The sequence below is a fragment of the Pyrgilauda ruficollis genome, unplaced genomic scaffold (genome assembly GCF_017590135.1).
Source record: "Pyrgilauda ruficollis isolate IOZ18807 unplaced genomic scaffold, ASM1759013v1 scaffold14, whole genome shotgun sequence".
Lineage (NCBI taxonomy): Eukaryota > Metazoa > Chordata > Aves > Passeriformes > Passeridae > Pyrgilauda > Pyrgilauda ruficollis.
Window position 1 is genome coordinate 2,407,371 of NW_024512543.1, and position 72,089 is coordinate 2,479,459.

Genomic DNA, 72,089 nt, shown 5'->3' on the forward strand with positions numbered 1-72,089 from the left:
TTCACCAAATAAGCACACTCTTGCCAAGCTGGCTTTGAAATGTCTAACTCCTACTAAGGAAACTTACAGGAAGTCCTGTGTTATTCTTTATGAATGAGATTCAATGACAATATTGAATGCCCTGTATTAAGCATGCAGGTAATCAACAACCACTTCTCCCCCACCCTTACAGATTGTGCTTATTTTTTTAATATATGAACAAACGCTAGAGTATCCTACTCTAAATGGGCCCTCTGAAACTTACAGTTTCAAAGAGAAAAATTCCACTTCCCTTTTATATCTTTTAGAACATTGAAAGCTGGGGTATCAAAACAACTTTAAGAAACAAACATTTTTTTACTTTTTCAAAATATTTTAATTCCTCTGCTACTGCTGGAAATCTGAGTGGTTGCAACTTTTACATCTAATTATTCATGACTAGAAAGCTAATAAAAGAAGGAATTTTCTTGAGTCATTCAAAATGGCTGATTTTCAAGATAAAGAAGCAAGCTTTTCCCTTGTGAGGTCTCCAGAGACAGCAACTGTCTTCTACTTAATGGAGCATGATGCATAAGTCTCCTCTTTAATGTGCTTTGAAATGAAACTGTTCTGGTCCTTGCCTGAATGAGGATTGCAGGGAGAGAGGTTGCCCTGTTGTGAAAATGGAGTCAAATGGGTCAATTTTTTTACCTTTACAAATTTTTGTTGTCATAATAAAAAAATAGCTACTTATTTTTGGGTGTGAAGCTTGTCTGTGTCAGTCTGAGCCAGAACAACCTCAGCCATGTGTTTGTATTTTGGTCTGACTTGCTTAAGAAGCCTCAGCACGCCACACAAAGCTCCTCTGTCTCCAGGCTGAGTAACAGCTATATGATACTCCCAGACATACCTTTCCTAGCCACATGACATATTGCCATTCCAAGTACTGAAAGCCTGTATGTTTCTCTTTCCTGTTATTATAAATTCCATGTAAAAACTAAGCTTCAGAAATACAGTGAGGTATTTGCTAGAGACTTGAACCTGAGAGTAAGTGCTTTTCTGGGATCTCTTCTGTCAGTTTGGACCTCTCCAGACACACCAGTGGCCCTTGGAGAATATGTAGAGACCTACACTCAAAATGAGGGTGCAAGAAAGAGAAATGTTTGCATAGGCATAAGAGGTAGTGACCTGAGGTGGCCTCTGTAAATCAACAAAAATATGTGAAAGGTTTTGGTTGCATGAGCAGAGAGAGAGAGCTTGAGTCACCTAAAAAATAAAGGGAAAAAGGAAAGTTTTGGATGGAAGCCAGCAGGGACAACATTAGAGTAGGAAAAGAAAAGCTCAAAATGGAAGCTGGGTGTGACAAGATCCAAGAATGAGAGATGCATGGAGTGAAGGAAAAGGGGTGTGTGTACAATTCAGAATCACAGAATGACACAGTTACAGAATGTTTGAGGATGGAAGGTACCTCTGGAGAACATCCAGTCCAACCCTCCTGCTAAGGCAGGTTCATCCAGAGCAGCTTGCACAGGATCACATAGATAGGTGTTGCATATCTCCAGAGAAGGAGTCTCCACAACCTCTCCAGTGCTCTGTCACCCTTGAAGAAAAATTTTCCTCATATTCAGATGGAATTTGCTGTGTTTAAATTTGTTGCCCCTTGTCCAACTGATGGACTATTTAAAAATGTGTGTCTGAAAGGCAAATTTTGTTATTGCTTATGCTCTAGTTCAGTATTTATGTTTTGCTTAAACAATATTTGTGGTGAGAAATTATCTTCTTTGACCTGATTCCCCTTACAGTGTAATTCTCCATTTGGTTGACTTGAAGAAAAGAAAATTAAGTTCAAGGGTGCAATGGTCACTGTCCAATAAGACTTGCTTTATTTGTATTCATCTGTATCTGAGGGAAAATAAACTAGGAATTATAGTTTTTATATAATTAGAGAAATATAGGGAAAAGGAGGAGAAAAGATGAGACCACAGTATGTGAAGGCCTTCATACTGTTTATGTCTGCCTGCAGTCCACTTGCTGCATGAGGGACGCAAGATGCTTTGTGGAAGAACAAGACCTAATTACACCAAAAAGTGCATAATATTGAGTGATCAAAACTTACAGTTGGATATTCATCTATAGAAGAAATAAGGATTTGCAATATCCCTAAGTCCAATGGACATTCTGGCTTTGCCTGTCTCTACACACATAGTTGGTCATAGGGTCTACTGTGCATAGTTGGTGTGCACAGTTGTAACTCAACTTGAAATGTCAGAGTCCTGTACCATAATGCTTGTCATGGAGACATTTATAGTGAGCCTCTTCCTGAACTCAGCAGCTCACCAAATAATTACAGTGCTATAATTGCATGGGATCCTACATACAGACAGCTCTCCTTATTGAAAAATGAGGATGGCAAGTTACCTTTCTCCAGCTGCTTATTCCATGCAATAACAATCTGGTCTTTGATTAAGGAACATTCTAGAGAGAAGCAAATGAATTGTAAAAAGGATCAGTGGAAACTACTGCATTCATTTCTCTCTCCGATGCCCCAAGCAAGAAAACAAAAAAAAAAAATTATTTTTTCTGTCATTATTAATTTCTATCTGAATCTTTCTTAATGAAGTATATTTAATGTATTCTGTAAGAATACACCTTTCCAAGATGACAGGCTCTACTGTCAAAGATGTCCCTGAGCCTGGACCTGACTATCCCAAGCTCTATGGGAAAGAAAGTGGGTGGAGATAATGATCTAACTTGATGCATGACCACATTTTTCAAATAACCTCTCTCTATGAAAAAAAAAAACAAAAACCCATGAATGCCTCTAAACTTTGAAATGTTGATGCTGGAAATCAAGATCTCCCTTCTGCTTATATGGCTCGGGTTTTTTCCTGTTACTCTTCAGTCCTGACTCTGTTATTCCATCTTTGAAATGTAAAAATGTTCAGTTTATGTTACTTAGTTTCAATATTGTTAATGATGGCTCATCCTTTGGTAAAAGCACAGGTCATCACAGGAGCAAACCTGAGCAAATGTCTTGTTCAAGAAGATAGGATACAGCACACGCCATAACCAGTCACAATTGCCTCTAGTTCTGGAAAGCAGAATGCAAGGCCTGAATTCCTATAAATAGGGATAGTTCCATAAATTTAAGTGGTGTTGATTTGATTTGTAGCAAGAGGGTCCTCATGCATGAGAAGAAAAACAAAACTCCTGCACATACTGTGTACTCCTGCATGTAACATTTTTGATTACCCTGTGTTCATTATTGAAAAAAGGGTGGTAATAGAAAATCACAGCTTCTGAGGAGGCTGAGGCTATTTTGCCAAGAATAACATCATGTACCAGCTTTTACTTCAGGATGAAGTCTGTTAAGTATCTAGCAGATTTGTTTTTCATCAAAATAGAATTAATATATTATATGTGGTCCTTTAAAGGCTACATGGTGTGTGAAAAAGGCTCTTTTGGATCAAATTGCATTCATTGCTGAACTTGATATGGAGATGGTAAAGCTCATTAAAAAACTTCATGGCAGGTAGTCAATGCCACTGCTACCACAACTCTACAATTTTTTTCCAAATTACAATTCCAGGCATACTTTGGTTTCTTCTGAGCAAAAATAAGTGACACTGTAGAAAACTATAGGCTAAGAAAAGAAGGCAATGGGATGTGTGTCTCCATTTGATTATCCTTCTAATTTGCAATAATATATTGAGTATCACTGTAAATCATTGAAATGACAGATCAAAACACAGAAGATAGTATGAGGCATAGGGTCTTCAGTTTCAAAAAAGGATTTAGATTCCAGTGACCTAAATTTGTAGCTAACTGACAACTGATTTTGACCAAATTCTGCTTTAAGAAGGGTCAAGTCTTCCCACTTTTGATTTTTTTTTCTCTTACAATACTTTACTGTGATTAATCTTGCATTCTTAATGTTGTCTTTAATCACAGTATATTTTAGTAAATACAAAAGCTTAGGCACTGGTAATGGAGTTTGAGAAGATATTAAGAATTAAATTCAAGAAAGTGTTTTCCAGATCTTCACTTAGTCACTGCTTATATAGTTCTAAAGCTACCCATAAAATTTCTTAAATCCCCAGGTTAAAAAAAAAATGTTTCCAGGCATGAGCAAAGAATTTCAGTTTTGGTTTGTCTGAGCATTTCAGCATCTATCAGAAACATATTAAGAGACTAGTAATCCATACTTACATTGCTGTAATGAGATCATTACCATTTCACTTGCCAGAAAGGACTCCAGCTGCAAACTGAAAGCTATAAAAATTACAAAAGCACACTTTTGGTAGCCTCACCTGCATTTTCAGGGCTTCCTAAGTGTTTTGAAAGAAGTTGTCTATCTAGGTAGACATATAATAAGGTATGGAGGAGCAACATGGAAGAGACTTTACTGACTTTGCAAATACATTAACACCCAGTATACTAGATTTAATATTTTTCACATTTTCATAGAATTGTAGCAATTTTTTTGTTTGGTTTTACTCTAGACTGAATGACCTTGGAAAAAGTCCTTGTATCTCTTCGTGAAGAGGTACATTATCTTCTCTACACTAGAGAAATGCCAGAGTTCCCCGTTTTCAGATCTCTTAGATGCCAAGAAAGAGAAGACTGCTTTGGTCAGCACCTATACACAAAGACTACATATTGGCCTTGCCAAACAATGTAAGACATTAACTGATGGCTTCTGAAATGCAATGGGACATGGCCCAGGGAGATTCTTCAGCAAATGTTCATGCAACGTAGGAATCCTCTACACACCTGCAGCATATGTCTGCTGTCCACATATAGTAGCTCTGATCCATCCATATCAGACCTGCCTCCCAACCCTGACATGGCTTCCTGCTGTTCATCTGTCACCACAGAGAAGAGATTGGTGCCTGCCTCTCTGTTTCCCCTCATGAGGAAGCTGGAGACAGCCATGAGGCCTTCCCTCAGTCTCCTCCTGGATGAACAGATCATGTGACCTCAGCTCTCCACATATGTCTTTCCCTCTAGACCCTTCCCCACCTTTGTTGCCCTCCTTTGGATACCCTCTAACTCTTCATATCTTTGTTATACTGTGGCTCTCAGAACTGCCCCCAGCAGTCCAGGTGAGGCTGCCCCAGCTCAGAGCAGAGCAGGACAATCCCCTCCTTTGCCCAGCTGTGATGCTGTGCCTGATGCACCTCAGGACACCATTGGCCCTCCTGGCTGCCAGGGCACTGCTGACTCATGTTCCACTTGCCACAGACCAGGACCCCCAGGTCCCTATCTGTGGCACGTCTTCCCAGCCTCTCATTCCCATTCTGTCCATACATCCAGGTATGGAATCCGCCCATCCCAGGTGTGGAATCCGGCACTTTCCCTTGTTGAATTTCATGTGGTTGGTGATTGCACAGTTCTCTAATTTGTCAAGGTTTTTCTGCAGGGCCTCCTTACCTTTGAGGGAGTCAACAGCTGCTCCCAGTATCATCATCAAGTTCACCTAATACAACTTCATGTTCATCATCCAAGTAATTTATGAAGACATTGACAAGCACAGAGATGAGGAAGGAGCCCTGGAGACCCCACTAGTGACCTATCATCAGACTCTATTGACTACAACCCTTTGTGTCCATCCTGTGAGGCAGTTGCTCACCCATCATAGGATGTGGTTATGCAATTGTGGGCTGGACATTTTATCCAGAAGAATACTGTGAGACACAGTATTAAAAGACAACAATCACTACAACCTGAGTTAAGAAGATATTTTTGGCTTCACCTTACAGATCTCAGGTACAAAAGATTCCTTTACACATTAAAACAGGTCATTAAAAATGTGCTTAAAAATTCAAGCTGGAATGTGAAGGTGAAGATATGGGCATTTCTTACTACTGCCTGGAATAACTCATAACTATAATAATAACTCATGGAAAGATTAATCACCTTACTATATGCATTAACTTATTTTTCTAAAATCAAGGAATATATCTGCATAGGTTAGACCCTGAATAAGCTGTCATCCAGAAATGAAAGAGTCTCCAGTGTGCTAAAAGCCATAGCACAGTTACAATGTATGAACACTGGAAAATGAATTTTTTTCCCTTGGAATTTGTTAATGTCAAATTCTTATCTTGAGCATCCAGGACTGGATGAGCATTTGTCAGCATTTGAGCATGTGGTTTCTCACACAGGACAGCACAGTAGCCTATTATGACCATTAGACCACTGAATAATGTAGTGAATGTAAAATTTGAAATGTGGTTACAAGGCTACAGCTGAATAGCCAATTTGGGAATTGAAATTTGGGGTCTAAATTGTTTTTTACCTGGGCACTGTATTCTCCTGTCACTGGAAATGAATAACCAACATTGACTTTTGAAAAATTGCTTGTCTCTACAGTGGGAAAACAAGGCCTTTGGGTATACATTGCCTACCAAAATCACAGACATGCTCTGTTCTTTGTTTTCTCAAGATTGCTATCTCCTTCTTTAACCATCTATGCATTCTGATTTTTGTTTTATTAATGCTGGATATTCATAGATAGAAATTGTTCTGCAAAGTGATGAATTTTGCAAGCTGAATTTTCTTTCACTGTCCAACTTTATAAGAAAACAAGCATATAAGGCTCCAGACAGAAGGAAAAGCCATTGATTTTAGTGCATGATTAATACTAAATATACATAAGCATACACAAATACCATTCATGTTGCCTTTTTCACTTTATTTCTTGTTCACTTTATTTTCTTCTAAATCAATAAATTACAATGGTGGGAAAAATTGATTTAAAAATCTAAGATAAACATAATACTAATCTAGGAGACAGAAAGACAGAAAGGTGTTTAGATAGATGCCAAGGAGGAGAATAAAGAAAGTGGGTATTTTCAGTGTCCAGATATATGAGACATACTTTTCATTAGGAAAGAAAAAAATAGTGGCAAAAAGACTATAGGAGTGTAAGAAGCAGAAGTTAAGTGATAATTGAGGCATTCTGTTATAGACAGCCTGTGAAGGCTCCTACTCTTAACTGAAGGATCGAATTACAGGATCTTTTGCAATAGGAATAAAACACTCAGATTGCACAGAGACAGATTATATGAGCAAAGCAGCTAAATTAATGAACTGAGGAAAAGCAGGTTGATTAATCTGTAGCTGTTATGACTGTGGTGAGGATTTGAAAACAAGCCAAGAATAACAACTGCAATAGGGAGCTACTATTGAGCTGAGAAACGATGTTGAGGTGTAATTTTAATTAGGATTCTGAGTGAAAGACAGCAGAAAGTATCTTTGACATTGAAAAACTGATGTGTATGAAACATTATCCATATTGCTCATTAAATATCTATTTTAATTTTGTGGTCGAAATATTTTTTTCATACTGTGAACACCTTTTTTGTATATTCATGAGACTATTATTTTAAACCTTTTTACTCAAGGAAAGAACAATGTCTGAAAAAGAACTGAGCAAGAAGAACTCTTTTTTCAGTGGCCAGAGAAATTGAGCCTATCCAAGTTTAAGGTTTGAAAGACTGCTCCTAGTGGAGGTGGCTTAATTATATAAATAAGTATCATTTTACTTGAAGCTTAGGAACCTAAAAAAATTTTAAAAGTGTAGATTTCTTAAGGATTATTATATGAGTGCCATGCTCTCCATTTACCCCTTGGCCATATTGAATTGTTGCTTCTGTGAAGTACTTGTATAGTGCAGTCCAGTGTGCAGTGCATAGTACCATCCTATATATTAATCACTTAGATTTGATTACATAAATTTAACTTCTTTGACCTAAGTAGCCCTGATACAAATATTTTCAGCAGCTTGCTCACCTTTAGCTGCTGGGAGATTCTGCAAAGCCTTATCACTGCTGTCTTTGTACTCTCACGCTTAGGAAAGCTGCAGTAACATTGACATCAAGTAGCTAGGAAAACATCTGCATGTGCATTACATTCACTTCTTCAGCTTCAGCTCAGTTAATGAACTGTCTGCTTCCATGTAAATCAAGAAAAACAGTTAATGCTTTCATCAGGTGAACAGTGCTCAGGAGTTTCTGTGGAGGTGGGGCTGTATTCACTGCAGTGGCTAAATGTTGCCCCTATAAACACCCCATCTCAAAGATGTTCTGTTTTTCAGACAGGCTTACAGGTATTAAGAGAAAGTGTGCCAGTGTGCCAGGTACCAGAAGCCAGACCAATTTATTTTGAATTTGTGGAATGGAGAGAAAAAAGAAGACAGCCAACAAAAATCCCATTAGTGGTTTTTGAGATCTTAACAAAATGGAAAGAGTGAAAAGCTGAGATTGCATCTGGGATTTATCACAGGGGGAAAAACTGCCGCCCCTCACTCTCAACATCAGCTAGACGGGGAAGAGAAGCGGCAACCATGTTTTGATAAACCTTTAGGTTTAGCCAACACTCTGTCCTCCACTAAAGATTCAGTGAAATTGCACCATTACATTCTCAACAGAGTTTGTCAGATCAACTTTACACCTGAGTGTTTTTGACTGATTAGTTACTGGCATAGACAAGTGAGGAATTCAGAGAAGGGTGACTTTTTCTTCTTAGGAAACTTAGGAAACTTATTTATGTGAAATATTACTAGGAAGCATGACCCTAATTAGAAAAATGGGAGTAGTTAATTTGTTTCTATCCTAATTTAAAGATAACATCTGAATCTTCTTAAAGAGTAGAAGATACATTTTGCTTAATATCAAATTGATGTGTTGATGTATTGCCAGTAAAGGAGAGGTCTGTAAAATAAGCTTTTAAGATTACTTAGTCTCAGATGAGTTGTCCATAGCCTTTCACAGTCCATGAGCTCTGAGTTTCCAAAGCATGAAAATCCATCTCAGTTATCCACTTGAAAATGTCAAGAAGTGTCCTAGTTAATAAACGTTAGAGTAATTCTTCTATTGCTGCATATTTGATTATTTATGCAAAGGACATAAATAATGAGGACAGCTTTGACTTGAGAGCTGCTAACAGCTGTTTCCCTGGAATATTCTGTATTCTGTCAGGCCCTGCTTGGATGTCTAATGTCTAACATGAGAAGACTCGACTGTCTTTCCCCATGGTCATGCTGTCTAAAATAACCATTTCAGTATATGTTCCAGGTCCCAGTGACTTTTCTGTGAGGCTATTCCTTCTTTACTATTGCTGTGTGCTTCCATGTGGCTGTGGTTTAAAACATCCAGGTCCCATAAAGTAAGTTGAGAAAAACATGAAGATTACTCCATGTAAGCAGTCTTTTATCTTTGCACTTAGCAATTATTTAGTCTTATTATCTTTATTTCTTGAACTTTCCTAGGCGTCATTTTGTCTTTTGTTCAGACAATTTATAAAACAGATTTAACAGTGTTTTACAAGGATCTATACCCATTCAGAATCTTCTCTGAAATATCTACAACGTGTAGTTTTATGTTCTAAGTAGAGTTATAGTAATGGCATTAACAATGCTAATATCTTTTAGACTTTTTACCTATATGGCTCCTATTGTATATTGAAATGCACTTTTAAGAATGTCACATATATCAACCATACATCTCTTTCGAGAGCTTCAGTTTGCATGCAGCTTTTTTTCTAAAATTGTGTTTTTCCTGCTTGCTTAGATAAGAATTGCTGACTGCAAAAAAAAAGTAGCCAACATGGTCATACAGCCAGTAAAACTGCAGTTTTGGTGACAAGTGTATGATACCCTCTAAATTTACCTACAGTCTTGTTACTTGTGCACATGTCACTATGTGCTATTTTTATTTAGTAAATTTTAAAAAAATCAGTTTTTAATAAATCAAAAAGGTGCCAATCAACCACACATTCAGAAAGAAGTCAAAAATAGTGTATGTAAACATAAGACCTTTGTAACCCCAGATACTGTAATATCAGCTGCCTGATGTATTTCTGGCAAGCCAAGGCTAAGTGACAGAGTATAATTAAATGTTAAATTAACCTGTAAGGGGTTCCTAAGGACAGAGGATACATTTTATTTAAAGAAAGTAATATTGTACCTCATGCCAAGCTGAAGTAATTTCCTTCCGATTTCTATGCTTCCTGGGTTTCCAGATTTATATTTTTTAACGGCATTTGCCAGAGCTCACCTGAAGAGAGCATTACTCAAAGTCTAAAGGAAATATTTTTGTTCAGAATCCAGACCCGTAAAGAATAACTACTGTATGCTAAAATAAAAAAAAACCCTGTAATTTTACTACTAATTATGCACATAAGTCGAATAAATAGCCCACTGTTGCTGAGTTGAATAGGAAATTCACACATTGCTGCTTACAGCAATGCACTGGGGCTGCTTTCTCTATCACTAACCTAATTGAGGGATTTCTTAGCATGCAGTTTGTCTTTTCTTGGAAGCCAAAGTAGATTGTGTGAAACAAAATATACACATGGTCCCATTGACTGGGAGAACTATTAGTTTAAGTGTCCACTTCAGCCAGTTATTCAAGAACTCAGCTACTTCTTGTTAGGTATAAAGAAACTTTAGTTTAATTTAATTTACGTATAATGTATAATTCACTAGTTGCAGAAGGATTGTTCCACTAGTTCTATACTAAATTATTTGAAGGCCAAAAGGCTGAAAATTTAACCGTCAGGAGCTGGACTCACAAGGACATATATGAGTGTAAATTTAACAGTAAGGTATCTCTTTTAGTCACAAAACTATCAAACAGCTGCTGCTTAGGATTATAGAAGCATAAATTTCCCCAACAGTTAAGTTTCCACCAGTACAGCATTTCCAGTGGCAACATTTGCTGCGGAGCCCTGTTGGTTCTGTCAGTACTGGAATACATTCTGGGCACATGGGTCAGGGACTTCAGTCCTTTTGCAGAGGGACTGGTTATTTCACAGGGACCCTTCCCAGCACAATGGCTTCCCCTGTGCCACCTGGACGCACCCGTTTCTTCCATGGCTCCATGCAGGGATTCAGCTTGGAGATATGGATTCTGCCAAGTAGTGAGACAAATTTGACTGATGAGTGACTTGAGTCCTTTATTTCATTTGTGGTGACCTTTTTGCAGTGCAGTGCAATGCAAAGAAAATTAAAGAACTCAAGAAATAAGGCCTAGATTTTATGAAGTCATCCGTCCCTCTCCATGAAAAATGCAGACCATGAATGGAGTGGGATATTCTTGGGAATGTGTGAGTATAACACAACCCCTGTAAGCCAATAGCCAGAGAATTACTTTTACCTAATACTAGCCATTTATTTATTTACTTACTTATTTTTTAACCTAGGAAAGAACCACGACCTCTGTCTTTCCTTCTCTTTCAACTTGGATTTGCTAGCCAAAAAATTCCTCAACTATGTCCTGATTTCCTGATTCATATTTACAGAGAAGTACACGTGCTCCCATCTATCATTTATTTTCTGAGAATGTGGTATTATCCAAGAATATTTCACAGCAAATTAGAAATCCAGATGAGTCATTGATTTCAACAGGGACCCATATCTGCCTGTTTTATGTGTAAGAACATTTTGTACAGATATTGCATTTAGTTTCATTAATTCTTGAGCTGTGGGTTCCTCCTGTTCATCATATTGAGGACTGAGCAGGTGGATTGCCTGCTGCCTTTGGCTGGGGCTGTGAGGAGCATGACAGTGATGCTGTGGTCACAGGCAGATCAAATTGTTCTGAACCAGTTAATGCTGCTTGTGCCTGACCTCTCGAGTATTTTGTGTGGTCTATAGTAGTATAAATGATCTGAATATATTCCACAGGAAATGTTTGAGTTACTGTTTTGGTTATGGCATTTTATAAGTATTGAGTCTTGTGGTTCTGTTTTGGAAAAAGTATTGCCTTCCAATCACTGAAGATAAATCACTGAATCACAGAATATGCTGAGAAGGAAGACACCCATATAACCACCATCTCACAGGATAGCCCAAGTCACACCATGGGCCTGAACATTGTCCAAACACTTCTTGAACTCTGTCAGGTTGGTGCTGTGACCACTTCCCTGTGGAGCCCATTCCAGTGCCCAACAACCCTCTGAGTAAAGAACCTTTTCCTACTATCCAACCTAAACCACACCATCAAAACTTCAGGCCATTCCCTTGGGTCCTGTCAATGGTTGCCACAGTGAAGGGATCAGTGCCTGCCCCTCCTCTTCCTCCCGTGAGGAAGCTATAGATTGTGATGAGGCCTCCCCTCAGTCTCCTCTTCTCCAGGCTGAACAGGTCAAGTGACCCCAGCCACTCCTCACACAACTTCTCCTCAAGGACCTTCACCATCTTCGTGTCCCTTCTTGGATTCTCCATAATACTTTAATATCTTTCTTACATTGTTGTGAACAAAACTGCCAGGTGAGGCTATATGCTTCAGGTATTTGAGGCTGTCATCTCTCCGTTCTGCATCTTTAATTAGAGAGTCTGAGACAAAGAAGTTTGGCCTGAGATTGTTGGTGGTTTTTTCCTTCTAGTCATCTCATTCATGTACAGGTGATTTGCAAGAGTATTAAAATTTAGATCAGAATTCTCCTAGCAATTTGCACTAATTTCTCTTCTGCATGCTAAAATGTTCACCATTTTCAAAAAGGATAGCCTGATCACCAGAGAAACTTCACAAGGTATGTTCCATGATGAAATAGAGAAATGCATTCATTAGTTTAATTGGATGATAATTTCTGTAAATAAATCCTGTACCTTTGTTTTGAGACAAGTAACCAAATCGTTGCTGTCACCATGAGTCTATTGATAAAAATTAATCTAGATCTGTAGGGAGAAGTCACTGACTTTGTTAAAGTAGCTAATATAGGAAAAATATTTACTTTGGACATTTTACCAGCCATGACAGTTTTGTTTTTTTTAAACATGCATAATTTTGTCTTACAAATTCTAATAAGGTACTGTCAGAATGTAGCAAAATTACAGGTGAATGATGCAAAATTATTTAAAATATAAATTTAAAATTATTATTTTCTTATGAGGTTTCTTTCAAATAGTGAGAGATTTTATCTGTGCACTGTCCTGAAGCTCCTCACCAGAAGGGAATGTTGTCTCTATAATTTCTCTCTAGCAGAGAATGTCTGTGAATTTTAATGCTGGACTAGTTAAAAAAGAGACCATAGGAATAGATACTTCAAAACACCAGAAAAACATGGTGCCTAATTTACATGCCAGGAAATGCAGTCTTGCTGAAAGGATGTACCTGTTCCCAGCTAATAAGTAATTCTGCCATTTGCATTGATGGTACATCTCTGCTTACTCTTGAGTGATTTTATGTATCATACATTAATGGTAACGTATATTTTGGATTTTTGAATCAGAAAACTGAGGCTGTTTAAACAGACATGGTTTAAACTGCTGAGGTAACTGCTTTTTTATATAAACCTTGTTTTATAAAACTTTATATATGCACATCTGTTTTGCTTCGGTAATTCTGCTACAGCTGATAAAAGCGATGCTTTTGGAAAATTAAGTGTTAGAACTTATAATGATTATATAAAGTTATAAATTATATTAACTGCATAAATCACTAATTAGAGAGCTAATTAGAGAATCCTGTGAAATCTGCTTGCTGTCATGAGATAGTCTCACTGAAATCGGGGGAATGTGCAGCACAGAAATGGTATCTGTGAACAGTCTTTTATCAACCTTGCAATAAATTTGCAACACTAGGATTTCACAGGATCTCCATGTTCTGGGTTTGTGATTTATGTAGTAGATTTCCTAGATTTTTAAGGCTGCCCTATGAATTCAGAGGTTTTTAGACTGCAAAGGGTCATTGCTTGATGTTTCTTAGGGGAATGTAGAGCCTCTACCTTCAATAGCACAGTTGAAAGTTAACGTAGCATAGAGATAATAAAAGTTTTTAATGATACATGAGCTAAGTCAAGTTCCCCTCTCACTTCAGATCACAATAATGCAGAATGGTTAATATCTTGCTGGAACTGATTTGTATCCTTGTTTCTTGTTTCAGGGGAGATCAGAGACTAGTGGTCAAAGGCAGGCCAAATCTGAAGGTCTTGTGCAGTCTAAAGGTGCTGTTTGACTTCAGTATTTCGGGAGGTGGGATCTGCAGACAGAAATATCTATTTTGAACTCACCCATTGTTGATGTTGCTCAGACAGAAGAACAGGAAAAGATTTAAAGCTTTCAGTGAGCCACCTTGTATTTTCTGCACAATTCCCTTGCTAAATCTCCTCCAGAGTTTGCTTCTGCTTCAATGATACTGGTTTAGCTTCAAGGAACCCTGAAAAAATGGACTTTTATAATGCACAGAAGACATTTAGATTATATTTATAATATACTGACTTTGAAAATTAGTTACTTGAAATCTATAAAACAACCTTATTCTTCCATCACTGAAACTATCCTTCCTAGAGGGTAGGAGCTTCCATTCCAGTGGCAAAATTCCCATTGATTTCAGAGCTTTGGAATAAGACTTATAATCTTTATTCTGTTCATTTTAATACCAAAGTCTTCCTTTATACAGCATTTATTTAATTTCTATATTTATTATAACAACTTCAAGGCAATACTGGAAAAAAAAGAGAATTGGAGCACCTGTATGAGTCCAGAGTCCATTCCCATATTACAAACAGGCTTAAGTTATTATAAAATGGAGATGCAGCATGTTTTCTTATTAACCTCATTCTATGTATTCATGTTACAGGTAATGGATTATTTTGCAGGGTAAAATGCACTTAAAGTTCAGATGAAGGAAAATTATTAAGTTTATTATAAATCAGAAACATTGACTGTGGGCAGTGACTATTTTAGTCTTCCATTTTACTTTGGTTTTGCTGATAAAAAAACACTAAATAATTCTGAAATATTTATATTAAAAACATAATAGAAAAAAGAATATGTTGCTCAACATTGTTCATGCAGTTCAAAAAGTAAGATACTAAGTTGCTTCTTGCCTTGAACAAAGTTGGGGGAAAAAAAAAGTCTAACTGTCTATTAATATGAAAGTATTGTTCATGTGCTCAAAAATCACCATAAATTCTTAAGTTAGTGCAGGAACTGCAAAGAAGTTTGGACAAATTATAAACAACTGGGGAAGTGATTTGTTCTGGAGACTTTGGTTAAAAGGGAATTTCAGTAAAGTGGGAGGACAGGTGTTTACTAAATACACAGGCTGTATACACAAATACATCCATAAATGTATGACATTGCAGGGAAAGTGATGAGATACTGAAAACTGATGGGTTTTAAACTTCTGCCTTTCCATTCCAGCAATTTTCTTTTCTATGAGGCATGTTTGCACATCTGGTTCCAGGGGAAAGTTTAGGCTGAAAGGACACCCTCTAACCATGACTGAGGAACTAAAACAAGAATACTTTTCAAAACATACTGAATAGATTAGCCATATGTTTTCAGTGCATTTTATTTGTTTTTACAGACAGAGAACAAAAAACTTCTTTTACAGGTGAATATTCAGCTCCAGGATTTAAAGACTGTGAGTGTAGAAATATCAAGAAATGGCAAAGTACTGTATAATGCTGAATTTACTTGTCTTCTCACAATGGCTACTTTTCAAGATATCAGACACTGTCCCTGTTACATTTGATACTGTATGCAAGCACAAAGAATGCTATAGTGGCACTGTGACTCCACCTACTTAATCTGTTATTGTCTTTAAGCTACTGCCCCTAAATAGTGTTTTGGAATGTCTTTGTGATGAAGGACAAAACAATAATTTGATTCCTTTTTATTCATTCTTTCTGTCAAGCAATAACATTTAGTTAATCTATGGTCAAAATATGAATTGAACTAATAACTTTGTTTTGCACAAAATGATAGAAAAAAGAGAGTGGGGAACAGACAGCAGCAAAAATGGGCAGAATGCTATGGAAATGTGATTATTAGGATCTTAAGAGAAGCCAAGGACCATTGTGAGCAGTGAAGGGATGTTTTATACTATGAGTATATTCTTATACCCCACCTCACTTCTTTCCTTTATGTTTCCTTTCATGTGGACTCATTGCAACTTACATACAGGTTTATTGTAAGCAGTTTGGAATATGGAATGTATCTTCCTGTGTGCTCCCTCAGTTAAAATACTTAGCAAAAAGAAGCAAGTTATGCATAGAGAAAAAGGCATATACCAGTATTGAAAGCGGCAAACAGTAAAGCTATACCTATTCAAATTCTGGGCAGGTTCTGTTTCAAATCTGGATTAAAACTCCATGATTCATGGCTTGATAGAAAGTCAGCTGAAGGTGGCCAGCAGGAGAAAATACAGTGTAATTGTTGTGAGAGAATACTCCTAGGAAAACCAGTAAAACAGTCCTGCTGCTGCACCTTCCCACCCTGTTATTGGAAGGAGTAGGTAATGTAGATGTGGCTTCCCAATTGCCATAGGAGTTGAAGACACATTATTCATCATTCCCAGGTCTGTCATGATGCTTCAGGTTTACTATTTTGGCTTAAGAATACCAAGTGGTGGTGTTTGGTTTTGGAAAAGTCAGCATAGTTTTCAATGAATGTCAGAAATTCTTGCTTACCTCTTGGAAGCAAAATCTTACCCAGGATAATGTGGCCTCCTGTGAGTTAAAGGTTTTGAAAGAACCACATAGTTGTCAGGGTGGTGCTAAAACTGCAGCCTGAATTTAGTCTTTGGTTTTCATTTGTGTCCTTGAACTATGAGGACATTGTTTTCTGTAAACATCAAGAAAGAAAAAAACCCAAGATCATTGCTGCAGTTTTACTGGTAGCTTTAGATGTTGCATCCAAGGCATTGTGAAATGCTGCACTGCTGAATGCATTGGAATTATTCTAAGAACTGTAAATAGACTTTAACCATTGTAGGTAGGCATCTATTTGGGGACAAAATATTTAGCATTGTGTATTTTAACTGTTTAGCAGCCCATTAATCTTCAAGGTAATCATCACCTATTTCCTAGTGGACACAGATATTCTTATTATTATTATTAGAAGCATTTATTATGTTTTATAGTGTTATGTTTAATTTATTATGTTTAATAGAACTAGCAGTCTCAGAAGAGGACTCAGATGAAATTATGAATATGTAACTGTAAAACCACCCTTATAGCACACCTCTTTGAAATCTGGAGTAATAGTGGGTTTTTTTCCAAGCTGTTTACTGTCATGATTTAAGTAATTCATAGATGCACTTTAGTAGTAGCCATTTTTATATTGTCAGTGAACAGTTTGTAATTCTCATGAAGTGAGTAATCACATATGATTTTGTCCATTATTTCTGTCTGATATTTAAAATTCAGACCGTTTGGATTGCATATTCATGAAGTTAGGCCTATTTTGGTTTTCTACTCACAGATGCTACAAAATTGTCCTGATATGATCTCTTAACCTCCTGACTCCTGAAAAAAAAATGGAGTAAGCAGTACCTTAGAGACATTTCACCTCCAGAAAAGGAAGACTTACAGAATCCTCTTATTTTTATTTTTTTTCCACAGAAATTGTGTATTTCATATGTCTTGACTGGTAATTTCTGACCTGTATCAGAATTAATTCAGATACCTTCCATTTATCTTTAAAAAGAGTATGAGCTTGTTAATGAAAAGGTTTATGTAGTTAGTAAATTTCTTCTATGAAATAAATCTGTGAAATGATCAGTCAACCACTGTGTGTTGCCAAAAGTCTCACAATCCAGGACTCAACACTTCATACATACAGAATTCTTCTGTGCTCCGTAGGTGACAGTGCCTGAGGAGGTACATTAAGGGAAACAGAAGGCTCCCTTCCTCATCACTAATGTCTTTGGCTGCAGACACTGCAAGGTAAGGTGTCTTAAAATGGTGTGAGGCACAGTGTGGCAGTTGTGTATTTTTATGTAAGACTGTTTATTTTTAAAGCCTGAAGGAAAGGAGATATAGGTTGCCTATATTCCATAAATACAGCTAGCTCCCTGGATAATATAACCTTGTGGTTGTCCAAGAGGAAATTCCATGTAACTTTATGTGGTTATTAGACTCTGTCTCTCAGCTTGTTTTCTTCATCTCCTGAAAGACTGCTAGGAAAAAGGTGAAAAGTTAAAGAGAAGTTAGGGATCAGTCTCAGTGTGCAGTGAATGCTTCGCATATCCCCCACTTCCTCCAGAGAAGCTAATGGAAAGTAAAGTTCAGCTTTTCACAGCAGCTGCTTTGCACCTATGGAGGTCAGTTGTGTCTGCATCAGCAACATTTCACCCTGCTCCCTGGGTCTTCATGAAATGGTGAAAAGAAGTTGAGAGCTCTAATGGAGATACGTGGGGATATAGGTGAAAGACTTCCATTGAACAATATGTTGCTAAGGGAAATTTTGGATGATTCAGCATCAAGCACTCTTTCCTCTAAATAAATATAAACCAATATTCCAGTGGACGACATCAGGAAAAGAATCTACAAGCAGGTTTGCACAGAGATACCAGAGGAATATATATATACAGAGACACCAGTGAATATCTTTATCAGTGGAAACAAAGATCTGGTTGTTAGTTTTTGAAAATAAATTGGTCTTGACCTCAATACATTGCCTAAAATTGAATCTAGAAAAAAACTATTTCTGTGTTCATAAACTTCCCCTCCTGGTTTATTTGAAAGTGACATGACATTCTTCATGCTTCATTCTGCCCATGGTTTGGGGCTGCAGCTTTTAGCTTGCTAGTTTTATTTTGGAGCAGTTGTCAAGACACTACTTGTAGATTATATATAGCGGTAGGGAGAAATTTTCATCCCACTGAAGTCAAGAGGAGTCTAACCATAAATTTGGTCCAGATTTTAAGTGTTTTGGCCATCTTAACATTGTTTCTTAGTGAATGACAATGATCAGCTTCATGTGGTGCATTTACTCCATCTCCATAGAATGACTTGGATAAATATGCAACAAAAATTTTATAGGTACTCTGCATTCAAGTAATTGACACTCAATTTGATATATCTGACAGATATTTCAATGTGTATCTATAATTTTTGGTAGCATTTTTAGCATGCTGTTTTTTTCAAAATAGTGAGTAAATTGAATTTTTCCTTCCAATGTAATATGCACATTGTAGTTTAGATGTAGATTATATCATGCAGCAATTGCTCAAACTTTTCAAAGACATACTCTCATTAAGATGAGAGTAACTCTCCCTTTTACAAGTGAATAACTTGACATATTCAAAATAATAATACATCCCAGAGCCCCCACCCCCTAAACAATTAATTATATCAGCAAAATGTTATATCACATGTTTTAAAAAACAAGATCATTAATTCAGGGAAGATCTGGATTTCTTTGAGGAATTTAACTCCTATATGCTGTTTAAACAGAAAATATCTCTTCCTTGTCTGTTAGATTTTGCAACATTAGCCAAATAATTAAAAAATCAAACAAAATGTATCATTTTAACACAGGAAGGAAAACATTGCCTCTGTTTGCAAGGCAAAAATAGTACTTACTGAAAATACATTTCAATTTCATACTAAAACAGCTTGTAGCTGGAATTTCACTTCACAGAACACATTATCTGCACAGAACACATTATACTTAAGCAAGTGAACTGAAATAAATATACTATGGTTAACATTAAACATTTCCATTTGCCAACAGTTACCACATGAAACATCTGAGATCACAGCTGCTTCCCCTGCAATTAGAACAGGACATATACTTGTGATAATTTCGTGGTAACCAATGAGAATAGTCTTTGTTTATGACTTCCACTTGGACACACCTTTTTGAAGAAACAAAACAAAACCAGGAACAACGCTTGAAATTTGATTGGAATAAAACATAATCCCAAAATTCTAACCTATACCTTTAGCAGATGGCTAGCGAAAATATTGAGGTGAAGACATTTTTTGTCTTTAGTTATTCACTTCAGTTTCTATTTTGCAAAATAGAAATGGATATATCCAAGCAACTCAAAATTAGAAGACAAATTTTAAAAATCATTGGTGGAAAAATCAGACATTCTGTAATCCTAAGAGATACTTCCAGGAGACATATACAGTGTGATAAATCCCCTACTCGATAAAAGTGTGTCAAGTAGGTCCAGCAAAGGAATACTCAATACCTGCTGAGTGTGCTACCCCTACTTCACCACCAGGGAGTGACTGTCCCGTTGCACTTAAACAGATTTTCAGGTGCTTGTAGCAAAGATTTGTGTCCTTAGTGGCTACATTTATCATGAGAAACAGTTTTTTTTCTCTGAATTAATTTCTTTGACTCAAAATATTGCTTTAGGCAATGAGCTGCTCTTTCCAGGTTATGCTTTTGTAAGGAAATGAAAAACAGCTCATGTTGTAATCAAAAGAGGTTTCTGATGTTTTCATCTTCTGGTGTCCCAGAAATAAGTACAGATGAAAAAACAGGAAAAAAATGTTTAGTCCAAGGGGTGAGTAAATATTCGTTCAATCTCAACCAATTCAACAGTTCCCCATTCTTCTTATCTCACATGATTTCCAGTGGTTTCAGATTATTCTAAGTTTTCTTTCCCTCAGTACAAGCTTAAAAGATACACTGTACCAAATTTTAAGTACAAGTCATACCAATTACAAGAAATTGTTTTAATTTGCAATATTTCTCTGAAACATACCTAAATATCAATTAAAAATGTCTAAAAACCAAAAGATATAATTACATGCTAAATAATTACCACATCACATGATAATGTTCATATGGTAAATGGGCCTTCAGAAAAAGTGAAGAAATGTATAGATATAGATAATACTTTCAGTCCAAAGGACTTGATCACCACTGAATTCAGTATTACAGTAGTGAATCTACTACACAGATCCTGTATACTCAGTTGGATACCATGCTTCTGTTGAGGGAATGACACAATTAAATATATAAAGTGATACTTGTCACACTAGATTCTCCTGTTATTACCAAGAGATGTACTCTGAAGAACCCAAGGCACAACAAGGTGGGGAGCTGAAGCTGTACCAAAAGTATGTACATACACCCTCCCAGCGCTGTGTTTTGCTTGGGAGTGCTGTCTTGTACTGAACTGTTCCATCAGACATTTTTAGATCTCACCCAAAGGATTTTAAAAATATGTGCCACTCTAGGAAATCTTTATGGCTGAAATAACTTTGAAAGAAGTCTGACAATTTTACTAGCTAATGTTGTGAAGTGTTGGCTCTTGCTAAAGTTCAGTCACTTGGTAGGTGTATAAGAACAGATGAACAAAGTACACAGAGTAAGGATTAATACCCAGCTATGATTGTCTGTGATTTTCATCTCCTGTGGATGTGCACTGGAGTCTCTGTCTTGAGGTGGTTGCAGTTTATTATAGAAACATAAATGAAAATAGCCTGGAAGCCATAGGGGTAAAGTTTCACAATTGGTGTTATTTGGCAGAACTCCACTAGATGTAGGACCTTCAGACAGCTTTTGTTCAAACCAATAATGAACTATAACTGCTTTAAAACATCAGATTTATTTTCACCAATAGATTTATTATTCTTGCATGCTGTAGTTTTCTATTTATCTCCCAGCAGGATAAAACACATAGGAATGAAATAACCACTTCTTTAACTCTAGTGCCAAGGAATGTAATCTATACCTTCAATAAAGGGGCACCCTGCCTGTCTACACATTTGTTGAACTGTTTTACAGTGTTCATTGCCTTTACTGAAGATTACTCACATGGGTGTCATTAGTTTCATACAGCTTTCAATTAAGCATGGATGTCCCACCCGTGTATACCGCTATTCAGAATTTGTATTCCTTTTAGGAAACTCAACACAAAGGGAAGTATTTTGTTTTAAAATCTTGTTTTGACTTTAAAAATTAGCTTTGTAAAAATAATATGTCACGATCTGAATCCATGTTTCAATATCTTGGATACAATATTTTCTCAGCATATATGTAAGAATCATCATCCATGAGGCAAACTGGGTATGGCTAGATTTTCCTGTGGTAATTGTCTGCAGGCTATACTCCAGAGAAGATTCCTTGCACAATTTACCCTTTAATCAGACCAAATATATTTAACTGGGCCTTTGAAGCTTTGGAAATAGGATGAAATTAGCCTCTTTGGTTCTGTTGCAGAAAGACATCATAACAATGTGATGTATGAAGATATATAGCAGACTTTGCATGAATCTCTCTCCATCTGTAAAATCCACAGAAAACACCTCTGTTCCATCTGACGTGTCTTCTCAGCCTTTTCTTCTGAAAATTTTAAACCAGGTACAAGAAACATTTAAAAGAAGATGGCCTCACTATAATGAACATAAATAAATAAAAATGTGTCTGCTCTCTGAATAACCTGTGGAACAGGTGAGATCTACTTTTCTAGTGTAGCAGCCATGAGCCCTGTCTAGTCAACATAACAAAAATATGAAAGATTTCAGGTGTCCCATCAATTTCTCATCCTAATATAGCACTGGATTTATTCCTTTCTATGGGCTTGACTTATACATTTAACCAAAACAAAATTACCCTACAAAAAAGCCTCCTTTGCATGATTTTAGGTACATAGGTGGATTTCTTTTAATAAATATGACTGGAAAATACATGCTTCCTACTAAAATGATGTGCAGACATCAGTAGAATATAAAAGAATACAGAATTTTTAAGAAGTTTGGAGTGGCTTGCTAAGTACAAATCTAGCTATTACATCACTGCAGTAATGGAGAACAAGCTAATAATTAAAGAAATGTCATGGGATCTTTAAATGTATCATATTCTCTATTATTGAAAATAATTTCAGACTATTTTTCAAATGTGAAGGGAGAAAACTTGGTACTTAGCCCACAGAAGTGGGCTGCAGAGCAAAAACTACTTCAAGGTCTTAGTTCTGGTTGTCTGCAATAAGAGGAGATTCCCTCTCTCTGAGCAGCCCTCTGCATCTGAGATCCATGCTGTGGAGAGAAACGCACATGTATGCCAGCTGTTTCTGTACAGTCCTTCCTGTAAACAAAAACTAAAGTTGAAAGTTTCCACTGCAGCAGCTCTAAAGCAGAATAATGTGCTTTTTGGCTGGACATTTCAGATGTCTGCTCTCCAGCAAAGTCCTGACCAGAATTGGTTGGCCCATGATAGTTATCTGACAGGTTGTTGTCTGTAGTCTTTGCATTTTGTGGATGCCTAACACAGTTGCTTTGCCAGCTTAACACATTCCCTAGAAAGTTTCAATTAAGTTTTATAAAGCCTTTATGAAAATGATAGTTTGCAGAGAATTCAAATTTCAAAAGTAAAAGCATTGCAATCAAAATTTTTGAGCAAATTGCTATTTTTTTTTCTTTAAAACTAATTTAATACTTTACTACCAATGTTTGGTCAGAAAAAATAGCTAACTGTAAAACTATCTTTTCATTTTCAAGGAAGTCTGGTTTTAAATTAAAATGATAAACATACATCTGTGCATTCACTTAGGAGCAATTTCATGTAACCAGAATGACTGTTGCCTTGAAAGGCAGTCTGAGAAAGACATTTTGTCAAAACTTGTGGTTTGTGTCATGAAGAATACATTAACTTCTTTTTAAATTGAAACACACATTTTGAGTCTTTTTCTATTCACATGTTCTGCCTGACTTCCTGAATGTTTCTTTACACACCTTAAATCAGTATTCACTTGGTGTGAAACTAAACTGCCGTCCGCTGCCTGTGGACTCTGCAATACAACTGGGTATAAGCTGACAAATGTGGTTGCCGCTATGTCACACTTTTTGCTGTTCAAAGAAAACTTCTAAATTCAGTCATCTTCTCTTTGCCTCTCTGCACCTAATCATGAGCCACTGGAATAAACTTCTCCTGAGTCCTAAGTGGTAAATGCATTTCACACAGATGGGTACAGTTCTTTCTTTTGCATTCTCAGGGACCTCTCCTGGAGAGCCAGTGGTCATGGTGCCATCTCTTGTTTGCATTCGTGGTCAAAGAGTGCTGGTTGATCCAGGTTTGTGCATAAAAGTAAAAATTTTTACTAGATAAAATATTATAACTGGGTAAAGCAAAAGGCTTTCAAGCATATAAAATCTTCAGGCTAGAGGAACACAAGTTTGTCCATATTTTCTAGCTATCTGTCAAAATATACTATCTCTAACTTCAAATTTTATGTGATCTGGATGTGGAAGAATTATAAAGATTTCACAGTCACTACTCTTGGAATACCTTGTTTTCCATTTACCTTAAATCACAGTGAACTCCAGTCAAGTAAAATGCAAATAAAAGCATTCATTTATTTTACCCAAAATTAGCAATGTAATTGTCAATTTTTATAAAAGTGGTGAAAAAAGCAAGCCACCAGCCCATGTCTAGAATTTATACTGGTCATAGATTACGGGTGATTGAATCCCGATAATATTATTATCAGAACATTAAGGTAAAAGCATCAGGGAATGCAGTTAACCTATGTTGCCAAGTCATAATCTTTGGGCCAATATATTTCCTACAACATTCTGACTGGCTGACTGCTTTGGTCCAGACTGTGGGCCAAACGTGAAAGCCAACAATAAGGAGCTTTCATAATGTGGACAAGGAAGAAAAAAACAAAATCCAAATCCCCCCAAAACCAAACGTAAATTAAGATGTTATCTATATACAATCCTTTCTCAAACTTTGCTCAACTTATATTTTGGCCCTCAACTCCTTGTACCAGTAAATGTTAAAGAAAATACGTTTTCTCATAGCAATGTTTGACTTCTCTTACCATGGTCACTGTTTTATTCTCACACTCTTGTTCTCACATTTGCCAGTCTGTGCAGCCCAGAGCAGATTAGCAGGGGCTTGTGCAGCAAAGGACTCGTGCATAACTTTCAAGGATTCCACCACTGTCAATTCACTGAATGTAATCTGAAAGCATATATAATTAATTCAACCTATTAGATTAATAAAAATACTTTTATATAGTGTATATGACATGTAAATATTTTCTGTGTATTGCAGCTGTAAGATGTTTGCTCCCTAGACATAATGGTTCAGTAGAGGGTAAACAGTTAATTTAATAATAACCCCCTGCACCAATACAGAGAGCTGGAAAGCAGCTCTGTGGAGAAGGACCTGGGAGTGCTGGTGGGCAAGCTGGTGGACAATAAGTAAACCTTCAGTTAGAAACTAAAAATGTATTACCTTATGTAGAACATTTGTAAATACTTGGTGTTTACAACAGAGTACTTGTATATATTTATGTAATAGAGTTTTTTTAGGGAGCTCTATGCACCTTATGGCAGGCACTGTTGTAAGTAGATATGGTAGAATTAAAAAGTAAACAGCATGTCCTTTTATCAAAAAACATTAACAGCTTTCAGATTTCAGGAGTATGGACATCATGCTGAGAAATTTTAAGGATCATCCTAACCAAAACTTTTGCTAAAATGTATGGCTAATGAAGACTTATTAGCTTGAAGCCAATTGTAAAACCTCTCCTAAGTATGTGTTTTCCTTTCTTGTTCTTACTAATTGCATCTTTAAAATTATAGTGGTGGGATTCAGCAATGTACTTCTTAATCCTTGTGAATCTATGGCATTTTGAATGGCTGAGATTTTTATAAATAATTGCTGTTCAAAAATCACTTGAAATGTTAGGTTACTGCAAAAGACTTCATCTTAAAAAGTGTTAAAGCAAGAAAAATAATATCACCTCATAGCAATAATTCATCTTTTAAAATGCAAGACATTTCAAGTCACTGAGCACACAAAATTATAAACTTTAACTATTTTAACTAGTCATTCCTTCCTGCCTTCTTTACTTCCTTTCTCATATTTTGGAAACCAACTAACATTCTTCCTAAAAAAATTACCTAAAAACTGTTCTTGGCTAGCTATTATGTGTGCCGAGGTTTTGATACTGAGAGCATGTTAATGGCCAAATTATAAGCCCTTGAGAATTAGAATTCAGAAGACAAACATTAACAGACCCTTAACTGCAGTAGCACAAACCAAGATGCTATAAATTACAGGGTGGTAGTGTTAAAAGCACTGGCTTCCTGGTGTCTGGCACCCAAAACCTTTTCATTTGCGTGTATATCAGGCTGTGGAGAGGTTGCCACTTGCCATTTGGCCAGTATTCAGCTGGCAGAGATATTTGTTTAAAGTTCAGGCCAATCAATGGCTCAGGCCTGCAACTAAATATTTTGTTGTTATGCCATCAGAAATATTTACCCTTCTCTGTTTTTTTTCTCTTTCCTTCACTTGTTCACTCTTCTACCCTTCTATGTGACATAGAACTTGCCAGTTTTTGCAATTCTGGCCCATACTAATGAGCTAATTTCCATCTTTACCAGTGAATTTACAGCCAGGGTAGCTTTATGGATTTCTCATGGATCATGGGCAGTACTTGTAGTATGCATTCCTTTGCATGGGCACATGCTGTGTTTGATGCCCAAGTCAAAGAGAAATTTGAACACAGGTATCTCAGAAACTTGGCAATTATTGCCTTCATTAAGGTGAAATAGCCAGGAATTTATATGTCCTCTGTTGACAAATAGCTACAATATAACACTATTCTCAGACCATGCCTTGTACATCTGTGACATAGTACAGGAAGTTTAGCATCTCTGTTCCCACATGCTACTGCTGACTGTGGGAGCAGCAAAGCTTTGGGGTACAGTCAGCCAATCCAAGTAGGAGACCTTTAGCATGTTCTTTCCCAGGGGCCTTCCCGCTATGCTTAGCTCTGCCTTAGGTGAGCTTTCATATATGTGAAAGGATTGTCTGCATACTGAATTGAAATTTATCACACCTAGTATGATTGTTTCCTGGTCTGATATAATTTTGTGATTTATCATTAAGGGACACTTCAAATTCATTGAACTAGCCAGACAAAAAGTATTAAAGGAAATGATAGAATGAGCCATAAACATCTTCTTCAGCATTGCTCTTGTACCTGTTTATTCCTTCAATAGTATCTTCTGGAGCTCACCTGGACTCCATCCATATAAACAGCAGTCTGATGGAAAAGCCCTGTTCCAGAAATAGCCTGTGCCCTTAATTCAAGGGCTGGTATATATGGCCACATGTGATATATGGCCACAGAGAATTAAGTGTGATTAGCAGTTGCACTCTGCACAGTCCCATGGGGTGCTGTACAAGTAGTAGGTCATATCTAATTCCTCACTCCAACACATGGTAGATTGCTTCTTATTGTTTCATTTCGGTTTTGTTTGCTTGGTGTGGTCTCTTCTGTTATCAAAATAACTGAGGTGCAGAACTAAATCCCTTGTCTTTCATTAGGAAAAGCGTAAAGCTGAGGTTTTGTATGAGAATAATTTGGGAACATACTCCACACCCTTATAGGTACGGATTATCAGCTATTGTTCGATTCATTATTTGTAGTATGTGGCATTCTTGGCTTGTGGACATACAATGAGGTAAACAGACAGGAGCAATGGTAACATTTCATAATTAACATTGTACCTGAAAAATTCACATGTATATTCAGAGGGCAAGTAATCACTGTTACTTGATGAAATAAAGCAAACAAATTTACACTGCTTATAAGGAAAACATCACTTAATTGCAGCAATATATTAGACTGTGGGACAGCTTCCCAAGGGGAAAACAGGAAGCAGTCTGAGTAATTTAAAAAGAACACTCATAAAGCTCTGGAAAATATAATGTATAAATAAGAACACTTTGGCAGAAGATGGAGCATATGCTTAACACATCCTTCTCCTATTGACTATGTTTTTGTAATTTTGAGCCAGATTATAAACCTGAAAGTTAATATCTTTCAGTCACTAAGACCTGCAAATTTGATCTCAGTGTGATTCCAGTTTAGAACTGGACTCTGACATTAGAAAGTTGTAAGGCAGAATTTTGTACACAGGAAAGCCCAAAGTCAAGGTTATTTCTTAATTTGAAAAAAATGAACAGGTTCTTCTCTGGTATAGGTATATTTTGCAAACCTCTAAGAATCTGAACTGAGTCGAAAGTGGTTTGGGGATAGAGCTGGAATGTTACGAATTTAAGTGAAAATTTGCCATACTCAAATAAAATCTGATTTGACAGTACACTTCAATTTTGCTAAAAGTCAAGCCAAGGGAGTAAAAATATATATGGTCCAAAAATAGAACATACACAAAAAGTCTAGAAAAGCCAGTATATTGAATTTTTTTCAGATGTATCCAATTTTTGTATATAAACAGTACTATGGTTCCTTTGTGCCAGTAATTACAGATACAGATACAGTTTTGTAAGAAAAATTTAGAGAGCTGAAACAATGCAAAACTCAAGCAGAGTTCATAAAAAGCCCCATCATCTAGATTACTGCAACATTTTCATTCATCTGTGTGGGGGGGTTGTTTTGTTTTTTTTTTAAATTTTGTTTTGTTTTGTGGGCTTTTTGTGGTTTTATTTTGTTTTGGTTTTTGGGGTTTCTTTTTTTTTGGTTTTTTTGTGGTTGTTTGGTTTTTTGGTTGATTGGTTGGTTGGGGTTTTTTTTATAAGTGACCAAAAAAATAAAATAGATAATATCTATTATATTATATTAAATAGATAATATCTATAATATCTGTCACTGGTTAACTGTCACTGGTTAAAACTCAGAACTTCAGAAATGTCAGAAAGGATTCTTTCCATCAGATTTCCACACATCATTTTAGAAAATAAAAATTATCCCTATGCTTTACTGTTGTTGCAGAAATACAAGTCATTCTGCAAATTTCAGAAGTGAGATGAAATTATGACTTCTTCTAAAGCTTTACAGTCTAATTTAGCTATTAACTGTAGAAAAATCAACATAAACATAAGGCTAGGGATAGGCAGAGAGGAAACATGAGAAAAACCTGTTTGTCTTGTTTCTTGTAACAGACTTGGTATGTGTATTCTTTTTAAATCTACAGGCATTACATAGCCGTAATTATAGAGGTGGACTTTTTTTATCATTAATGCTTAGCTAAAACTGTAAAAAGATCAGCTAAAATATGTAGAATATTTTTGCTTTTCTTTTAAAGATTCAGAAGGTATTTTCCCCCTGAATTTGCAAATAATCCCTATGTTATAGTTTAAATTAATATTTGTTCAGATTTTTCTCAAAGACTACCTTTATCTAGGAACAAAATATTTTGAAAATTATTAACTATTCTCCAAAATTCTTTTGAACTTTTCTGCTTTAATACTGAACCTCTGATCTGTCTATCATTAAGTACTGGTGATAACATCTGCAATAGAGCATAAGTTCGTTTAAAATTACAAAAGACTTGTGTTTCCACTTCTTCTTCCTTTTCTTTAAAGTATATAAAATTACAGTAAGCCAATTTGATGAATACACTTTGCTATAAAGATGGAACATTTTGCAACGAACAAGAAAACCATTTTAGCATAATGACATAGACATATGAAAGGAGTGACAGTATCTAGGGAAAAAAAAGAAAAAAAAATAGTAAGAATTCTATTGTGGTCCGTATTTTAAATTTACTTGGAAATATTGAGCACCACCTCAAAATAGAAGTGTTAACATGCATTGCGTGTTGTTTACAATTCCTGACTAACAGAGAGACTGGAAGGTCAGGAAATCTCAAGTTATGACACTGATTCCTTTTTGATCCATTCTATTTCTGCGACTCACAATTTAATCACGTCAGAGTAACATCTATTAAAAATAAAGATGAGTGAAACAAATTGCAAAAATAACTTTAGCTCTGAACAGAAGGCAGAGACATACACAGCTATGAAGAGAACACTCAAAAAGCTAAACAGAACACTATTGGTATAAGATTGAAAACAAATGCTTTCAGCAAGTCATCCTGGGCAGGGCTGAATATTCTGCACAGATTTCTTTAATTTCCCCTTTGCTATTGGGGCTTCTTTTTGCTGTCCAACATCTTACCTAATAATGAGAAAACAAATAGCTGCCCTTAAGAAAATATGATCACATGAACCCTCATGGCTGTATACGAATTTAAAAAACCAAACTCAGTCTTTCTCATGCATGCAAATAAATAATTGATTTCCTGACATCAGTTAGTCTAGGAAACTGTGGTCAGCCCTGCCTCTTTTACTGCAGGCAGGGTAGAGTCATAGTTTTGCCAGCTGGTCTCTCTGTAACAACAACAGTTACTGAAGTAGAAATTAGCTGGACTTTCAATCTGTGACCCTAGAGTTAAATACTAATAATATGAATAGTGATAGTAGTAGTAGTAGTAGTAATTTTAAAAGTCACTGCTCCTGATATGGAAGAGAATAATAAAAGACTGAGACCAGTATGTGACTTTTCTACTTAAATATTACAAATTGTGTGTTGATGTTTGTGGCTAGCACCAGTGGTGCACAAGTCTCCTTTGGCTTTGGATTGCGAAGTTTCTGGAATTATAGGAGGCCAAGAAAATGTGCATTAAACAGCATGACAGTAAAACTGTACATCAAACAGCTGAAGAAGAAATTTTGTTGCATGTGGTTTGTCATCTCCCTTTCAGATCTCTGCAGGAATATTCCAAGAAAAGCATTGTTAATGTTAATTTTATTCTTTCAATTTCAATTAGGATCAGATCTAATGGGAGCCTAAGATGTTGCATAAGCCAAAAATGTCTGAACCATGGAGAAAAATAATCAGTACAATTCAGAACATATGAGGGTAAGTGTTGTTGGGGAAGTTTTCAGAGAGTATTTATCAAAACTTTATGCACATACATGCCCAGTTCTGATATCTACTGAACATGTTCTGATAGAATATTTGTCAAAATCGTCACTATGATTGTTAATAAGTATGAAAGTCCCTCTTTTTAGAGAACTGATAATGTTTTAATTGCTTCATACATTTATATAGAAAAAAAATCCTCTGTGACAAACAATTTACAATTCCAACAGGAAACAATGCAATTCAGTTTATTTTACACCAGCTGGATTGACCATTCTGAGATGCTGGTCAGAAAACAATAATAATGGGATGCAAGCACCTGGCTAACTCTAAACCTCATAATTAGTTATGTCTTTAAGTATTCTGCCAAACACTAACATTTGAATGCTTTACTGAAATAGACCTTCAGATTCAACTGAATCTGAATTATTTTGTTGATATCTCATGCATAAAAAAGAGTTAAAGAATCTGATTTTGTAAAAAAATGGCTTAGACACTGGATTTTGAAATGAAAATTAATGTACTTTGACAGCTTTGTGGAGGTCTCTGAAATTTAGATTTTAAAGCAAGATATTTGCATTTAAAATTATATTTTATTTAGATATTTAAATAAATCCCCCAAGAGCTGAGTCTGCATATCGAAATTCTGTTTGAAATACATTCACATTTCTATGTGTGATTGCCATTTAAAGAAGAGCAGGCATTAGGAATAACATTCTCTTACTGCCAAAAGCTAAGTCTGTTAGAGCCATCATTTGGTCCACCAGAAATGCCCTGCTGCAAACAGGGCTACTTTGTGTCTGTGGAATGGGAAATGGCCGTACTGAAAAAATCAGCAACTACTCAGCAGCCTTTTCTCTGTGCACTGCTCCCTAAACAAGGAAAATACTCATCAGCATTTACAACAGAGAGGCTTTGGAGGAATGTAACAAGGGCTAGTCCAAAGTCAGCAAAAAAAAAAAGGACACATGAAAGACAATTTCTAATATGTTATTTATAAATGATCAGGTAGATTGACAGATTAAATAATTACTTTACAATTTCAAGTATCTTGCTTGAACTTGGTCAGTTAAATATTAATGAAAATAGCAAGCAGATTAAGTACTTGTTCAATGAGTGGACAATAAATGGGCAATAGTATTATAGCCAGACATTCCCCCCGACAAGTCCAGGTCCTGTTCTGCAAGGAACAGAATTTTGCTCCTTAATACAAAATGAAAAGAAGATTTTACACTCAAGAAGACAGACTAAGAAAAATAAGTAGTCATTGTGTATGGTAGTCAGTATTGTGGAACCATCTCTGAAATTTCCTTTAGGATATATAGTGTCATTATAACTATTCTGTGAAACATAGGATGGAAACATATTGGTATTCCAAGGGTTGTCTCTAGAGGACTGCATATGAAGATATCACCTTGCTACCTGATCAAATTCTGGTCAAGTCATTCTTGAACATTTTTTGGCTGAATGCAGCTAAGACAGTTTCTGAACTATAACTGTTTAGAGGTACATCCATTTGCTGACTAAAAGGAGCAAAACTGGAGGGAATTAAGTGTTTTGATCCCTTCCGAGGTGGTCTGTGCACCCTTCAAACAGCAAATTGGCACCAGGAAATGATATTTCAAACCTTGCCTTCTCAGACATATTTGTCATGCCAATGTTAAACACAGTGTAGAATTTGGAAAGATGTGGAAAAAAATCCCTGTGATATAGTTGCTGTATTATAACACTGAGTTTCTAAAACACAGCAGTATGTTTTTTTCTGTGGTGCAGCTAGCCAAGCGTCTCACTGCCAGGTTTCCATGATCTCCTAGGGTAAAATGGCAATCATTTAAGAGCGAGTCCTTGCTTCTGTAACGAATAAGGACCCACAGAACCCAGAGGGAGGGTAGATCTACAAAATTCACCTGTGGAGGAAAATGGGGAAAGTTCTGTACACTCCAGCTTAGAGAGCAAACCTACTAAACTGGCTCTTTGTTTGGTTTTGACACAGTGCCTACTAGCATAGCAGTGCAGCCTGAAGGAATGTTTTTGCTATCATATGCATAAAAACATCCAACCAAGAATATAATGAATGCATGCAATTTATACATAATACACACATTTGTATATATATGAAGGTATATCCTATTTTTGTGACCAATTCACAGTCATGAGTGCGTACATATGTGCAAACATATGTGCAATTTTGATTTTCTGTTTCTGAAAAAGCCACTGTAGGAGAATTTTATTAACAGAAAATAACATGTGGGCCTCTCAGATGTTTCATACAAGTGTTTCACTTCATTTGTACTCAGAATAAAGGAATCTTACACAGCTCTTCACCACGTATACATGTAGATTCATTGAGCTTTCTAGGACAATATTCCTTTTTTATTTGAAAATTTCATACTGCCTACTTATTTTATTCAGTTTAGTGTCACGAAATTCTGTGGTAGTGATCAGAAACTCTGAGTGTTAGGGTCTTATTTTTTCTAAAATCCACTAAACACTTACTTTGTTCCTTATATTTTCCCTAAGTGAAAATTTTAGTTGTTCAGTTGTGAAAGTGGAAGGAGAAATGGTGGCACTCAGATGGAAAATAAGTTCTGAACAATTTGCTCCATTATTCAGATGAATGGTATGAGGAATATGAATAGCCAATACCAGCAGAAGAAATAGAAACCTCTACTGGGCATTAAGATGCTAATATGTCTGGGAAAAAACTGTTATTGCTGCACTCTTTCTGTTAATTATACATTAATTCCCAATATTTGTCTTGATACTTTTCCTTCTCATTAATTTTATCAAAAAGAAGTAATACCTTTAAGTGGCATGAAAAACTAATTGAGAACTACGTGAACAATTTGGGTATAGCCAAGAAACATAGGCAATAAACATATTCATTCATCTATGAATCACTGTAATGATGAGCTACTTTGAACACTTCAGATCAAAAATCCTAGGAAAAAGGAGTGAGAGCTGCTATTAAAATCATCATTCAACAATCAAGCAATGCAAGAAAGAAGAGAGTATCACACTTCACAGTAAGTTTAATAGAAGAACATATTTGACCGTACCAATTGATGGACAACTCCTCTTTCTTACCAGTTTTCCATTTCTACACAATCCATATAACTGGACTGCATTCTTATGATGCAAATTTCTGCATGTTTATATTTTCAGTTACAAAATATGGAATTCTATATATTATTATGTTCTTGTAATAGTTTTCTTAGAAGTTTTAGTATTCTGACCTAAGAATGTTTGACTTTTCTTAAACTTAAAAATTTAGTGAAATGTAAGAGAGAGGTTTTAGTCCATATGTATTGTCCAAAATCAGGAAACATTTTACCAGTTTGAATGAGTGAAGTGAAAAGTAGTCTTCCTTCTCTAGTAAATCAGTCTAACTCTGTTTATGAGACCTGAAGGGCTGATTCAAGATGAGAAATCCTTGTATTTCAAAGAGAGTGAATAAATGGCAGGAAACTGATGATAAATCTGAAAGTGTGAGGTATAATCCCAGATTATTGTTATCCCATGACAATGATGGAGAAGAGACATCCAGAAAAAACATAGATGCCAAAGGAAGAAATACTGGCAAATAACTGAGAACCAAACTACTGTCATTTATAGCTAAAAAAAGTGGTTAGACTTTTGGGTCCTTCCTGTCATGGAAGCAACAAGTCCCCTTGTAGACATGACCCAGTAAAACAGAGGAGATGGAAAACTGACGATCTGTCCCTTGTGGCTTCAAAATAATCCAAGGAATGTTTGGTAGCAGCACAGTGTTTAATCTTTGTTTGCCTTCAAAATTCCAGTTCTGGTCATTGCATTTAGCCCAACTAAATTACTTACATGTTTTCAATTGGCAAAAGTTATTCTTCACTTCCTTTTAATTTAATTACAGAATTTCTCTGTTGTGGAAAACCTATTTGGGAGGGTCTTTTTGTGCCAAAAGTGGCAGTATTTCAGGTGAAACTGAATTTCATCACTTCAAAATACTTCTGAATCTTTGTGAATTACAGCCCCACACAGACATAGCAATAGAAGAAAAATAAACCAATTTAAAATTAATGTTGACTGCATTTTGAGTGCTCAAAAAGGCACAGTTACAGCTGTCTTTTTATTATCTAGCAATTTCTGAGGAACCTATTACATATTTGATTCTAATATTCAGTTGTTTTTTTCATTAAGTTCCTTGCTGTTAATGACTTTGGATCATATACTTCAGAATTTTGTTGTGGTTTTATTTCCTTCCACTGGCCATTCATTTTCAGAGTCACATATCCAGCTATTACTGTGGTGGCCACACCTCAGGTATTAATACTCAACTTCTCAGTATGACATTGGCAGAATGGCATTTTTAAATTTATGTTATGAATCTGGAAAATGTATACAGTGCTGAAGTCTATTAGCAGCATAGACAAAAGCCCTGTTTGAATCCTAAGGTGGGCTTATTGTACTCAGGATGAGCAAATGGTTTTGAGGGAATCCAGGGCCACATGAACTGATTGTCTCCTACCCTGCTACACCAATACCAGACATTTGAAAGGGGACACTGAAATGACCAGAAACTTTTCATGTGGTATCATCCTGAGACCTCCTGATTGCTGCCAGGATGGTGGATTTAGATTCACTATGTAGAACTGCACCACTCAAATAATGAGTGCCTGATGGAAGTACTAGGATATCACTGCATTTGTTCAGTAGCAGTTGAACCCCCAGCTACCACCCCATCCCAGCTGCACTGATTTCCCTGTAGGAGTGTCATGGGAACCCCGTTTAAAAGGCTGACATTTTTTCAGCCCACAGCTGCTGCACGTTCAGTGCAGGCAGAGATTTTAGGAAACATTTTCCAACCAGCAAATATCTACTTTGGTTTAATGTACTAATTGTGTTCTCTGAATTTTTTTTTCATTTGGACGTGGTATGTGTTTTGAAGACTTAGGAATAGGACATACTGCATCAAAGCAAGGCAACACTTCAGCATCTTAAATAGCAAAGGAATTTATCACTTTGGACATGAAAAGATTTTTTGATTTTCTCCCCTCACTTGCCCTCAGAAATTGCTGAGCTGTTTTGACTGAAAATTCCCCAAATAGCTCAAATAGCAGATAACTGCATGGAAGGCTTGTAACTATAATTAGAAAAAAAACTGAACTGGAAGTTAGAATTTGGCAAAGTTATAACAAATTACAACCAACTGGAAAGGGTCAAAGCAACTGGAAGAATATAGGTGGTGCTCATTGCCACACCTATAATACACGCAGCTTATTTTTCTTAAGCTAAATTCATCCATTGACAAATTTATGAGCTGCTGAGTGTTGTGTCTGGGCTTCAGAACACTTTGAATTAATACAGGAAAGCCTCTTTTACACTGAGCATGAGACTTGTTTGAAATGCTGGCTATAACGCATTTTCCAAAAATTGTTTAAAACAATATAGCCCTATAAACACTGGCTAACCATACTTGGAGTTGCCTCTCTCTCTGTTTTAAGAAAAGTGTCTCAAATAGTTTGCTAGTATAACCTTACAGTATGTATGTTCAGAGGTGAAAGAAATTAGAGTATATTTTTTGAAAATCTTTTTTTTTTTCTTCATTGGAAAAAACCTCTGGAAATGGAAGCCTGAAACTTCAGATTTTCTGAAAGTTACTTTTGCTCTGATGATTCACTGCAGTCACAGAACCAGAAGTATGAAAATTAATGCTTCTAGTCTCTCTCATTTTCCTCTTATCCCTGGGTACCATGACTCTGTACTTCCCTTTCTTCTCCAACTCATGGATCCTTCTCTTCTGAATTGCCTCTTGTACAGCTCCCTTTTGTGTGAATTAGGATAGCTTGGATGTTGGCAGACTGGTCATTCATATCTTCCATGAAGAAGGGAGAAAATTCTTGATGTTCAACCAGTTAGTACAAATTAATAGTGCCCACTCTTGCTGAAAGGAAGTATGTGTGTACAGGTTGGTCACAGCTATGTTTCATAACTCTTTAGGCGGAAGGGCACATATCTGTTTAAAACTGACACAGATTCATCTTATTCTACCTCTAGCTGCCTCACACTCCTTCAAAACTTGAGCCAAAAACATAGCCCAAACAGCTTGTTGTCTGTTGCAGTCTGGTACAGGGCCATAAATGCAAAGAGATATTCTGTTGTACCATGAACTAATTTAGCCAGAAAAATGCCCCTATACTGGTGGTTTTAGGCATAGGTGGTAGAACAGCACTTTTCTACATCTGATTTCTCTGGGAAATCTTGTCTGCAAACAATTTTGCAGACAAGATTGTGAATTTTCCCAGCTGACTATGTTCTCTCTGTTTTTAAAAACATTCTTACTCCACTACTGGTGTACAGAATCTGACTGATTATGTCTAAAGGACTGAGAGCTGTAAACAGAGAAAGGGAAAGGTAGGAGACTGCTAAAGTTAAAGGCTAATGAAAGCAATGTGAGAGGGTGTTATGGCCTTCCACAAACACTGAGCCACTGAAGAGGCAATGGAAGGGATTAGTTGTGCAGCAGAGCAGTTTTGCCTGAGGTATGCCAGATGTCTGAACTGCAGTGGAGGACAAAGAACAACATTCAGAACTCACTGGGTTATTGAGAGTATCCTTTAGACTTTGCTGCCTCCCACACTACTTTGTGGAGAGAGAAGTAAATAGGATGGCTTATTCACTTAATGTCATCCTCAGTATAACCCCAAAGCAAAGTGTATTATTGTTATTATTATCCAAGACTAAAATCCTTCCTCGAAGAAATACTGAAATGCTTTTTTTTTTTTTTTTTACAAGAAATGCTGTTAATTAGTGTGGTAGAAGCATTTTGCTTTGGTGCATTTATTTAGGTATGGAAATATTAATATCCCCCAAAGTCTTGACTTTGGTGGTCTCAGTGTTTTTTCTGTCCCCATCAAATGTCGACAATTATATTTTGATAGCATTGTTTGGGAGTATGTTACAGGAATAATACTGTACCAGAGATTCAAGCAAGATCTTCTGAAAACTTGCTCGAATGGCATGGCTGACGTAAGTGAGCAAAAAACTGGGACTACTGACTAGTGGAAACTTCAGTACTTTCACAGATGAAATGGATTTAGCTGACAATCACTGTTTTAGACTATTTACCTTTTTTTGGTTAAAAGACACAAACTTGCTACTCTATTTTGTTAGTAGTAGGTTACTTTACAAAACAAATGCCGAAAAAGCAAATACAGAAACAGAAGATAGGCTTGGCCTTTTGGTTGTCATTCAAGCCTTTAAAAACAGGCTGTTCCTGTTGCACTACAGGAAAAAGTTTTAATGGGGTTTTATGACATAAAGCAGAAAAATGTAGGTGCAGCTTTTATCTGTCCATAAAAGGCCAAAACTATCTCTTTGTTCAATGGGAAGCATTCATAATGAATACAGTGACGTGCAGAAGAGTTTTTATTTGTATCTTAGGAATGCATAACTAGAACTATTATGAGCAATTCCTTGACAGTTCCTATTCTGCTTAGAAAATATGCTAACAATTTTTACAGTCACTTTGTAATATCTTCCTGGATGCCTCGAACAGAAATACATGCAGGACCAAATATTTGTTCTGTTGTATTGCTCATACATACTTTTTTATTATCAAAATTTTATTAATGAGATTTATGTTACTGATTTCTATTCTAAGCACACAATTTTTGAAACTTTTGCTCAGAGATTTAATATTAAGAGTTTGCAAATGAATATCAGTGTGTATTTTCAGCCTGGAAATGGCTTCCTTTTAGAAATTTATTCTCTACTCTCTCTAACCATTAACTATTAAGAACAAAATTAAAATCAACAAATCAGCCTGCTCTGCATCTTCATTAACAAAGAACATGCAGATACTCATATGTGTAAACTTTGTAGGATTCCAAACTTTCTCTTAGAAATCTCTTTCCCTTACTTACAGAAGAACTCACCTGAAAACTCATATCATTCCTCCATCAGAACAGAGACTGTGTGAGCACTGATTTAATTGGAAGCAAGTCCATTAACATCGGCAAAAATTAGCAGTCTGATGTTTCTTCCTATCATGAAGAGCATTTCTTGGTAGTTCTATAGCTGGTCTGATTTTTGTTCAGTTTCAGTAATGTATAGGGAAAGATCTTTTATCCTAGTTGTTCAAATAAATCATACTCAAAAAGAGGGTTCTGCAGTAGTTAACACCGTTCACAGTCGTGTCCATAAAAGTGCAAATTGTGCTGCACCATGGTGTGACCTTCCTTGATTGTTTAAGGGTTGGTTAGAAAGGACCTATGGTCTCTTTCCTTGTGGGGAGGAAATTTATACCCTTTCATACTACTTTCTTTTCTTGAGACCTCTTCTGCTATCATTCCTACTGTATTGAAACTATTTTTTCTGAATGATTATTGAAGATATTTCTAGATTTCTTGCCCAAGGACATGTTAGCTAAAGAAATGTTTTTTGTTTGGTTCTCTTTTATTAATTTCTCCTTCTTAAATAATAGACTCTAGAATATAATAGATATCATGCTATGTTAATTTTGCCTCTGAAATACATTTCTCACTGCTTCAAGCTAGTTTACTGTATACCCTGTCACTTCATTTCAGTAAAAAAGAAAAAAGAGAATGGGACAGATTGACCCTGGCTAGATGCCATGTGCCCACCAAAGCCTACCACTTCCCTCATCAGCTGCACAAGGGAGAAAAAATACAGCAAAAGCCTTGTGGGGTGAGATAAGGACATTGAGAAATCACTCATCAGTTATTGTCACAGGCAAAATTGCTTCAACTAGGGGAAGATTAATTTAATTTATTGCTAATCAAACAAGAGTAGAGTATTGAGACAATAAAAGCCAACATTTAAACACTTTCCTTCCATACCATATCTCCACCACTCCCTTCTTCCTGGGCTCAGCTTCAGTCATAATTTCTATAACTCCTTCCCTGCAGTGGCACAGATGGACAGAGAATGGGAGCTGAGGTCAATTCATCATCACTGTCTTCCTCCTCCCTCTGCTCCAGTGTGGGGTCCCTCCCATGGAAGACAATCTTCCATGAACTTAGCATGAGTCCTGCCATGAAGCTTAACATGAGGCTGTAGTTCCTGAGGAACTGCTCCAATGTGGGTCCCTCTCATGTCCTTTAGGAACGGACTGCTCCAGCATGGATCTCCCACAGGGTTCACGAGTCCTGCCAGAAATTCTGCTGCAGCATAAGCTGCTCTCTTAACACATTCACAGTTTCTTCCAGATGCCTGTTCCAGCAGGCTCCCCTTCTTAAATACGTTTTCCCTGAGGCACTAGCACCATTTCTGATGGGCTCAGCAGCAGGTCCATCTTGGAAGTGGTTGGTATTGGCTCTATGCGTCATAGGGGAAGTTTCTAGCAGCTTCTCACAGAAGCCACCTCTGCAGCCCTCCCACTACCAAAACCTTGCCATGCAAACCTAATATAGACAATTAAAGTAACCATGAAATGTGCCCATCTCTCTTCTCCTCACAACAGTCCACACTGAAAAGAAGTGTGATCACTCACAGAAAGCCACCTAGAAAGAAGAAGGTGCTATGACTGTAACAGTAGTTCTACCAATCATTCTTTTTTAACATAGTCTAGTTCAAGGATATGACAATTTAGGGTCAGTCATTTAATAACTTTGGCTGCTGCACACCTCTACTGGATAAAGAAAAAGTTCATGGGAAAAATCTTAATAGACAACTGCTTTGACAGAACAACGTCGGGATGATGTAATGACTGAAGATGTGAGGAACAGAACCTTAATTTCTTTTCAGGTGGAAAAGTCTGAAACAGCATAAGAGCAATACATTGATCCGTGTCCGTAAAATTCTAGAAGAATGTGCATGCATATGTTTTGGAATATAAGGTAGCTTGGACATGGGAAGATTAATTAAAATGGCAGGAGGAAGGAAAGTTTAGCTGTAAAATCAAGTAAGGAAAATGAAAGCATGTAAACTCTAAATAGAAGAGTCATAACTAAAAATACAAGGGGCAAAGTTAATTGTAGGCATCTTCACTCTGATTAGAGCCTAAATATCTCTGGATTAGTGGGAAAACTGATACAAAGAAAAGGACATGGGTATGTACATCTATTTTAGTTAGTCTTCTCTCTCAGTTGCTTTTCACATTCCTGTGAAGAAATTCTTCCTCTGCCTATTTGTCTCTATGTTTTTGCATCCTTGAAGAGTTAAAATCCCAAGGTGGAGTGCTATGTGTGTGGAGCTCTAGGAGAAAGTGCATTTCCTCTTTGTTAGACAGCCTATGAGCAGGATGGGACTTGGCCCTCACAAATAGGGAATCCATGTTTCAGTCTGGAATTATCCAGAAACTCTCTAGTTGAATGAGAAATAGATGGTTTTTCAGGATTGTGAGACAGTCTGAAGTCATGTATGCCATTTCCCATTGAAAACACAGGATATTTCTGGGATACGGCATGTGTCCAGTAAACTTTCTCTGAAGGACTTTAGAATTGGAGCTGTTCTCCAAATGTATGTTAAGAGGCCCCTGCCAAAATCCTGTATCTGGATGTTGTTTCTTTTCAGACTCTAATGACCCTCTGAGTCAATAAAGTATATTCCAACACAGGAGTCTGAGTACTGTCTCCATCATGAACCTTCTGCTATGTGTGTCTGTGTAGATCTGTAACTGGCCCAGTTATGAAGTGACATATTTGCACTTAAACAGAATAATTGCTTGCTGTTTGTTATTGATATTACTTGCTGTCCACTTTCTTATGTGATGTCTTTTTTCTAGAGACAAGTAATTTCCTCATTTTTTTACCTAACCAAATCATGCATGGTGGGTTTTATTCATGTAGTAAGGAAAGCTTTCCCTATTCACATGGTATAGAAATCTCCTGCTTTCCTTTACCATTGGGAGTTTCTCTGAGTGCATTGAACAGAAAAGTGTTACTACTTTTCTTGCTGGACAAACACAGGATGGTTTAAGCTTGTGTTAGAACAAGTCAGTCTTACCTTTTTTGAACACATCTTAGGCTTACTTTCTCCCATCATGCTTTAAGCATTGTCAAAAACCCCATTCACTGGAAATGCAAGATGATTAACAGGAAGAGCTTTATGAAACAAGCAGTTTTTACAGTCCCATAGCAGCCATAGCAGTGCCCGAATTTATTCACATATTTTATTTCAGTATTCAGTCATGAATTTGTGTTTGATTTGTGTCAATCCTGCCAGAGAACGGACAGAGTATCATCACAACAGGTCATCCAGGCCTAGAGCTTTTCTATTAAGCTGTTGTGACTGGGCTGATACAAGTCCACGCACCTGATATTATTCCCTTACTAGTTGTCTTTCTAAAAAAATTGGAACATATTAAGGAAAAATTACACATACACTAAAGTGTTGCTTAGAACAGGAGATTCTTGACATCAAATCGCTACCAATTATTCATAATGACTGTAATTTTCCATTAATAACTTTGATTCTGAAATCCTCTTATGTGTTAAGTGAGTTTGTATTTGGTGGAATTACCCAGAATCACATCACTTTTTTTTTTCCCCACTCAGACTATGTAAAATTTCCCTTTAGTAAGGAATGTAAGAGCAAGCCTTAATTATTTGCATTTCAGAAATTTAAAAGAGATTAATATGAAACAGACAGTTTAAAAGTTCATAAGATAAAGTTTATATTGTCTCTTTTGCCCATGTGCCAATGTTTTCCTGAACTGCATAGTTTGGTCTATTACACTCCGTGTCTAGAGTCTGAGTGGCCTAGTGAAATAACTTACAAGACTTCTTGTACTGCATGTGCTTTGAGCTAGAAGGCAATACTTTTATGGTATTCCAGAACTAAATTCATCAGTGCCTCAGTCAAGTTTACAATAATTAACATGAATTAAAACTACTTGGTCAAATTCACTACGGACTTAGAAAGAACCAAGGCAACCTGGGGCTGGCTACTTGCTGATAAAGCATGCACATATACAAATGAAGGGAGAATTTGGGTTATGTTCAATAACAGTACTGCATGAACTAGTGAAGCAAAATGGAAATGAAAGATAGCCTTGCCCAAAAATATATTTTTTCCAAACCAAAATGTATACAACCTTTCCCCTTGGACAAATGAAGAGAAACCTAGCAGTCCCATCCTTTCAGAATTCTGGTTTTCCAGATCCAGCCTAGATCTGACTCAGTTAGCTGATCAAAGTAGTAGCAGGAATTCATGCACTGCAGCATATGGTGTGTGGAAGGTCAGCTTTAGGCCTCTATACCTCTAAGAAAATCTGATATATATATAAGAATACATCTACTGTTTAATGCTCTAGAACATAAAATGGCCCTCAGAGTCAGGCAGAAAACCAGCTGTCATTACCACTTTCCATGCAGATAGGCACAGAAAAGGGCTTTGTCTAGTACCATGAATGATCTGGCAGGAGGTGCAGATATGACTCCAACTGTATTGCATCTTGGTCTGTTGAGCTGAGCCAGACTGAACTTCATCTCTCCAGCCTCCAGTAACATTTCAGTAAATGGTAATTTTCAATAGTTGCTGAGACTTTGCCAACTATTCTGATGCAGATTGCCTCACATCCCATGTAAAAGGCACATTGGTTGGACTCTGGATTTCTATGGCATGGAATTATTCAACTCATTGCTGCATCTGACTGTAACTATTTGTCTGGCCACACAGAGGAATGTGAAACCCTCTCATACAAACAACTAAGAATTACATTTTATGGCTTTTGTCTCTAGAGTAGAAGGCTTTCTTGAGAACAGATTTAAATGTCGGAGAACTAGACAAGAAAATAAAAAAAAAACCAGAGGGATTAAAAAAATTATAAGCTTTTGGAACTTCTGAGGTTTTCTATTACAAGGGCATCTGTTTGAGGTCATTTGTTTTTTAAAATCAAATATGATTTTAAAAATGGAATTGTGGGGCTTGATTCATTTGGGTTAAATAATAATGAATAGGCAACATTATAATCTGTTATTAGTCATATCTGTCTCAGAAAAATTTTGAAAAGCTGTGCCATACTAGCTATCACTACTTCAGAAATATCTGAAATCTAAGTATTGCAGGATATTTTTGTCACTAGCATGTGCTGAACACGTAGGAAAAGAAGGTTCCCAGATTAATTTTTGCATTTTTATTAAAAATTCACATTTTTGTAATCAAATTTTGAAATGTCATGCATAATGCCAAGCATAGATCACTCTTCAGTCTACATCCTGCTCTGGAAACTCTTCTGCTACTGGCAGCTCATATTTATATAGGAACTTCACAAGGGCAGACATAACATTTCTGCTTCTTTGTCTGCAGATTTGCTGTAGCCTGTTACAAGAAGAGACTGCACTTTTTTTTCCTGTTGAAGACTTTGCCTTTTTGTTGTTGCTTTTTCCTTTCCAAATCTGCATGCTATACAGTCACTTAAGTCTCATAGGTTATGGTTAAGTCTTCATTTTTGTAGTCACATATTTATAGAACAAGTAGGGTAACATACCACATCAGGAGAACAAACCATATGCCTTTCTTGCTGCTGTCACAAATGCCACAATATGGTGTAACATATAGTTTTAAAAACAAATCTCTTAATGACAGGAAGAATAACTTGATGTAGCACAGAAGCTGCATGATCTTTGGACTTTTAGTGGTATGTCACAATTATAGAATATGTTGCCAAGGAAGCTCCATCGTGGCTTGCAAGCTTCCAAATGATTCGTTGTGTTTCTGAACTTAAAGCAGAATTCAGCTCATGCTTCAAATAAAAACAGCCCTATTTAGGACATTAAAAATATATGGAGTTCAGCTAGAACTTTGCATCTTCATTGTTTCATGTAAGATTATCAAGCTTTAATCCATATCATACATAGATGAAATGAGCAAATAGATTGCATTGTAATATGATCTAAATAATCCATGAAGCTGAGGAAAAAGAAAATGAGGCCTATTTAGTAATCTTAATGTTAATACTGTTGGACACAGGTCTGTCTGACACAGCTGGGAAATGTTCACAAAGTGTTATTATTGCCAAGGGCTGAGTATTCCTTTAGTGATAAATTGAACATGCGTTCTTGTTTTTTCAGTTCTTTTTAAAGTCTATTAGGCTGTCTTGCCTCTAAATGTTTGATCATAACAAAATATTGTGAAGGCATTCAAGTAACAATAAAAATAAGATAGTTGCTTTCTCAGGAGGGACAAGAGGATGCAATGTGCAGACAGCCACACCGGCACTTAAGTGCCATCATGGTAGTTGTCATATCAAACCCATTCAATTAGGATACATCAACATAATAAACAAAAGTCACTCATGTAAATCTAATCCTAAATCAGCAGCAATTCTAGAAATCTCTTCTGTGGTGACAGTCATACACTGAGGTGAACTGTAGCTTATATTCCATGTCCTGCTTTCACACATAAACCTACTGAAAAACTGGAGACAACCCAAGGGTCTAATGGCACCTTTATAATGTTTCTCAACTGGTGGAGGTAAAGAAGTGTAAAGCCAAACTGCCCTTATTCTTTTAGCTAATTCTTTCTCTTGGCATGTCCATACTTGGTAGAAAGGCAATTGAGATTCTTCAGGCAAAAGGTTAGAATTTGACACTCCTTGCTGTTTAAAAATAAGAAATAAAAATAAAAGAGAGAAAATAAGATTTATTATGTTTTGAATCTGCTACTGGGTGTATTATTGCCATGTTGTTTTTCCTTTCCAATCAAAGTCCAACAGATTTTTATTTTTGTGTGGCTTACCACAAAAAGTAGTACTTTTTTATTTTCTTTACGGAAAGGAAACACAAAAATGAATCATTTTTAGAAACCTTTTGGTTAAAAATAGATATGTCCCAACCCTTTTTCTCTTCACAGTATGTGAAATCTGGTCAAAGTATAATATTTTTGCCTACTGTTACCTAGATTAAATTTCCCAGGGCAGACAGAATGTTGGAAGTCAGAAAAGGAGTATCCTCCTGCTGCTTCATAAACAATGTCACACCTAGCTGGGAAAGACAGAGCTTTATAGGAATCCTACTTTTAATGGTGTGTCCTTATTTCCCCTGTTTTTGCTTTCAGTACTGTTACTGGAAAGTTGCACGGACTATTACAGTGACCATGGTATAAGGCAGGTATGTTTAAAGTGTGTACACCTAACAATATTGTTAAACAAAACACCATGAGGAGGGAGAAAAAATTAAAATTAGGAAGAAAAGAAAAGGGAAAGGCTATCTTCAGAAAAAAAATCAAACAGCTATCCCTAAAAACAACATTGCCTCAATTCAGGAAAAAACCAATGTTGGTTTATGTCTCTAACCCCTCTCTTTCAAAGTACTAACTAATGCTGCAGTTTCTGATTTTTGGATCAATTGCATGACTGTTTTGACTAGGTCAGAAGGTAGCTTGAAAAGAGGAGTTGGGATTGATTCCATCATTTGTGTTGGCACCCAAAGGATTTGTCTAACCCCAAAAATATCTTACAGGGAAACAGCCTGTCACCCAAAACTGACATTTCTTTTGTGCACAGTGACACTAGAGATGTGGTAGGAAACTATCTTCACATCTGTCCCATGTTGACTTGTTCCGAATGAAAACGTTGTGCACATTGCTAACACCACTGTATTAACAGCTGGCATTTCCTTATGTCTAAGAAGAATTTTCTTGCTGTTCCCTGAATAACAGCTAACAAATTCAGTGCTTAATGTAGCCAAACTCTCAACTACACAAATATGTGATAAAATTAAGGACTGTGATTGATTTCTGGAACAAATGCTTTATGAATTTACTGAACATGAGTTATTAATGCCCTTGCCATATCTAACTGATGAACAGATTACAAAACTAGGAGGACTCTTGTGAAGAAAATTTTCCAGTGAAATAAATAAACAAAGTACTATTATAACTAATCCTCATTTGAGTTGCAGCCCTTAGTTTAGAAACAAGATGACAAACACACATTTACAGTGAAAGTAAATCTGTTAGAACATTAGGTAATCCACTAGGTATTTATCCTCATTGCTTAATAGTTTAGCTCTGTTTCAAGTAACTGATAGATTTTGTATCTTTATTGAATATACCTAAAGAATCTCCAGTCACAATTTTATTGAAATACCGATTATCACACTCTGTGTCCAAGTACCTTTTTGATATCAAAGTATTGCTCTCAGTCTCTCTCCATATTTCTCTGGTCTTTCTTTATATTTTCCCTATATTTTAATTCTCTTATAACTGATTTTTTTTTGGGGTGGCAGAGAAGAAGAAATGGGCAAACGGCAAACAAAACTCAGTAATTTATCTAGGTCCATGCCCTTATTCCAGAAATCCATAGAGCCTGATTTTAGATATTATTTGAGTTTCTAAACACACCAATGTAAACCTGAAGACTGTGCAGATCCCTCTAAAATAGCTAGCATAACAAACTCTATAAAATCCAGGAACAGGAGACTTTAGGATTATAATGTCACATTTTTAGAGCCTTCTTATCCCTTTAAGGCTTATGAAAGAATCCATGACTTGCAAGGCACTAAGGCAGTATGCAATCATTCTAAGCTTTTCTTTCTCTGCTTCAGAAAAGTTCATCATAAGGTACAATGGCTGTAACCAAAGAGCTCTCCTCTTTATGCTGGTTAAAACATGCAAGCAGAAATAGGTTCAAGGAGTTAATTCAGTTCATGCAAACAAAGGATCAACTGTGCATTTCTAAATTCCAGATGAAAGCGTAAACTCTGAGCTATTTACCTGGGTGAAAGGGATGAGGGTAGTGTTGCATTAAATAAAAGCTGGTGAGGTTTTAATATCTTGGACTGGTGTTTTAGCCATTGTGCTTATCTGTTAATGTCTTGCATGCAGACTATAAATTAAAACACAAAACATCTTATGTCTGGTCTGTAAAACTTGGATACCAGTGATTAACATCATAGGGAGAAATTTCAGAATTTCATATAACTTTGTTTATTTTTTTTGGGTGCTGATAGGACCTGGCAGAGAAGCAGAATAAATGATGTTGATTATGGCACCTTTCTCAACAGATTGCTAGAAGAAAGATGCTTTAAATACAAGTGGTTTTTAACTGATTCAGACAGTTAAAATTCAACTGATTCAGACAGTTGACTTTACAAGACCTGCTCTAACGAAAAATTAATCAACTGCTAGTATGACCACTTTATGGCACAGAAGCTGATTTGTGAAATTCCAGCAATGGCAGTCTCCTTGTGCTTTAGCTGAATTCTTGTTTCCCCAGTAAAGACAGAATTTCTGTCATTTTCTAGGAAGGAGTACATTAGGTAGCTCTATACCTTGTCATTCAAACAATACTGGGTGATGTTCTGCTAAGCACAAAGTTGCACATGGCTGGGATTCAGTCCAAAGCTTCTGCTAGTGTTTAATTTAACCATGCCTTTTCTATTCCTCTGTGCTTTGCATCATGCAAGCAGGAGCACATCTTCATGGCTTAAGAAAACTCACATTGGGTTATTTGTCAGCTACTACAGCTGGGCAGCCTCATCCTGACTGCAATAGGGTCTTTTGAATACATGGAGGGAATGAGATACAAGTTCCTTCTTGAGTCACTAACCATATGCCAAAATGGCATAATTTTAAGATACATTCAGCAGGTTCCTGCTATCTCCAGAAATGCATTCAACTGAATAAACTCATTTTGCTAGTACTCTATAATAGATGTTGTTTAATGCAACTGCAGAAGAGCACAGCTGTTCTACATTTGACTAAAGATTTTTTCCAGAAAGTCACAGAAAGTTTTGTACTTAGCTAAATTCCAGTCTTAATAAACAAGTTAAATAAAACCTCCTAGAAGCTCCTTCATATCTTGATGCACTCTCACTTGTCTCCAAATATTTCCCTCGTCACGCTCATTTCAATGCAAAACAATAACAAAATTATGTTCTTGTTTATTAGGGCTGCCAGCACTTGGAATTGTTCAACAGTCACTGAATGCACATTAGTTATGAACTTTGAGGTAGCAGGACCTGAAAAAAAAAAAAATGGTTTTTTGTGTAGTTATTGCTTTTTCAGAAATTTGACATATGAAAAATTCACTGCTGGGAAACATTACTGTGGCTCAGCTGTTCTGCCTGTTTGCACAGTCTTATTCTGCAGTAAACGTGAAAGATTTTAGTAGAAGAGAAGTAAATAACCGCACGTTTATGATTCAGTGTCATGTGGAGAAATGGTGTGGAGATTGCTTCCATGCTTTATCTGCTCCAGGGTGGCTTATTTGTGTTTCAAAACACTGAGATATCAAGTCTTCCAATAATCTTTTATTTTTGCACAGAAGAATAATTGCACAACAAAGTTTTTGGCTTTAGCACTTCATTGATTTATGTAAACTGACTTAGAATATTTCCTTCTATCGCATACCAAGTTGCTGCTAAGCATCTCTGTATCAGAGATGATTGACTCAATAACCTTTGCTTAGATGAAGGATTTATTTCCTTGAAAAAGAAACACTTGTCTTCTAGACTTGATACAAATTTGAATGTCCACTCAGTAGGAAATGTCAACATTTCATTGCTTGACTTAATTTCTTATCAAATCAAGTAAGTGAAATACAATTTTCCTTTTTGTTTGCAATGAAACACTTCAAAATAGATATGCAAAATTAACCATACCTTATAATGTTTTTTATTTTTAAATTGAAATGACATATCCCAATGTCGACAAAGGAAAATGTTTTGATTTGGTTTGTTGAACTAATTAGAAATACTTTTCATTTTCACACTGAAATGTGCTTTGGGGTTGTAAGTTATCTCCTGGGCATACAAATTACTTCTCAAGAATGGAAGCCTTACCATTCTACGCTCTAAGGTGGCTTCCTAGACCTAGAAATTTTCCATGAAGCATTAAAGCACATAGTTGAATAATTGCATTGTATTATGTAGGACTTGGTCAGAGCTATGTTTCATGTGTGTGAATTAGATATGTGAGCCTGGATTCTCAGGAAATATTGTATGCTGCAGTTAGTCTTATAATTTTAAGCTTCTCTTCTTATTTTGATCTTTTTTTTCTGTGCTTGTTTAGTATTGTCTTTTCTATAAATTCAAAACTATTTCTAAAGTGTCTCCCTCCCTCCCTCTTCCTCTCACCCTCACCTTTTCTTTTTTCCCTCCTTCCCTCCTTCATTCCTTCCCTCCTTCTCTTTCCTCTTTCTCTCTTCCTTCTGTCCTTCCTTCACCACATGTAACTTCAGTGTTGATGGGGAATATAATCATTTCGCTGCCTTTCTTGCTAAATGCTTGGGTTGTAAAGCTCTCACTGATGCTGATTGTCTGTAATAATATATCATGACAATTGTTTCAACAGGCACTGGTACCATGGCTTTGTCTGCTATGACCTGTTGTTGGGGTCTAACCAGCAGCAACCAAGTACCAAACAGCCACTTGGTCACCAGTGGCATCAGGGAGACAATCAGAAAGGTAAAAGGTGGAAAATCCATGGGTTGAGATAAAGACAGTTTAATAGGAAGGGCAAAAGTTGTGCACACAGACAAAGCAGAACAAGGAATTCACTGACCACTTTCCATGGGCAGGCAGGTGTTCAGCCATCTCCAGGAGAGCAGGGACCCATCACCTGTAATGGTGAATGGGAAGATAAACACCATCACTCCAAATATCCTCCATTCCTCCTTTTTGCCCCCACTTTATATACTGAGCATGATGTCATGTAGTCTGGAATATCTCTTTGGTCAACTGGGATCACCTGGCTGTGTCTCCTCCCAAGCTCCCAGGCATCCCCAGCCTCCTCACCAGCATGGCCATAGGAACAGCAAAAAAACCCTTGGCTCTGCGTAAGCCCTGCTCAGCAATAACAATCCTATTATCAACTCTGTGTTCATCAGAAATCCAAAACCTAACCCTGTACCAGCCTCTGTCTACCCCAGCCAAAACTAGCACACCTGTCCAGATATTCTCTTTGCTCAATACCCCAGCATACTTCATTACAACTGCTCTCAGTGCTGCTGTCTGTTAACATGGAGGGGAAAGATAGAAGAAATAGCAGAGAATCTTTCCCCAGATCTTGAGACATTCTTCTACCAGTCTCTGACTCAGTTGCCCATAGCCTTGGGCCCAGATTTCACAGCACCTTCTAGTTAATTTACTGATCTGTTACGCTACATTTCTTCCTGCAATCATGATGGTTGCATATAATATGATACTCAGAATTAATAAAATATTGCCTGTTGCCTAGACTTACAGTCACAATATTAATGGGCAAAACTGCAATAACCATTAGATTTATTAGAGTCTGCCATGCACATTTGTAATATGGAAACAAAAAATTTGGAATATAAAAACCACACAGATGCAGAAAATTTTACAACATCTATTTGAGGCAGTTTAGAATTACTGCTAAAATATTCCAACATGTGGAAAAAGACAGATCGTCTAATTTCAAACAACACTTATGAATAAAGTAATAAAAACTTGGTTATATGGACTGAAGGAAATCTAAGCCATGGTCTCCCAAGGGTTAGTCACAACAGAAACGTGATTAAATCTGGCCAGGACCTTCTGTGTGACTGTGTTAGAGAACTAAGCAACCAAGGTCCATCATATTAAGAACCAGTTCTGTGACAAAATTATGTTCTTTAAAGACTGTCAGCTGTGTGGCATGTCAAGGAAGCATTATTATTCCACAGCAAAGCAATCCAATGGATAGACTTCTGTACTGAAGCACACAGCCATAGACCTGATGGTCCAAGGACTGAACCTTTTTTTACCATTAATTCTTGGGTAATGCCACATTGGGCTGTTTCCTTTGTTTCTTTGGTTAAAAAGAGACAGTGGATATTTTTCTTGCTGACGTAAAATATTCTAATTAGTTAGTAAATCTGCCATCTCATGTGTATGCCACTGAAAGGAAGAGTATAGTGATGAGTGTTTGTAGAAGCTGCCTAGTAAACAAGCTTTAAACCACAAAGCATTATCCAGCTATTAAAGCCAAAGGAGAACTTAAGCAAAAGTCAGAGCTCAATTCAGCTCTCACTAAAGAAGGAAATGCTCTTTCAGACTGTTGATTTAAAAATCAAAAGGAGAATTTATCTGAGCTTTGTTTTTCTTATTATTAAGTCAAGATCCTAAAAATATCAGGGCACTGTCACAAATAGAGCTGGGCAGTCTATTTTTAAGGAAAATTTATTTAACAAAACCTTTGTACATTGTGACTGACCCTTTAAGTTCAGTGACAACTCTGCTGCCCTTGGCAGGATCTCAGGAAGAGAGGGAGGGCTTAGCAGATGACAGAAAATGTGTGGAGCTCCCAGAAGTACTTTTTCAGATCTAGTGATTGGTAAAAGAGAAAGAAATGAGCAGGGCTATTTTAAGACTCTACTTGGGGCAATCTGAAAGCATAAACTGAAAAATTGATGGAAAAAGCATTGGAAAGAAAACTCTGAGGTGGAGAAATGTGTTACACAAGGAAGACACTGGAGAAAACTTGCTAAAAGTTTGACAAGTAGGTGAAATCTGAGGAACAGAAACTATGATAGCCAATGTTTTCAATGGGTGACATGTAAAATGGGATACTGGAATAAAACCACAAATTGATGGTAGGCTGCAAGAGCCTGAAAAGCATTTTCTTAGGAAGGGCTCCCCAAGTCCTCAGTGTGGCTTTGTGTACTTGTAGCTGTGCACTGACAGCAATGGTAGCATTCACACAGGACTGTCACACTGTGCCTTTCCAGCTGATCTGTGTCTCATAGCCAGCCTTCTGTCAGGAGGTGCCCTCAACTTGTAGCAGCCAAGCAGGACAAGGATCCTGCTTGCAGGCTGCCTTTGGGATTGTGGCTGCTGCCTGACCAGACTGCTGGACACACACTGTGCCTGGTCCAAGGCAGAGCACCATGTGCTCTCTTAGCAGCCATCCTCACACAGCCTTTCATCTGCTGCTGAAGCTGGAGGTCCCAGCTGTGCTGGAGCTGCTCTGAAGGAGCAGGGCAGCTCCAGACGGGAGCCCCAGCAGCCCCTGTTGTCATCCGTGGTCTTTGTACGACCTCTCTGCAGGCTGAATGCAAGCTGAGCTTTTGTGTCTGTTGTGTAATGTTAAAAATATATTTCAGTGGCCCAGGAGGGGCTTGGTGATGGCTCGCCATCACCTCAGAGACTGCTATTTGTTACTGTGTGTGTTGGAACTAGACTGGCACAGGCTCTGTATCTGCTCCTTGGCTTGGGAATGACAAGTTGGCCATGCTTAGATGTTGAGTGGTTCTTGTGAATATATGTAAAAAATGCCTCCTTTCTGTGAACTGCCTTCTGGACAAACCCTAGCTCACCTGCTCTTAGAGATAATATATGCCATGGCATTTCACATAGATATTTTCAGAGAATAAAAAGAAAAGGCTTGTGTGCTTCATAAATATATAAAGGGAAGTATTTTTCTTAGTAATTGTGAGTAGGTGATTTTCTTGAAAGACACATATTGGCAGGTTATGTCACATTTTTTACTACACGTTCAAATCAGATTTTTAAAAAAAAGTCCAGGCTCTCTGTGAGAATTTGGGGCATGAAGCTTGATTAATGAGTCCTTTAAAATCTGAGATCATACTTTAAGGAAAAAAACCCAACAAAACAAAAAAACACCAGACAAAAAAAAGGGCACCAAAAAGAAAACAAAGAAAAGCAACTCTAGAAGACTGTCAGTGGGAAGTATGTGTATTTAATTTCTGTAGTACTTGTTTTCTTGTACACAGAAAACTGTTTTTCTTTTACTCAAAAGAGAGAGGGAGGCTAAAACCAAGGTCATCACGAAACTTTAAAGGAAAGGCTGCTCCAGAAAAAATATTAGTTCTGAAGAATGTTAGACTGACACATTTTTAATAAATTTTAATGTGATGATGTTTCAGACTATAGAGAGATTGGTCTGCAATTTGTTGGGCCCTGCATTTGAATGCCCTCCAGAATGAAGGGCAGAAGAGGTAAAGGAGCAGCATAGGCCTCTGCCTACTGTCTGTGTTCTTTCTATGAGCTATCTACATTTACAGAGAATCAGATTAGGAATGCTTGCCAGTGCTGCTCTGCTGAGAGTTTATAACCTCTGTCAGGAGAACCTAATAGGCAGCTGGGGAAACAGCTACATTTGTCAGGCATAGTCTGACATCCAGCTGTGTCTGATCAAGCCTTTAGAATGCTGTGCACTGTTTTCACATCTGAAAATCTTTTCATATACTTAAATTCTCTGACTTTGTCCTTTTTTCTCATGGAGACAGACTGTGCTTTGTGAGAGATTCCCACAGATCCCTCAAAATCTGAAATCATGGTAGATTCCAAATCCTATTTCATTTGGAAACTTCTGTTCATAAAATGAACAGTGTAATCTGTTATTTGTGTTGTTAAGACAGCCCATTGTTCAAACAATTATTTAAAAACCCTCACTCCAGAAAGTTTCATTTGTAATTTAAAATTTGGAGTTTTCTATCACATCAAGAGAATTGCTGTTCTGTTCCCATTCCTTCAGCATTTTCACCTTGGAAATACCTGGCATGTTTGTCAGTTACTCAGCCCCATGGCCAAATGTCATGAACTGGATGCTGACTTCTTCCCATCCTCTCAGTGAGGGGCTGACTTTTGACTGCAGCCTTCTCTACTTATGTTACTCTTATGTTACTCTTCAGCATCATGACCCCATGACCCTGCAAGTCTGGGAGTAACGTTCTAGTCATGGTTTTAGAAATCCCAGTGCTTTTCTAAATCACCTTTGCCATCTTCCAGTGTCTTCACTTTCAATCTGAAAGTAACTGCCTTTGTAGTACAGTGCCAGACTCTAGGACCTCCAAACTCCTTGTCTTTAACAGTGTATAAATGCAAAACATACCGAACATGTACTTTCTGTGTAAGAACATTATTTCAGATGACTGTCTGGCAAAGAAAATGTTTCTGGATTGGAAAAAACAGACTAGCTTGCAAATGTTGCCAAAAGTACTGAATCTTTCTTGAGGGCAGACACTTTGGATGCTTCAGCTGGCAGAAAATCACTGAGGGATATTTTTCAAAATATAAAGTTCTGTCCCTTTGAAAAATGCTCAGTTCCTTATAAGAATGTAAAGTGTATTCACACAATACTGGAACCCAGTCACCTGACACTGCTAAAATAGGAATAGTTCTTTCAAATCAAAATTGGACTTTGTATTTTAATGCTACTAATAAAATGGACTGAAGGAAGCCCTTGCAATTGAGTAAGAGTTTATTTTTAGTTAACCTATTGGCTGAAAATAGAATTTCCTATACATAGGAACCACATTTTTCCTCTAGTGTGTGTGTTTATGTCTGGGCAGGCTTGGATGCGACTCCTGGTGACAGATGAATTATCAGTTCTGCACTCATGGCAAGCCACACTCATATTGTGCTGGAAGCGTAATGATGAGCTGTTGAAATACTGAACCCAGAGTCTTAGACATAAACCCAGAAAAATAGATATCTGTCTGTGTTGTGGGCACCAATTCTGTAGGCATTCTCTGAATTGCTTTTGAAATGTTGCATCCTTGCTGGCTGCTCTCTTTGGGTTTTTAGAAATGTTTTTTTATGAAGTATATAAAAGTCTGCTCTTTCTCCTCTTTGTTCCATTTTTTTTCATGTATTTCCTTTCATTACACACCTCTGTGAGGAAGGTTCAAATAGTCTGGGTGAGAGGAGAAGTAATATAGGCTCTTGTATTTGTGGACAGGAACAGTAAGGATCATGTTGAGTACTGTCTGCCTGGTTCTGTCAAGCTGACCTATAAATTATCATTACACAACTTCGTAACATGAGCTATAAAAATAAGTATTGAGAAATGAATAGGTCAGAGAAAGAGAGTGAGTTCATTCTGTTGTGATTTCAAAACCACAATAGTTTCCCCCTTTCCTCTTCTCCCCACAGAAGCAGAAATGAAATTATGTCATTTTACCTTGGTTTGTCTGTCAGATTTTCCATAATTCATTTGTAGATTCAAGAGTTCAAGCAGTTCAAGAGTAGCTTACCCTCTTTATTCTTAACTGGTTCTGTTTTTTTCTATTTCTAATTTATTGAAAAACAGATATCTTTCTTAACTGGATTTTTCAAAATGGATGTTTTTGGTAGATGCCTTTGAAAGATGTTTCATTGGGAATTTTCCAGACAGTAGTCTAACTACACAGAATATACAGTGTTTACATATTATATATGTATATACATTATATTCTGTGTAGTTAAACTACTGAGCTGCTGTATTGGTATGAACTCAGTATCAGAGTATGTATCAGAGTATCTGTATTGTATCAGAGCTGTATTGGTATGAACTCAGTTCTGCACAATCTGGATGGACTCACTACTCAGAAAGTGGCTTTGTTTTTGGAACTCACCCTTAACTTTCTAGCAACAAAAAGTGATAATTAATGAAAAAAAGTCTCTTGTACATTTATGGTGCTTAAAATATGAAAACAAGAAAAGATTACTGATTTAATAAATGGAAATCCAAAGATTCTGAAATGCTGAAATCCATAGGACTGATATAGTATTTTCTAGATACCAAAACAAGTGAATTAAGTCCCTCAGACACACTCAGAGCACTGAAAATGTATCATATGCAAGTCACTGCAGCTTTTGAAGATTAATAATTTGGTGACATAAAACATTCATCTGTGATATCCAGATGCAGAGAAAGCAGGACAGTGCAGTAATAGAGGCTGTTAAGCTGCCATCCATATGGAATGGCATGCTCAGGAAGAACAGCCCTTGGAGCAGCACAACTGGGTAATACTTGACCTGTGTGGATGCAGCTGTAATGATTCTGCTTTTCAAGTCCCGTTCCCCTCCCTCCCCCCCCCCACAATATGGCAGCAGTTGAGAAATTGAAGTGCATAGCTGAAGATGGGAGATTGACAATGAGGAGATGGGAGGTTGAAGCCCTTATTTTGGAATATTTAGAGCTGGTGGAAGCAAGCTGGGATGAGGGGAAGAAGTATCACTGCCCAGAAAAGTGATTCTGTATCAGAAGGAATCTAGATTATTAAAATCACAGTTTAAAAGCTGTCTGATAACTCTGCTATTTAAGTGTTCTTTTATATTAGGTCCTGCTGTTTATTCAATGATTTATTTTCAAAAACTGGTGACTACCTGGAAATACAAATGTCAGTACCAAAGAGAGGTCCATCCCAGTGCATCTCCAAGGACAGTTTAGTTATACCAAGTCACCATCTAGTCTTGAAATGCTTGCTTCTGTTCTTCTTGTGAACTGTTTTATAAAACCATATTCATGTCAGAAACTTGCTTCAGCAGAAATTCAGTATTTTCCTGCTACCACTGAGTGCCATAAAACCAGAGATAGAGAATTTTCTCTGGTTTAGTCTCTATGTCCCCATGATTCCATCCTGCACAGTGTGGGCACCAGGCTTGAATAGGTCTGTCTGGGTCAAATGTTCCAGGTCCGGCACACCCCTGCCGGTCATGGAGATGTAACTGAGGTCCAGGCTAGTATTACAAGGTTGTTCTGCATGTTCAGCAGAGACAGCTGGCTCTTCCCAGGTCAAATCAGCCTCAGCCAGCAGAGAGGCCACCTGAGTGATCAGGGCAGCTGGGGCTCAAATGAGAGATCCTGTGACTGATGTGACAATGTCCTCAGCTGGCTGAGCTTTCACATGAAACATGGAAGGATCAGTTACCCTGGGACTGAGCTGATGCCAAGAAACCCAGTGATACTTCTTAAGCACTTTTTCTGTGCTGGACAGTCAGAGATGGGCTCCTCCAGAGCCCATTACAGTATTCTATTACAGGAATAACTCTCTGATGCTTTTGCTCTGACTCATTCTTAAAAGTAGTCTATCAGTCTCCATTGACTGTTTTATAGCCTGGCAATACACATACCCCCAAAAAAATCTCTTTGCTGAATGACTAAGGAGAAATGTTCCTAACTGGCACTGTGAATTGTCTTGCTGTGGCCAAGCATCTTTTAGCTGTTGAAACACCTAAGGTGAATATGTCTTAAGCCAGCCTCTGATAAAATCAGGAATAAAACCAAAGAATCCTAGTTCACAGATTTTTTTCGCCTGCAATCATTGGAAAACACACTATACTTTTCTACCTCTAGGTAGTTTCCATTATTTCAACTTCCTTCTGAAACTCAGACACAAAACTGTTTGCACCATATGACTTTCAGATATACAAGGATGTTCTGATATAAATATGGAACCAAAGAGGGTTTGTAATTTTTTAGAATTTATTTAACTGTAAGGAGCATATTTGCAATAATTGAAGATTCAGGTTAAGTGAAAAACTGTTTTCTGTAATGATACTCAGACACCTTAAGTCATCCCGGAGGGAGTGCATGTGCTATTCTGGGAACTGTGCCAAAGACTCTTGTCTTCAGCTTGTCCTTTGAAGAGTCCCTTCAAAGAGGAGAGACTCTTGAATGTTTAGAAATGGAGGACACTTGAATGTTTAGAATTATTTTACATGATACAGCATCCTTTGATTTCCTTTGTCACTTTTAAAGATTTATCTCTTTGTGTTCAGAATTTCTGGGGTGACTAGTGAATGCAGTCCCTTCCTGGTCTTCACTAAATTGAGGAATGGCAGTTTGATCAGGAAATATTAACTCTCCAGAGAAGAAATAGAGGAACAATTCTTCAGAATGCTTATATTTTTAATCTACTTCCTTTTCCCAGGCCTTATCTTCCTTTGACAAGGCTTATGATTCCAGCCTAGAGAGCTTCTGGATTGTTGCCTATCATTTTCTTACGGGAGTAGTTGTTGTGAACCTCCTGCTTTATCTCTCAGTGCCTGGATGTCTTCTCAGCTTTTCCAGTGAAACACGCCAGTTCTTAACCTTATTGAAAAGCCAGATGAAATGATCCAAATGCCACATGTAGTAAAATGTGGCCCATTTTTTCCTTCAGTTCAACAACCACACACTGTTGTAATTGGTGTTACACAACGTCGAACTGAGTATTATTTTTAAAATAGGTATAAATCTTCAACATATTTCTAGTAATGTGCTATAATAAGGTCAAAATGAGAAAGGAGGGTCCTTCTGTTGCTACTCCAAAGAAAAGGATTAAAGATGTATTAGTTGTGCAGATGCTTTTGTATGCTGATACATTTACTCATTATGAAGTTTGTTCCTCTCTTATATTGCAAGCTTGTGTCTAATTTAACCTCCCTACTAAACTTATGGTTTCCTCCTTAGATTTTAAAGTTTAAGGTGTTTTCTGTTTTCTTTTGAATTCCAAAGGGCTACTTGCCTGTGTACTCATATGTGTCTGTCTCATAGGAGACACGGATGGTTTGATCTGTGCAGTCTCACCACATACTCTCATTCCTCTCTATCTAAGTCTCACTTCAAATAGAAATGGCCTCCAAAGGAGCAGTGATAGTACATGTTCTAGCAGAGTACAACCGGTCCTGTGTGTAATTTAAAAAAAAAAAAAAAGTTTTAGCACAGTATTTTGAAAAAGAGGGTTGATTCCTGTGCATATTTTCCAACAACACTGTGTAATTCCTGCTCGAGCAAACAGGACATTAGACAAGGCCATATTGGAATGACTAGAAAGGAAATGGTCAACTATCTGAAAAACATCCTAGATAGGATCTAACCTAGGAAGTAATTCCTAGGGGACATGAACTTAATAAATAAATAAATATCTAAGTAACAATAAATATCTAAACAACCTTTTTAGTAAATGTAAAAGATACTTCAGGATATCTTTTTATGATACGCATCCCCAGTTAACCTTTTGATTGATTGAGTATCATTTATCCATCATCAATTTCAGTGTGGTAGAAGGACATGTATTGAGAATTTTAGTCCCAGTCAGCCATGGGCTAACAGGACACCTTGGATGTGAAAGGATTATCATCATAGACATGCTTCAACTACATTTTAAAAAAATTAAATTGTAAAGCTGAATTTTTGCAGTCTCTGATATATATGTGATATTACATATGTATTTGTACTAGCAACTTAAAAAGTTGCTGAGGAAATGTCTACAACTGGAAATGAATTAAAGCACTAGCAACAAAAATAGTATCTGGATCTATGGGGATTAGACCTGTAACCCTGTGAGTCTTAGATGAGTTAGAGACTCATTGTTTCTCAGAATCTGAATATGCAAGATCTGTACTTGGGTACCTGTTCAGCAGTGTGACTATGTTCCCTTTTAATTGTTTTAAACATTTCATTTTAACTTCTGGTAAAGCTGATGTTGCTTAAATAAGATCCATAGCCTCATGTAGTGAACAAAACTAGTGATAGTTCACTGATAGTAACTGAAGAGGTGAAGTATTGAGGGGTATAAAAAAGGGAAGCCTTACCTGAGACATGAGATCCAATCTGGATATGAAGATGTTGTATGATCTGGATATGAATCCAGATGTTGTAAGATCTGAAGATATGTAAAGTCATTTCTGTAAAGTAAGCCGGTCATTTCTGAGGTTGTCTTGAAGCATATTAACCTCTGGAAAAGAGTAGTGCTCCCACCTGAGTTGGGCAGGTGTTCTCCTCCCCTCATGAGCTCCCTCACTTCTACCCTGATCTGGCTAATTTGCCTGCCTTAATGATAAAATTGCATATCTAGTCTCAAATCCTGTTTTGATCTCAAATCCTTGTTTTGACTTCAAATTCATGCATTCAAATAAGTTATATGAAGATTCTTTTAGTAATTTTTTTTTCATAAGTTAGATGCGCAATATATATTGGATTTGGAAAACTGCTATTCTTTCAAAGTGTTAAGGCACTCTGAGGAGTGTTGGTAGATGCTGTCTGTCTGTACACATTGCATTCCAGAAGGTTGGAGCAGTGTATAAGAGCAGCAGCTCACAAGGAATGCAAAGTGCACATAACCTACAGTTAAAGGGGGAGAAAACTTGAATTACTCTGGTACTTTGAATCAGTAAAGCAAATTTTCAGTTCTGTTTCAGTAAAGTTTTAAAACTAGTTCTTGATGTAAAGCATGTAAATGCCTTGCTAAAATTGGGAAGATTATGGCTGAGAGAGAAATCCAGAAAATATTTAAGTGCTCTGTCAGACTGGTGCTTTGAGGTAGGCTGTTCTAATGGAGCTCCAGAACGTGCAAATTAAATGTTTTTCTACTTTCAATTAGCTAGGATTTCTACAATAAATGCAGAACTTTAGATGCTGAAGACCACCTAAATAAGCTAACCACTTTTGAAAATGTACCCAAAATTTCCAAGGGGAAAAAATCACAACTCTGAGGAAAAAAATTAAGCTCAGAAATGTTGAGCTTACAGCCAAATAAAAAATTTTGACAGCTTCAGTGGTTGTATATACTTTATCTAAAACTGACTTCAAAATACATGTTTGCTCGTGATAGGATTCGTAAAAATGACTTTATTTTGTATGTCTTCTGTTCTTGATTTTTGTCACTAAAGTTTTAAAACAGTGTTGTTGGAAAAAGTAGATAAGCTTGAAGAATTATCTGGGTAATCAATTGACACTAATTCACATTTAATAACATCCTGTTCCTGGAAGCACATTTCCTGTAATAAAAGGGCACCTCTCTTTGGGTTTGTATGCAACAGTTTGATAAAACCTTCCTTTGGTGTGAATAGATACTACAGAAAATGCACATTCTCAGGTCTGTTTGTATGCACTGCCGTTTGGAGCAATCATCCCCATTAATTTTGGTTTGGGTTTTTTTAGTCATTACAGTAGGCAGAATAATTTCTAAATCAAGATCCTATATATCACTTTTCACAAAAAAAGCTTTCTTTTAAAGATTGCTCTTGTAGTTTCTTCTGTTAACACTGGTATTTTTTGGACTCAAATTGCAAATGTGTCTTATGTTTTCCTTGTATATTGATCACCTCTTGCTCCAACATTCCATCCCTCTTATTAATAAGACAAAATAACAACTTGAAAGTCAGCTTCCATCTCTCTCATCATTGGATTCATCAGCTAAAATGTAAGAGATGCCTGGAGAAAAAAATAAGTATTTCTTCAGTTAGTTAAGGATGCACTTTCTATAATTAATACAAATTATAATTTAGTTTAAAACAAATTTTTGAAAAGGAAACAAGGAAAATTTATTGGCCATGAATATCAGAGTTCTGCCAATGCACTTAAGGAGGTCAAATGACCTGACAACATGCCTGAACCCTCATATGGTAAAATAATAAAAAGGAGCAATAATTCCTGTATAGCGTTCCAATTTAACTGTGCTGAGAGATGTCTCAAAGAGAAATATGGTATGAGGGAGGAAGTAAAAATGTAAGAAGACAACAATTAGATTAAATTATTTTATTTGTGTCTTCCAAAATGAACAGCTGTAATGTGTTACTGCATATTTTCCTCTGTTGTATTCTTTCTTGACATAGATAAGTTTCTGACTAATTGAAGGCTAATTAAAAAGATTTTCTGTTGTCTGTTTTTCCTTGCTACAATTTCTTACAGACATGGACATTCTGTGAAGTGATGACATATTATAAAACCCATTGATTTTTAAAAAAAGACATCCCCATTTTGTTTTGAAAATATCTTGCATAAAGATATCATTAGCATTTTTCGGACCTTCACAACAGGCCTCATCTGGTGAAGTCAGTGCAAGTCTTTCCACTGACATCAATGGGCAGTGGATCAGGGCTCATTTATGTCCTACTTCTAGCTGTGTTTTCTCCATTCTTTTATTCTACAGTGCTTTCATGCTGAGATTTGTTGAAGTTGATACAGGTAATTCTTGCATTTCTTTGTAATTCTACACAAGTTGCAAATACTCTGCTTATAAGCATCTTTTAATCCGGTGAGTTTTTCCAGTTATTTAACAATCCCATAGAAAGAACAAACAGAAGAAACTGTATTTGTAATGAGAGGGTATAGATCAACAGGATAACTGTGTAGGAATAGTTTTGGCTGAAGACCACCAAGTACCAGAAACATCTAATATAAAACCTGCCATGGCACTTCAGGGTTTCACTTCTGCACACTTTCATGTGCAGAAAGCTGCTGCTGTGCTTTCAGCGCATACCCCATCCACCACATTTGACTTAATATTAACCCTAATTGACACTGTTTTATTTGACTTTCACAAAACTTTATAAAAAGTTGTTTTCCTAGAGATTTTTGATACACAGTAAAACACAGTTACCTCAATGTGAGTCCTCTGCCATTTTGATAAACAATATGTCCTGTAGCTGGCCAAAGCTACTCATCCTAATTATTCTGGTGTAATTTTGGATTTAATGAAGGAAGAGCCTGCTGACTGCCAATTTCTGGAGTGGAGGATGGTCATGTTTTTTATATGTAGGGTAACTGTGGAGGAGAGGGAAAGGAAGCATGAAGAGCTAAAGCATGATACAAGAGAGCTGCAGCATCTGGGGCAGATTAGCCTAACACCTCTCTCAGTTTTGCAAAAATCTTGCTAATTCAGTTATCAGAAGAGCCTCAGGAATGATAGAAAGAGGAACTGTGACAGACTTGCTGCTTCTGTCACAACAGTGATGGGAGAATGGTAAACAAAGGTCAATATGGGTCTTCCAGTCTTCCTGTAAATAACAGTATCTTTTTTCACACGTAAGTGTTCCTGTGCATCACATTTTGATTGCCTCTAAAAAAAGAACAAAATACCTTCCCCCATCAATTCCCCATCAGAATAAAGTAATGAAATGTCCAGCTGCAGATACAGCAAAATTCATTCCAGTTCTGCTCAGTTATTGTCTGTCTCATCTTTAGCAGATGGCTGGACGATGATGTCTGCAGTAATAAAAATATTAAAAACAAAAACTGCCAGCTGAATTGGAAAGCTGACTAATTTCTATTTTTACAATGTGGTACATGAAGCCGTTACTTCTCAAGCCAGTAATGGCCATATTCAACAACAGCCATGTGAGAACATTTAGTAGAGAGAAGAAGCAGTACTGGATTTCTCCATCCATTGACTTCTGGGAAGAAATGGTACCTCACATCAGATATAAAGTATATGTACATATGTATATGTGTGTGTGTGTGTGTGTGTGTGTATACACATACACACACTGCTTTCATATGTTATTAAGAAATGTCAGCTGTAACATACTGGTAGCAGTGAGACAGATTGTCCCCTGGTGAGACAGAATACTCAGGTTTGCTTCAGAACTGCTTACACAAAACCACATAAATTGTATGGCCAGTACTGCACGTCGCCTCCATGCTCACAGTGAGGGAGATGTCTTTGGAGCAGTCAGTAACATGGACATGCTTTTGTAAGAATATGGCCTTCATTTTTATTCTGGGTTCTCCCCTTGCTCCCTAGTATGTACTGGCATTTTTTTCTGTGGCAATATAATAATATCATATCATATCATATCAATCGTCATATCATATCATATCATCATATCATATTGAATTATAATATAATATCATATGATATAACCATATGATATAAATATATATTTATAAAATATATAATATAATTAATAACATTATATGATATAAAGCAAACTTGTTCCAGTAGAATTTTTTTCTCATATAGGTTCTATGTTCTGAATTTTACAAAACTAGAGGCTAAACTAGTCATGTACTGAGAGGTGACAGAAAGTGATGAGAAAATGATGCTGTCAGAATATTTGCTGGATAATAGTCTTAATTATCTTTGTACCGGATAGATCTCTAAATGACAGACGATCATATGGCACTAGTTCATGCACTCATGTGAGCAATATTTCATTCCTGGAGAGTGAGATTTCACTCTATCATGGAGATGCATTGTAGTATTGGGAAATTCTATGAATTTTTAACCTACTCAAAATATAGGATTTTGAAAGGAGAGGTGATCTTCAGAGCTTAATAGCCCATTGTTTGAAATACAGTAGAGGATTCTGATTTTCAGAAATTACTACGCATCCTTCTTGAACTCAGACTCCATAGAGGTTTCTTTATTATCTGAGAAAATCCTATGTTCAATATTCTGACATTTAAAGCATCCAAACAGTTTAGCAGTTGCTACATATGTTCTAAGAGTAATAGTCTCAGTTAAATGTCCTAAGATTATATTGAGATTTGGGTGTTTGCTTTTTTAAATAGAGGAATTCACTGACCTACAAAAACAACAGTTTTGTTTTCTTTGTGGAAAGCACATAAAGAATCCTACATCTGGCATCTCAGATCTTATTTTTAATTAGCATAACATACATTATTAAAGAGAACAGCCTCTTCATTTGTTTCATCTTTCAAATTGTGTTCAACAAGAGGGTATGAAGAAATGTGAAATATTGTTCTGTTGTATTGTGTTTGGCTCTTATAATTTGTAGTGCATTAATTAATGCTAGGTTATTTCAGCTTCTATAGCCAGGAAATTAATTAGGGTATTGTTCAGATGATGCAAGATGCATAAATCAATTTTTACCCATTTTATTACTTATATTTGGGGGCAAAAATCCCTTTCCTGAGCATTTGGGATAAACCAGAATTTTTGTTTGTTCTTTTTTCAGCTAGGACTGTGTACACCTTATTTACAGGTTTATGTTCAGACCTACCTACTGAATAAGATTTGCTGTCCCCTTGCCATCCACTGTAACCTGACAACCTATCATGGTTTAGGAAATGTATTCTCCAATTTAGTGTTCCCAATGAAACTATGCACGGCTCACTCACTTCCCTCTCCTCCTCCCCCTGCCAGTGGCTGGAGAGGAGAACTGGAGGCACAAAAAGTAAAAAGCACAAGTTGAGATAAAAACAATTTACTGAAAATGACAGTGAGATAAGAAAAGGAACAGTAACAACAATTCCAATGACAGCAAACCCCAACATCCTGACTCAGAAGCAAGCCCTTCCTTATTCCTGGGAAATTATGTGGGGTGGTATAGAATAACCTCAGGGTCCTGGCCATACCTTTCCTGGCCACTGCAAAAATTTAACCCTGTCCTGACCAGAACCAGGACACAACTAGAGTGACAGGTTTACCTTTCAGTGGAAGAGAGGGATGGACCAAAGCTTTGAAAACTAGAGGGTTCCAGTAATTCTTTTTCTTACTCATCCATTTTAAAAACAAATGCAGAATACTACTGGCCAGGTTTACAACAATGTGAGAGAAAAATGTGTCTGTGCAAAAGTGTTTCAGAACTGCCAATGCAAAGACTGAGAGAAATTACTCTTAATCTTGGTCTTCCGTGTTCCAGGTGATGCTTACCATTTCATAATCTCTAAGAGACTATAAAATACCTTTTTGTGTGTGTTTTTTTTTTTTTTCTGTTAAGGATTATGTTTAAATCTGAAATTCCTTTAGAAATCAAGAATGTACTTAGAATTATCCTTTATCAACAGAATAACAAATTTTAAAATAAGATACTCCCTGCCTCCTCCACTTTGTCACTAAAGATTTTGCTGAGCTAGACAAGAAATCCACACATTTAACAGCCACTAATTTCTCCAGTGTCCTGTTTACCTCACTTAAGCATTACACAGTAGGCAGGCAGTTCCACACCTTAGTGATGTATTCAGGCAGGACTGAATATCTGCCACTGCTTGCTTAAGATTTGCCCTCCATTGGGTTTCATTCATGGTCTATACTTCCTATATTTGGAGAGATGATGACCAATCACCCCATCCACTTTTTTTTTTTTTTTTCCTACTCATGATTTTATAAATCTTTGTCATATTTTTCCCAGCTGAGTCCTTTCCAGGCACAAGAGCCCCAGGTACTTGACTGCTCCATGTATGGCAGCTGCTGCACATCCTATTGGCGCTGCTGCCCCTCTCCACACCTCTCCCACTGCAGTGTATCCATTTTGGAGACAAGGAACTCACCTGTGCACAGGTTTCACGATGCAGCATGGGTCTACACTGGGGCAAAGCTCTGTTCTTTTCTTTCTCTGTCATTTTTCCTTACCTAATAATTCCTGTATTTTTATTTGCTACTTCAACTGCTGCTGATCAGTAAGCTGATGTTTTCCTAGTTCTTACATCAGTTATAGCTTCCAGACTTTTCCTGTGGTGATGGTGGTCATCTCAGTAAATTCTGACTTGGAGTTTTTTCCTCCTCATTTGTGAAGAACCACTTACTCCCGGCTACTTTTGAATCTGCCACATGTTAGTTTCATTTGTATTCTCCATGTCTCGTATTGAAGAAATCTGAAGAATGAGTAGACCTCAAAAAATATGTTCAATGTATTAAATTATCCTTTTATTCTATTATCTTGTTTAATAAACAAGTCAGACCAATGCATTCCACAATGGTCTGATGTTCAAACTGTGCGTAAATTTTAAGAAAAAATTTAGGATATTTTTTAAATAGTCAGTTTAATGACATTTTTATGCAACTCATAAAAGTGGCAGGAAATAATATTGGAAGGAGTCATCTTCATGTTTCTTAATAGAATCCCTCAAAGAAGTACAGGACAGAGTTCATGGTGATATGTTATCCTAAATTAACAGCTTTGAGGCAAGAAAATTTGCTTGTAAGCTTTGAAGGACACTATGGGATTCTATGAGAGACACTACTGAGAAAAATCATTCTCAAAAACACAAATGAGCCTGGCACAGAGTCACTCTAAACATCTGTTTGGACAAATATTCACATCTCTAGCTTGCAAAATCAATAGAAATATTTTATTCATTATTTTACCTTAATTTTAGTTTTGTGAAGCTGAAATATTAGAAAATAGTCAGGTGAGCTTCTCTTTTGCATGCTTCTACTACAACCAAAAAGCCCACTGTATTTTGTAAAATGAATCTTAATCCTTGATATCACATTTTCATTTTTAATTTCTTATGTATCATTCCATCATTAACTGTAACATATTGTATTCATTACCTTTAGTAACTTCCCACAAAAGAAAATAACTAAACTGGCAAACTCTATTGCGTTGTAGGATGGGGTTTGCAATATGTGTTTGCAAAAACTTGTATATAATGCACAACCTCATTCCTCCTGACATCATGTAGCAAGAACTACTGGACTGGCGCATGCTTCCTATGCTACCTCTGAGGGGAGCCATTATCCAACGGTTGTGGTCAATGCCAGGAAACCATATATCTCTGCAGTCCTTGCAGGACTACATAGGCCTGATTCTTCTCCTGTCTAGCTGATGTGAATCAAAAATAGGCTGCAGCCACATAGCCTTCACGGCATGTTGCGATAGAACAGACATAAAATGAGATCAAAAACTTCTGCAGTCCAATCTGTTGTTTTCAGTATGGTACAAAAATGAGGAAAAATCAAATGAAACTGCATAGAAAAAATAACTTTCTGTTTTTCTTAATTTCATTATCTGGTTGTGTGTGATTTGGTAAGGCTCATTCAGGATAAAAGATATTCTTAGCTACTCTAAAGTTTGAGCAAATATAACTAAACAAATACAGAACATTAATCTTAACTTCAACACTTATTTTAATGGCACTCCACACATTTATCTGAAGTAGAAACCATATTCTGAAGTTTGAGATTTCATTTTCAATTGAAACTCTGAATGACAAGCATAATTTTTTAGCCTAAACTTTCATTTGGAAAGGTGGAGGAGAGATGTAGAAGAAGGCAGAGGAGAGAGATGAAACCATTTAACTAATAAATGGGTAAATGGTATATAATCTTTATTGCTATGTTATTACTGGCATTCACAAAGAAAATATCCCATGTCTTCACACACACATAAGTCTTTCCTTAATAATCAAAAATTTCATATATTTTAAATATGACTGGTTTTCATTATAATTTCTTCTTAACCTCTGTATTTGTTAATATATTTTATTTTATACTTTCTAGAAGGCAAATGACTGAAAAGTCAACTTTGAAGAAACTTTAGGGTACATGCTTTTCAAGTCACTCTAAAAGAAGTCATAGTAAGTTTTTTCATCTTCACTGTGTAGACCCTGCTGACTCTTAGCCAGACTTAACAACAGTGTGACAATGCCGAGGGGCTTGCTGAGATCCATAGGATAAGGACAGACACCTCTACAGAGTAGTTAGTGTGGTTAGTAGTTATTTTCTTTTTTTTCTCAGAGACTTTTTTTTCCTAATGAGGGATTGTCAGAAGAGCAAAGGTAATGATGTCATTTCACGTGCCCAGTCTCCTTATTTCAAATGTGCACAGCAGACCCAGAGCAGACTAGGGGTTGTATGTCTTTCCTTCTATTTAGAGACTCTTAGCAATGTTGCAAATTGTGGGGTTTTGCGAGGAACGGATGCACTTTTGTTTTGGAATTTGGACCAGACCACTACTAGATCATTTCACACAGACTTCCAAAAAACTAGAAACCCCAAAACCCAATCATATGATAACTTCTGGCTGAACTCCTGCCCAACTTGAACTAATGTCAAATATTGCTTTAGCTATACTAAATCTCACTTGGTCCTGGCTTTCAAATAAAACAGTTGTTATTTTTGTTTTGGTTTTTTCCCTGTGAAATGAACAAATCTGCTTGGGATGTCCTTAAAAGTCCGTGCACTGATTCACCCTAAAGTAACAGTAGATGACTAAGACAAATGATCTGAGTTACTGATTTCATGGCTGGAGAGAGTGAGTAAGAAGTGCACTCTGTCCCTTGGCTGTCATACACTGCTTTACCATATCTCCATTAACACCCCAGTGAAAGTGTTGATTACTGCTCTGGATTCTCTGTTTAACAGATTATATGAAACTCTCACTGGAAAAAAAATTATTAGTTTGGCTTATCTGTTTTCATCTTGGCACAATAATACATTTTTCCTAATCAGCTGATTTGAAGCAAAATGAGGGGATAAGTTTCATTTGAAGTGCACAGAAGTACCTCCTGCCTACAACTATACAGCTCTTTGCTGACAGCTCCTGCACTCAAAATTTGGGCAAGGTTTGCACGGCCCTGTACCAAAATAAAATATTACAGTAGGCTTTTTTTGAGCTTTTGAAAGGCATGGCAATGACCTAAGACTAGCATTTCGTCCAAACCTAAAGATCTGTTCCAGTATATTCCAGTCAATCCTTACCTTGGGATTTAGGACTAAAGGCAGGGATTCAAAGTTTGCTTTTATTTATGAACATTGTGTGGGAGACCTGCAGAGTTTAGAGCAGAATAATTTCCAAGTCTATAGGGATAAACACACCATGTGCTTCTGGAAGAATCCTGATGGTTTTCTCCGATAACTGTTTCTATACTCACAAATCTGTGAGTTTCTTCAAAGCCACCTTGCCATGAGACGTAACAGGGGGAGAAACTAAATATCAAAAGGCCTAAATATGTAGCTTGTAGTAAAATAAATTTAGCTCAGCATTACATTCAAACTATAACATATCAGCATTTACCAAATTTGAAGAGGAAGACACTGTGCTTCAGATTGCAAAGAATTTTTGGATCACTGAGGAAGATTTTACTGTAATTCCAAGTCACATGCTTGTAAATTGCCTAACAAAGGTCTTATTATTCCCCTTCTGGTTTGTTTTCTTCATAGCATGAAAATTGAGGTTGAGATGCTTTATTACTTCTTAAATGTTGAGATATAATAACAGAATGATTTAGCCTCCAATTCAGACAGACAGGTGGTACAGATTTATTTGGTTCCTATTGAAGAGTGCTTCCAGCAGCTGCTGAAATAGAAAGCAAACACATGAATCTTGAGATGGAGGAGCAGCTTAAGCCATGATTTGTAAACACAAAATTTTTATTTCTTTTCCTTTCAAACTCAAAGATCATTCTTGCCAATTTTTCAAAAGCATTATACGTATGCATGAAACATATGTATCTGCTGATTCAGGTCATAAATTGCAAACACCCAACATATGAAACAAAAAGAGGTAGTAATTTCTTATAGTGTTGTCTAAAAAGGTACAATAGTACTATTTTAAGAGAGAAAATGGATAGGGTCAAAATCTATGACCAGCTAAACAGGCTGAGCTAGCCAAATATTTTCTATCAAATTGAGTTCACCTACTGGAACATTTATTATCTCAAGACAGGTAAACAAAGACATCTCTATTAAACTAACTTACTAAAAGTGTTACAGTTTCATAGGTATTGTTTCCTCTTCCCTCTCATTCATTCAATTTATCATTGTTCTCTTCTATTTGGTCATTAAAAACAAAGGGTAGGAAATGAAAAGAGTAGGGAAAAAAAAGGGGTCAAAGGAAGAAAGGTAAGAAGAATAAAATGCAATAATTGTAAAATCAAAGCCTGAAAAGTATTTGATTAAAAAATGTAGAGTAAACATTAGGGTTTTGATTTTTTTCTTGAAACATACTTGCCATTTTTCACCCAGTCCTGCTGCCAACTTTCTGACTGTGTAGTACAAACAGCTTTTCAGCAACTCCTACAATGGTGCATTCAGAAAAAGATGTATGTGCTAGTGGCACCTGCACAGCCACTCATTTACGGCAGTCAAGGAGCAAGTGAACATGCCAATCAGATAATATATGCAGGCCGGATAACTATATATCCAGCTATCTGCCTGTGTGTGGTACCATAGCTAAAGTCAAGGCAGCAGGGTGACATGGAGGCTGAGGTGTTCTCCAGGGTACATCCATTTTCTCCATAGCAGGAAATTAGTTTTGCAATGGCAATGTGTAATTGACACCGACAGTATAGTATAAAATAAATAGCTAACTTTCTTTAGTTTTAGATTCAAAAGAAAAATTAATCTGAAGCAGTAGGCTTCTCAACATCATATCTCTTTAATTATTTTTCTTGTAATATAAATATATGCAAATATATTAAAATACATAGTTATCTGCTTGCATTAAAGGGATAATATGTGCATGTATATGTGTATATATATCTATATGTGTCTATGGTGAGTATATTTCTTCAGTGCAAGCAGATGACTACAAAGAGATTGTTAATCTCTGAAACTGAAAAAATTAAGGCCTAGGGGATATTGACTAGACATTCTATTAAAGCTGTGAAATAACTCTTCTAGCATTTATAATGAAGACCATCTGCAAACAGCTTTTTTTTTTTTTGTTCCAAAAAAGCATTCAAATTGTTTTTAATCCAGCTGAACTTTTCAGGGATTAGCTATTATGTTCTCATTATTCCTTTCACTGACAAATAACTTTCAGGAGCAATTCCATCATCAAACCAGTTCACCAAGCAGAATATTTTGTTTCATAAATGGGAAAAACAAAACTAAAGAAAAACCCCAAACACCAAAACTTCCAAAGAAATTGCAAAACCAAAAAATCAAAGGCAATCTTCAACCTCTCTATAAATTGAGCTTAAAAATGTCTTATTTTATGTAGTGTGCAGTTCTAACTAATAATAATAATTTTCACAGGCTAGGATATCCAGAATATTCTGGATATTTTACCACTTTTTTTTAACATTAGGCTGAAAAAACTGGGGGAGTCAAAAACATATTTGTGGTGTTTCTGATTGATTCATTATTGTCTTTTAGGAATTTACTTAATTGTTTTAATTTTCTGCTGAGGAAATGTAAGCAAAATTAGCAAATGAGTGTATGATGCATACAGGAAAAAGAACAGAAAATCTGTAGGCATTTCCACTATGACCTTAGGGAAATTTAACTTACACTTTAACTTAAGGATTTTCTGGATTCTCCATAACTGTATTCTTTACAGAAGATTATATCCTTTTATTGATTCACAGGAAGCAGAGGAAAAGCGGCATTGCAGTAGAATGCATATGAAAGGAAAGATAATCAGCTGATGGTACATTTCTTTTTTTACCATGCAATAATTTCCCATGTTCTCAGTTCTGTGTCTCTGTTAGAGGAAATATAGAAATATATATCCAGAGGTACAAAGCTCCTTTATTTCGTCTGTTCCCATTTTCAGGCAGGTCTGACCAAATGGTGATTATAGACTCTTTTAGATTAAGATCCAGAAATGTTAACTGCTAGACCTAAATTATTATTTATAGTCTTCCAGTGGGTTTCTAATTAATTCAGCATTAAAACAAACACCCGAAAAACAAAAAACCAAACCACAAAACAACAAAACAAAA